This window comes from Dipodomys merriami, unplaced genomic scaffold (genome assembly GCF_024711535.1).
Source record: "Dipodomys merriami isolate MVZ:Mamm:240054 unplaced genomic scaffold, mDipMer1.0.p SCAF_6, whole genome shotgun sequence".
Taxonomy (NCBI): domain Eukaryota; kingdom Metazoa; phylum Chordata; class Mammalia; order Rodentia; family Heteromyidae; genus Dipodomys; species Dipodomys merriami.
The window spans coordinates 54,066,431-54,132,276 of NW_027206179.1; the positions used below are offsets into that span (position 1 = coordinate 54,066,431).

Consider the following 65,846-nt stretch of genomic DNA (forward strand, 5'->3'; position numbering starts at 1 on the left):
GTTGAACAAGTTTACACTCCCACCAACGATGCAGTAAGGTTCCCTTCTGTCCACATCCCCTCCAGCATCTGTTGTTATTAGAGTTCTTGATTATAGACATTCTAACTGGGGTGAAGTGGAATTTCAATGTTGTTTTGATTTGTATTTCTTTTATGGCTAGAGAGGTTGAGCATTTCTTCATGTGTAAATTGGCCATTCTTATTTTCTCTTCAGAGAAGTTTCTATGTAAGTCTTTAGCCCACTTATTTATTGGGCAATTGTTTCTTTGAGGATTTGTTGTTGGGGGATTTTATTTTTTGAGTTCCAAGTATATTTTAGATATGAGACCCTTGTCCATTGTATGGCTAGTGAAGATCTTCTCCCAATCCGTGGGCTTTTAATTGATCTTGCTAGCTATGTCCTTTGCCATGCAGAAGCTCTGCAGCTTCATGCAATTCAATTTGTCCAACATTTCTTTGTTTTGTTGTGTTTCTGGGTCTCTATTAAGAAAATGTTGGCTTGTGCCAAGGAGACCTAGGGTTTCTCCTGTTCCTTCTTGTAAATCCGAGGTCTTTGGTCCATTTGGAATTGATAGCTGTAGTTTTTCTACAGGTCATTAACCAATTTTGCCAGCACCATTTACTGAAGAGGCTGTCTTTCTTCCATTCTATTTTTTTAGCTCCCTTATTGAAGATTAGGTGGCTATAGGTCTGTGGGTTCCTTTCTGAGTTTTCAATTCTATTCCATTAGTTCTGAGGTCTCTTCTTATGCCAGTACCAAACTGTTTTGATTACTATGGCTTTGTAGTAGAGTTTGAAACTTGGTATTGATATTCCTCTAGCACTGTTCTTTCTGTTAAGGATCGATTTTGTTATTTTGGGTCTTTTATTGTTCCATATGAATTTTTGGATTGCCTCTTCTATTTCCTTGAAGAATGAGGTTGGAATATTGATCGGTATCACATTGAATCTATAGATAGCCTTGGGAAGTATAGCCATTTTCATGATATTTGTCTCTCCAATCCATGAGCATGGGAGGTTTTTCCACTTTCTAAGTTCTGCTTTGATTTCCTTTTTCAGTTTTTTAAAGTTTCATCATAGAGGTCCTTCACTTTAGTAAATTCCTAGGTATTTTATTTTTTTGGGGGGGGGCTATTACAAATGGAATTGCTTTCTGATTTCAACTACACTCTTCTCATTGTTGGCATACAGAAAAGCCATTTATTTTTTTTTTGTAAAGATACTATACAGAGGGTTACAGTTACATGAGTGAGGTAATGAGTACACTTCCTATTGAACATTGTTACCCCCTCCATTGTTTTCCCCCTACCATCCTTTCCCTCCCTCCCTTCCCCGAGGTTCTTTTTTTTTTTATTGTGATTAAGTGATTACATAATTTCCTGAATTTCACAGTATTGTAGGATAATGATGCTCATTTAAAGTCACAAGTTCATTCTAACTTTCCTGCAGCAAATTGTCTATCACAGTCTATAACATATAATGATGTTCACATGTTATACACCATACATGTAATCAGCAGCATGGGGATATTTAGTAGTTGTTCAACCAGATGAGTGGGAGTTCTTTGTTTCTTAAGTCCTGTTAGTTTTGTCGTATCACCTAACATTTTGGATTTAGCATCCACTTATCAGGGAGACCATGTACCATTTGTCTCTTTGCTCTTGGCTTACCTCGCTCAACATGATTCCTTCTAGCTCCATCCATTTCCCTGCAAATGCCATTATTTTGTCATTTCTAATGGCTGCATAATATTCCATTGTGTATAGATATCACAATTTTTGGATCCATTCATCTGTGGTGGGGCATCTGGGTTGTTTCCATATCCTAGCTATTGTGAACAGTGCTGCAATAAACATGGAGGTGCACGTGTCCTTGTATATTGGTTCCTGTTGTTCAGGATAGATGCCAAGAAGTGGTATGACTGGGTCGTAAAGGAGGTCAATCTTTAGCTTTCTAAGGACCCTCCAGACTGCTTTCCAAAGTGGTTGTATAAGTGAAAGCCATTGATTTTTGAGGGTTAATTTTATACCCTGCTACTTTGCCAAAATTTTGAATCAGCTTGAGTAATTTGGGAATGGAGTCCATGGGATTCTTTAAATACAAGATCATGTCATCTGCAAAGAGAGAGAGTTTTACTTCATCTTTCCCTCTTTGGATGCCTTTTTGATATTAATCAACCTTGATTTGCAGAAGATGACACACTTGCAGATCTGTGCTTAAGTACCCTTTCAGCAGAGATGAAAGTCAAGCATTATTCAGCTGGGATCTAAGCAGGCACTTTCACTCATGCTAAAAGCCGTGCCATTTCGGTGCGTGAGGCGGGAATTGAAAACAAATGATGTATTATTGGTAAACTGGAGTGATCTCTGTTGATGTTGAGCCCTGTGTACTTGCTGATGCTTTACCAAGCCCGGGTTGGGACGAGCTTGGAGCTGCTCAGAGGCCGCGGGGTTGAACTGTTCCAGTTTGACTTCAAGGGCATTTAAGGAGAAATTTGCTGTGAATGTAAAGGGAAGGAGAAAGACTCTGGACATCTAGACAGCTAGCTCCTTGAGAAACACTACTCATCTTACAGAGTCACCTGCCAGTCAGTGAGGGCAGTGAAGCAGAAAGGGCCTCTCTTTCCTGAGCACCTCACTACTTATTGTCTGCAACACGGTGCCATTTATTGAGTCTTTTTTTTGTAATTTAAATTTCATTTTAAAGGTGATGCACAGAGGAGTTGCAGTTATCTATCCGGTAATGAGTACGTTTCTTTTAGAACAGTGTCACCCCATCCCTCATTTTTCTCCCACTTTTCCCCCTCCCGACCCTCCTACCCCCAAGTCGCAAAGTTCATTTCCAACAGTGTCTAGTATCACCGCTGTATTGGTTCAACCCTTTGTCCCACCATTTCTGTGTGCCTTTTTAGAAATTGACTTTGTTTGGGTTCTTAATTTAAAAATTTTAAAACCATCTCTACAGGTCCTACAATGACATGGAGGAGGAGGGAAGGGAGGAGGAAGGCAGGAAGAAAAAAGAAAGTGAGGAAGGAAGAAAGGAAAGAAAGGAAAGAAAGAAAGAAAGAAAGAAAGAAAGAAAGAAAGAAAGAAAGAAAGAAAGAAAGAAAGAAAGAAAGAAAGAAAGAAAGGAAGGAAGGAAGGAAGGAAGGAAGGAAGGAAGGAAAGAAGGAAAGAAGGCAGGAAGAATGATAGCAGTAGGAAGGTTATGCAGTGTGCTATCTTCTTGAGAAAAAAAGCATACACTATACAGTCTATGTAACTTCTTGACATTTCTAACTGAGATAGTGTACAAGGACCCCTCAGCAGAGATTAGTCAAAAGGGACTAGTTGATATGAGCAAGTTGGCTGGAATGTCAAAAGCCATGATTACCAACCAAGTAGTCTGGAGAGTGAACTGTGTTTCAGAGTACTTCATTAGAAAAAAGTAGCCTTCCTTTTCCACCCTATGTTTGAGTTCCTTTAAGGTGGGGAGGAGAAGGCAAGAAGAGGAAAAGAAGGAGGAAGAAGGAAATTAGTTGGAATCACTGTCAAAAGAAAAGGAAAGTCACTTCTGGGTACCATGTGTTAGTACTTTACCTAAAGTCTTCATTCCATTTTGAAATTTAAGTCCAGTTGATTTTAGGAAAATTAAACCAGCTCATCGTAAGTCCTAACAGCCAATAAAGGAAAAGAAGTGAAAGCTATATGCTGCGATCTCTGCCTTCAAAAATGCATTTGTTCATCGCTCCATGCTTCCATTCCTTTGCACGGAGAGCCAATGATTGCTTCTCCACACCAGGCTCTCTTCCAGCTGCCACACTTTTCTTTACCCTTGACATGGGGTGACGCATAGCTTAGCATTCAAACCAGGACACACTTGAGACTGAAAGGAGCTATTAATATTTTCTCCAGCACAGAAGGTCAAATGAGTGAAACTGGATATATAAACCTAGGGAAAACTGGATATATAAGCCAATTCAGAAGTCGGCTATAGTTTGAACTTCTATCGAGATTAAGTACTAAAACAATGTTATTATTATGCTACTTTTGCTATTTACTCTATCTTCATAAGATCACCCACTCATCCTCTCTAAAAGGAAGACATTTTAGCCCTCATTTCTCATCTGTTTACAGTGATAATCTCCTCCTTTCTGATATTCCCTATTTCCTTGCATTCTGGGAAAATAGTTACCTTCTAGGATACTAGTGATCCTTCAATATCTCTAGATTTTCTTGGTACTACTAGTGTTTGAACTTAGGCCCTTGTTTTTGCTGACAATTGCTTTAGCCCTCAAGTCATATTTCCAGCCCAGTATCTCCCTTTTCTCCTAACATATGATATTCTTCCTACCTTTTGACACCTTAAAGCCCTTTGAGGCTTGCTCAGAGTTGAAGTTCCCCTTCCTTCCCTTCTCTACTCTTTTCTTAAAATGTGATTTCTTTCTACTTGTCCACCCCACGGACAAGTAACTGCATCAGATATAAGTATAACTGATGTTTCCATCTGAAATTCTTTTTTAAAAATGTTTTTATTGTAAAAATAGTGTACAGAGGGGTGACAGTTACATGAGTAAGGTAATGTGTACATTTCCTATCGAGCATTGTTACCTCCTCCTTTGTTTTTCCCCTACCATCCCTTCCCTCCCTCCTCCTCAACTCCTCCTTCCCTCCCCTCACAGTTGTAAAGTTCATTTTCAACATAGTGTCTTGTACATCTCATTGTTACAATGGGTCAACCTGTATCCCTATTTAAGCATTTTGTTTTTTCCCTTCCCCTCCCCAAATTAGAGAAGTGTATGTACAAGATGCAGGGCACTGGAATCAAATACAGTGAAAACAGGGGTTATACCGTGGGGGTAGAACATACAAAAGAAACAAAAAAAATCACATGGTGCATTATAAAATAATATATAAATATATATATATATATATATATATATTATATATATATAAATAATAGCAAGAAAAAAAAAAACCACTTGTGTCCCTGTCTTGGGGTTCATTTTCATCTGAGATCCTTTAATCTCCTTCAATCTCTGTAAACTTTCAGCACCTCTCCTTTACCCAAAAACTCAGTTTCTAATGCCCACCAAGGATGGCTCATGGTCACTAACTCAGTGAATGTCACTACTCTTGGTCCAAGGGTGTAAGTCCGAAACAGCCTTCTTGCCCACAGCTGCCGCTCACTATTCAATGATCAGTGTTAAGTGTTAAATGTATCTTCCAAATGTCTTTCTTTCACCATTTCTACCACCATTCCTGTTTAAAACAGCACCGTTTTGTAACTGCCTCTGAGCCGTCTCCTCTGCATTTCACTTTTGCTTTGTTCTAATTATGGACCTGTAACATTGGAATGTCTTTTGTGTTAGTTCAATACCCTTTTCCTCAGACCTAGGAGTCTATCATTTCTTCATTTCATTTTCCTTCTTACTTTAGAAGGTTAAAATATTCTTCTCCTTCATAAAGGATAACTTATTCATTCTTTACATCTCAGATGAAATTTCTTTGCCTTGGAGAAGCTCTTTGGACTTCCCCAAAATAGTTTGAGTCTTACTGTCCAACACTGTTATGGCTTTCTATAACCCTTCTTTGGAAGCATTTATTAAAATCATTGACCCAGTGTTGCTTTGTAACACAATATGACTCCATTAGATACTGACATCATTCTACATCTAATAGTTCTGAGCAGGTTCCACAGCATCATTCAAACCTATGGCCGGGCTGAAGTATAGGTCTATGGTCTTGCCATGTTACTGATTTGTTTTGAACTCAATAGATGAGACAATGACTGTGGAGCAGTTTGATGAGCTGACATGAGGCCAACACAAGAGAAAAATGCAGTGAAAGGCTTCTAAAAATGCAGTTCCAAGCACCTGATGTGGTCAGAGGAAATCGAAGCCAATAGACATGTGGTGCTGCTAAGACAATGGTTCCTGCTGAGTAAAGTCCACAGAGTTGATAATGATGATGTATTCTGCAGTGAACAAAGAATGGATAAAGGCAGTTGTCAGATCCAAGTCTTCATCACGTCTAGCCATATGGTCCCTTGCCATCTGCAATGTGCCTCTATGAGAGAGGACATCAGAGTGATAAAATAAGCTTGCATGCTTGTGCAGTTTTGTCTTAGTATGACATAATAATAATTTTTATATAATTATTGCAATTTCAATTATGTATTACTTTAACAGCCTAACTCATCTAATCACTTGCATTTTATATTCCTGATACTTCTCAGTGTTTTAAAGTCCCTCATTTGTGAGCAATTAAAATGCACTTTCCTATCTCCAAATTACATATTCTATTAAAAAGCACTTTAATCTAAATGTAGTGATATGCCATAAAATATTCTATTTGCATGTCACTTTTTATAACTACCACGGATTGCTGCGATGTGTAAATTGAGCTTAGCTTTGATGTCTGTGTTCTCTGGGATATCCAGTGATCGCTGGGTTTTTGTGAAAATGGAAGATGTCTTCTAACTTTGGGAGGTGGGAACAGTGGGTTCAGATGGGGAGTTGCAGAGGTAGAGTTGGACTTCCTAGTAGATGGAGTAAAGCAGAGTGGCAGCATGTAAAAGATGAAATGAGAGCAGTTCCAGGAGAACACAATTACAATAACCAGGGGAGACAAATTGTAAGGATTATCCAAAGCTGTCTCTATATAGAACCAGGTGCCCTGTGAAAGGGAGAGGGCTGTTAGTAGATTTAACAGGTTCAAATGTAACTAAACCTGTTTGCTAAGGCAAAGAGACAATGGAGAAAACTGTCATTCAGTCCACAGTTGTGGTGTAAATGACTGTAGAGGCCATTTTGTTTCCCCTTCTCTCAGGTTATATATTTAAGAACTTGGAGCCAAGAGATCAAGAATTACCTTGACTCTTACCCAAAACCAGGTGATGCTCATAGATGATTAAAACATTCAATTGAAGAGCTGATTATTATTTCAATAGGAAAAGAGAAAGCTGAGAGATGACCTTATCCCAATTAAAATAATTCCAGTAGATAATCATTAATGACACATATGCCATGTAAAGAGTTTATTAAACAGGATGGATCTAAGAGAATACAATAGCAACTTAATTCCATTTCATGCTTTATTATCATTATCATTCAGCTCTGTGTTGAATGGCTCTTTCATTAACAATACATAAACCCCTCTTATTGTATGTTTTTCAGGGGAATGAGGGAGGGATCACAGGCAGCAATGAATTTTGCAGCTCTATGCAGAAATAACCCTATCTTATCTACAGTTTTCCTCCCTCCCTCCCTCCCTCCCTCCATCCCTTCCTCCCTCCCTTCCCTCCTTCCCTCCCTCCCTCCTTCCTTCTTTCCTTCCTTCCTGCCTTCCTTCCTTCCTTCCTTCCTTCCTTCCTTCCTTCCTTCCTCCCTTCCTTCCTTCCTTCCCTCCTTCTTTCCCTCCTTCTTTTCCTCCTCTTTTCTCCAGATCAGACTCAGGTTCTTTCACATTCTAGGCGTGTACTCTAGCACTATGCAATCCCTCTTATTTAAATTCCCATTCAATCCAATTCTCCTATTCAAAACTTCAGCCTCTTTAGTCCTTTAGGCAAAACAGACAACAAATGAACCCAAACACCTTGTTGGTTCAACATTTTCTTTCCCTTTTTCCAAGGGCTGGGTTTCCTAGGGACTTCCTGCCTTTGTCTAATGAAATGCTGTATTTTAGGATCAGTAAAAGGAGGAAGAGGAAGCTGATTGATTGACATTGAAGAGGCCCAAGACTTTAAAGAGACAGGATGAATAGATTGTAGAAATGTCCTTTAACCATCACCACTTTAGAAAAGGGAGAGGGAGACTTGGGAAATTATTTCTTCCCTTAACTAATGTTAAACTTTATAGTTTATGCCATAAATCTGAGATTCTAAATCAAGTTCTTGTTATGTTACAGGCAGAAGTAGACATTTAGTCAGGATGTGGCAGATTTAGAGGTATCATGGAAGATCTATAGGTTTTATGTAAAGCATGTGTGTTACGGACCTAAGAAAATTAAAGACAGACCTCATTTATGTTCTAACACTCCTATTAGCCTCTGGTTTCCTTTGGTGGGTCCCATCACATTTCTTGAGAATCAGGTCATCTTTACCTGATCAAGCATCAATGCAAGTTGAATGATAAATCAATTTCACTAGAAGAAAACTACCTTTTCAAAGCTTTCTTATCCTTTCCTTGGGGCTAATTAAATCAGTTACCCTAGAGACATTCCAATCCAACCACTTTAAATCCATTAAGACACTATGCAAAGCAGAAATAGTTTAGGAAGCAATTTAAAAGTTGCTAGGAAACTGAAATTCAGTAATTAAGCACAAAATGTAGACTTCACCTTCATTTCAAAAGAAAATATGTGTCATCTCCTTGTTAACTTCCTCTTAACAGTGTGAGGTGATCTCTACCAAAACATCATTAAAGATAGAGGCTTTAGGCAAATGTCCTTGGCAATTTTATTTGTACTTGGAAAATGATTTTCTATAGCTTTATCAAAAGAGGCGTGAGCCAGGCTGTCTCTAGCTGCTGCATCATAATTAATACTTCCTGCAATCTAAGGACAAAGACCACAATAGAAAATTTAACACTGGAAAGTATGTACTAAAAATGCTAAGGAGAAAGAAGTCCCAAGGATAAAGCTTGCAAATCAAAGTTGGAAATAGACGTAGCAAGAACTATCATGACATTTTACTTCATCTTCCACTGCCTCCTTCAGTGGTTTTAATTTGGCCACCCATGTTGTAAAGTTTCCACAAGGAGCTTTGATAGAAAACAAAGATGGAAATGATGAAATAATACTGCCTACTCATTTTTAAAATTTAAGATTGTTCCCCGATGTGTGTTATTGAATATCCTGTCCAGCAAAATTTCCTCTGACTCAAACTTTGGAATTATTATCACATTCCCTGGGAAGCACTTTGGACAACAATAGTCTTTACTATTAGAAATGCTATTTTTGAAGGTCAGCCAAATGTTCTCATTGTTTGAATCCAAGAGTTTGGCTATAATTTTCCTAACCACCCCCAAACAATCTATCCAGATAAGATTTCACATTTCAGCCAGCACTTAAAATATAGGTCTCAAAGAAACATTAATTGAATAAATGCAACTAGATTATGGACAGATGAATAGATGAGTTGTTCTCTACTCAGTCTTTGATATCTCCATCTGCTTTCTGCTTTAGTTGTCTCTGGTAGAGAAAAGGTTTGAGACATGAAGGAAGTGAAAAAAAAGGTCCCTCCTTGCCTGCCCACTTCCCCTTCATGTTTAACATGAAGCAAAATGATTGCTTGAAATTAGAGCATACTCGTTGGCCAGGAGCTGGTGATCCACCCCTATAATCCTAGCTAGTGGGAGGCAAGCTGAAATCTGAGGATTGTGGTTTGAAGCCAGCATGAGAAGAAAAGTCTGTGAGACTCTTACATCCAATTATCTAGCAACAAGCTGGACATGGAAGTATATGGCCCAAGTGATAAAGAACCAGCCTTGAGCAAAAAAGCTAAGCATGAGCTGCAGGGCCTGAGTGTTCAAATCCTAGTACCAGCACACACACACACACACACACACACACACACACACACACACACACACACACAGAATGTGTTTGTTTTCTAGGACTCGTATTACAAAATACTACACATTTAGTGACTAAAGCAATAGAAATCTATTGTCTGACAGCTGAGAATATCAAGGTTCTAGAGAAAGGTGTCAGCAGGTTGCTGCCTGCTGAGGGCTGGCAGAATTTTTTGCCTGCTTTGCCCTAGCTGCTAGTGCATGCTGCCATCCTTTTGCCATTCTTTGGCTGATAGCTACATCATCTTCACCTTTTCTTTCACCTTCAGGTGGCTTCTTGTGCAGATGTGGCTATGAGAAAATGTTCTCTTTATAAGAGTTCTTATGATCTCATTCTGCTTGAACTAGTCACACCTACAATGACTGTGTTTCTGAAAATGATCACATAAATTATTATTATTATTATTACTATTATATAGTTTTACAAAGGGGTTACAATTTCATAAGTCAGGTTATGACTACAATGTCACCCTTTCTCAAAATGATCACATTTTGGAGTGAAATAATTGTTAGTAATCTTTTTATGACTCAAAACCCAAATACCACTACCAGTTAGGAACAAAACATTTAACACATGAGCCATTTGGGGTTGTATCATATTCAAAATCATAGAAAGTCTTATGGGAGATCCAGTCTTCTTCTGGGAAACAAGATGATTCATGAGGAATGAGTATGGAATATATGGAGTACATGTCTCCTTGGCCTCCACCAAGAAGGAACCTTATATCACTGTGGACTTGGCCTTTCCTTCTCAACCTTACTAAAGGATGAGGAGGACTTAACCAAAGACTGGAAGATACTTGCCAGGAATAAAGAGAAAATTCGAGCTATGGAGAAAGTGCATACAAACTTAGCAATAACTAATCACCCCACCTCCCTCCCTCCCTAGACAGCAGGAGAGAAGCCTCTATCCCACAATAGAGTTCATTGTTAAGAATCCCCCTGACAAGTTCCAGAGGAACTTTTTCCTCTAGAAGAGGGTGCAGAATGAGCTACAGCATCTCTATCTCTCTTCAAACAAAACATGAATTAAGAATAGCATAACAAATCTATTTCATGCAAGTGTTTTTTTGTTATATAGTTGACTTTAGAAATGAAGACCCAAAGACCAGGGAAAGCTATTTTATGAATAGTGGAGCCCAAGTGTGATTAGAGGTAAAAGGGTGTGATCTAAGGATCATAATAAGAAGTGTAGAGTGTGGCATTTCTTCAAGTTCCTCTTGACCTCTTGAGTGACAGATCTCCCCTCTGGTAGGCAGGACACCTGCCACATGAAGATCTTCAAGGAGGAAGTGACAAAGAAGGTCATAGAGTGACGTCCCTGATTTTATGGTCCACTTCAAAAGAGAAAGGATGAGGAGAATTTTCACTTCTGTAGCTACTTCAACAAAAAAAGATGGGAGATCAGAGAATCTCCTTGATTCTGACTTTTTTTTATTTCCTCCAGCTTTAACTATATAGTACACTAACAGACCATGTTTTGGAGTAGCATTTCCTGTACTCTATCATCTATATTAAAAAAAGGTTTTCTCTGCCTTTAGTTCCCTCATGGAACAGTTGGGTTTGTTAGAAGAGATGACATAAAATGTCATTATAGAGAAGAAGAAGGAAGAACAAATGTAGTCATCATATTTAGTGTACAAATGTGAGAATGGAATCAGGTAACTTGAAAGGGATAGGTGGTGTTGAGAGAGAGGGAAAGAATGGTGTGTGGGGTGACATTGGTCAAACTACAAACTGACATATTGAATTGAAACCTCTTTGTTCAGGGATAATAAATAAATACATAAGCCATTAGGTAGCTTCAGGAGGCTACAATGCATATGATACTGGTCTGAGTGGCTGAGTTGATGAGCAAAGACACATAGGATACAGGAGAAGGGGGTGCTATGGAGTTGGATATATAGTCTAAAAAGAGATTATTTTCATATTTTTCTACTCATGAATGGGATAAATGATTGCTATCTATTAAATTCCTGCAAAACTCCAGGAGAAAGGGCCTCCTATATTCCACATAGTAATTCCTGCATCTATACCATGTTTGAAACAGTAAAGGTTTGCTTGGTGTCTGCACAGCCCCTACCACTACTGGCAACTCTATTACTTTCAGCTACTGGCAAGTCTATTACTTTTTTTAAACTCTGTCATTTTTCTGATCTCCAATAAAAGTCTATTCAGAACATTTGTCTCTTTTCCAAATGGGCATCCCAGGAACTGGCAGCTGCCTAACCGTACACAGTTCACAGTTCAGTTAACTGACATTGGAATTACTGACATGTACTACGTATGAATTTTTTTATCTTCTGAAAAGAAAGGCATGTGCATAAGTATACAGCTCCACATCTTCTAGGAACACCATGACCCTACTTGACAAAAACAAGGTGTGACCTCGCTCCTTCACAACCATGGGTCAGCAGCCAAATATGGGGGTGGGAGAAAGCCCACTGTTGTGTTTCATATAAAGATGGTGATAGCTGAACATTAAGAAAGAAAAAATCATGAGCTTCGTTAGGCAGAAATGAACTGCTTATTACAAATTTGTCTCACCTCATTGCCAGCCAGTCCCTCAGTAATGCCAAGGGATCAGAAGGAGGTGCACTACTCCAAGGCATGGATTAGAATGTATTCAGTCCTATGGTTGTCTCAGACAAATTTACTCACCATACTTTTTGTATGCTCCTTCATAAAATAGCTTCCCCTTAAATCCCCATTTCATCATTTGGAAGGTAATGTTTTTAGCTGTCCCCTATGGATGGTCTGTCAGGGACCTCGTCATACATCCCTTCATATGCAATCACACAACAGACCCTGTTACAGTAGGGCTACTCATTCTAAGACTCAAAGATTCACTAAATCCTTCAATAACAGGACACCATGCAACATTACACTCTGCTGAGTTTCTTTTCAAGCTACAGTGATTGAACCAAATGACAACAGCCTGCATTGACAGAATGGAAAGAAACAATAAACCTACACAGGCTGCAAGACAATCAAATGGTATAGAAGATTCAGGATTTCACTGAGAGATAAGTGTGGTTAGAAAGTAGTACTGTTATGTAGACTGCACTGCTGGGATTCAACTTAATATTGCTTCTCTACGAAGCAGTTTCGAAATGATCATTTTAAAAGTTAAAAAACAGAGTATGTTAGCCAGGCGCTGGTGACTCACACCTGTAATCCTAGCTACTGAGGAAGTTGAGATCTAAGAATTGGGGTTCAAACCAGCCCAGGCAGAAAAGTATGTGAGACTTACCTGTAATAAATAGGTAAAAATCTAGAGGCAGAAGTGTGGTTCAAGTTAGAGTGATAACTTTGAACAAAAAAGGCCAGGGACATTGTCCAGGCCTTGAGTTCAAGTCCTAGGACCAGAACACCCCCCATCCCTCCCCAAACAAGGAGAATATTTTAAACAAGCATTTCTAAAACATATTTTAATGAATAAGAAAAGTGATGAATTTTTTTACAACTGATTGTTGAGGGGTGACACTGATCAAAAGAAGATACATTGTACATATAAATTGACATGTCCAACTAGCATCTTTTTGTACAACTATTTCAAGTTAATACAAATAAATTTATTCTAATGGAACTATAATGAATGCCAAGAAAAGACTTCACAGCAGCCAAATGAAGCATTTAGTTTAATTGCAAATAATGTATTCAATAAAATAAGTGTCCAATATTTGGTTCAATATAGCATTTAATTTAATTGAAAGTAAACTGGGCTGGAGGCATGGCTCAGGAGAGTACCTGCCTTGTAATTCAGAAGCCCTAAGGTCAACAGATGGTTTTACAGCGGAATTTTACAAGGCCTTCAAAGCAGAGCTCACACCAATACTCCTCCAACTCTTCAATGAAATTGAAAGAGAAAGCTCACTACCGAACACATTCTATGAAGCCATCATAACCCTCATCCCAAAACCAGGCAGGGACTCATCAAAGAAAGAGAACTATAGACCCATTTCTTTGATGAATATTGATGCAAAACTTCTCAACAAAACTTTGGCCAATCGACTTCAACAATTCATCCAAAAAATCATACACCACGATCAAACAGGATTCATTTCAGGGATGCAAAGCTGGTTCAATATACGCAAATCAATTAATATTATTCATCACATCAACAGGAGCAAGAATAAGAACCACATGGTTATCTCAATAGATGCAGAAAAAGCATTTGACAAGATCCAACACCCCATCATGATGAAGGTTTTGGAAAAATTAGGAATCCATGGAACATTCCTCAATACAATAAAGGCTGTATATGACAAACCTACAGCCAGCATTATACTCAATGGTGAAAAACTAAAGCCATTTCCTCTTAACTCAGGAACAAGACAAGGATGCCCACTCTCTCCACTCCTCTTCAATCTAGTATTAGAATGCCTAGCTACAGCAATAAGACAAGATGCAGACATAAAGGGGATCCAAATAGGGAAAGAAGAAATAAAACTCTCCCTCTTTGCAGATGACATGATCTTGTATTTAAAGAATCCCATAGACTCCACTCCCAAATTACTCAAGCTGATTCAAAACTCTGGCAAAGTAGCAGGTTATAAAATTAATCCCCCAAAATCAATGGCTTTTCTGTATGCCAACAATGAGAAAAGTGTGGCTGAAATTAGGAAAGCAACTCCATTTGTAATAGCCCCACAAAAAATAAAATACCTAGGAATTAACTTAACCAAAGAAGTGAAGGACCTCTATGATGAAAACTTTAAAATCTTGAAAAAGGAAATCAACACAGAACTAAAAAGATGGCAAAGCCTCCCATGCTCCTGGATTGGAAAGATTAACATCGTGAAAATGGCAATACTTCCCAAGGCTATCTACAAATTCAATGCAATACCTATCAAAATTCCAACCTCATTCTTCAAGGAAATAGAAGAGGCAATCCAAAAATTCATATGGAACAATAAAAGACCCCAAATAGCAAAAACGCTCCTCAACGGAAAGGACACTGCTGGAGGAATATCAATACCAAACTTCAAACTCTACTATAAAGCCATAGTAATCAAAACAGCTTGGTATTGGCATAAGAACAGACCTCAGGACCAATGGAATAGAATTGAAAACCCAGAAATGAACCTACAGACCTATAGCCATCTAATCTTCGATAAGGGAGCTAAAACAATAGAATGGAAGAAAGACAGCCTCTTCAGTAAATGGTGCTGGCAAAATTGGTTAACTACTTGTAGAAAACTAAAGCTAGATCCTTATATATCACCCTGCACCAGAATCAACTCCAAATGGATCAAAGACCTTGAAGTCAAAGCCGACACTCTGAAAACGTTACAGGATGGAATAGGAGAAACCCTAGGTCTCCTTGGCTCAGGCCGAAATTTTTTGAATAGAGACCTGGAAACACAACAAATCAAAGAAAGGTTGGACAAATGGGATTGCATAAAGTTGCAGAGCTTTTGCAGGGCAAATGACATAGCTAGCAAGATCAATAGAAAGCCCACGGATTGGGAGAAGATCTTTACTAGCCATACAACGGACAAGGGTCTCATATCTAAAATATACTTGGAACTCAAAAAATTAAACCCCCCAACAACAAATCCTCAAAGAAACAACTGCCCAATAAATCAGTGGGCAAAAGACTTAAAGAGAAACTTCTCTGAAGAAGAAAGAAGGATGGCCAATAGACACATGAAGAAATGTTCAACATCCATAGCCATAAAAGAAATGCAAATCAAAACAACATTGAGATATCACCTCACCCCAGTTAGAACGGCAAAAATCAAGAACTCTAACAACAACAGATGCTGGAGGGGATGTGGACAGAAAGGAACCTTACTTCATTGTTGGTGGGAATGTAAACTTGTTCAACCACTTTGGAAAGCAGTATGGAGGTTCCTCAAAAGACTTCACATAGATCTCCCCTATGACCCAGCAATCCCACTTTTGGGCATTTCCCCAAATGTTTACAAACAAGACCACACTAAAGCTACCAGCACAACTATGTTTATTGCAGCATTATTTATCATAGCTAAGATATGGAACCAACCCAGATGTCCCTCAGCAGATGAATGGATCAAGAAAATGTGGTATATATACACAATGGAATTCTATGCCTCTATCAGAAAGAATGACATTGCCCCATTTGTTAGGAAATGGAAAAACTTGGAAAAAATTATATTAAGTGAAGTAAGCCAGGCCCAAAGAAACATAGGTCCCATGGTTTCCCTTATTTGCAATATCTAGTATATGTATGAGTCAAGCGGAAAAGTCAGATAATGTGAGGTCAGGAAAATGAACCCTTAGATATGTATTTTAATGTTTTTTTCTTTCATGCATGTGTTTCTAATGCATTTATAAGATGATTTCTTTGTTGCTTTGTATGTCCCTCCCCCACAGTATAACCCCTGCTTTCACTATATTTGATGTCAGTATAACTTGTGGAGGAAATGGGGAAAAACCAGTTGTTTAAGGATACAGGTGGACCTGTTGCAACAATGAGAAGTACAAGTTGTCATGTCTAAAACGAGCTTTACAAAGTCGGTGCGGGGAGGGGGGGAGGGGAAGGAGAAGGATTGGGATTGGGGGGGAGGGGGGAGGCTGGGAAGGGATGTAAAGGGTAAACCAAAGGAGGCGGCTGCAATGCTTGGTAAGAAATGTACGCATTATCCTGCCCATGTAATTGTAACCCCTCTGTACAGTATGTTCACAAATAAAATTAAATTAAATTTAAAAAAAAAGAAGCCCTAAGGTCAAAACCAAATGCTTCCAAAAAAAAAAAAGGAGGATGAAGAAAGGAGAGGAAAAGGAAGGAAGAGAAAAACAAATAAACGAGAAAGAGGAAGAAGAGGATGAAATGGTTTGTATTAACTTCCCCCCCACACACATTGGTCAAGAGTAGCTTGTGCACTTTTTGATCAAACTGTCCTTGAACTGCAATCCTCCTGATTTTTACCTCCTGCAGAGCTAAGATGATAAGTTTGAGCCACTGTGCCTGCCTTCTCCAGTCGTTTTTACTTCAGCTTATTTTTAGATAGGTTCTTCCCCTCTCATCAATCCCAAATTATTCTTTGAGATGATATCACTGATTTCTCTCTGCCCTGTCTCCACCCCTCCTACCCTGGGTTTGGCCTAGAACTATGATTTTCCTATGCCTGACTCCCAAGTACTTGGATTACTGATATAAGCTACTACATTTAGGCTTTTACATAGTCTTTATTTTTTGTGTGTTTATCCTAAAGTTATAACACTGTCATTTGGACTTAAATCAATTTAATTTCAGCATACAGAAACTCTATTCCTTTATACCTCTGTCCTTACCCCTTTCAGTTTTCAGTGTTACAATTTTTTATGCATTGTATGTCATCAAATGTTATCTAATAATTCATCTAAATGCATGATCTCTTAAATTATGTAGAAAATAAGGTGTGCAGTTCCAAACCAAAATTAAAATAACACTAGTCTTCAGACTAATAATTTTTCAAATATTTTTATCTCTTAAATCATATAGAAACCAAAGCCAGTATACTAGTGCATACCTCTAGTTCCAGAGACTCAAGAAGATGTTGTTGAAGGAGTACTTGAATCCATATGTGCTTGGAGCCAGCATGGACAAAACAGTGAGACCCAGTCTCTTAAAAAAAAATATTTATAAGCTGGGCGCTGGTGGTTCACACCTGTAATCCTAGCTATTCAGGAGGCTGAGATCTGAGGACGATGGCTCAAAGCCAGCCTGGACAGGAAAGTCCATGAGACTCTTATTTCCAAATAACCACCAGAAAACTGGAAGTGGCTCTGTGGTTCAAAGTGGTAGAGTTCTAGCCTTGAGCTGAGGAGCTCAGGAACAGCGCCCAGGCATATTGTACAAGCTGTTGCTACAATAATATTAATTTTCTTTTTCCTATGTATTTATCTTTAGGTATTTGTTTCTTCACATGGCTTTGAGTTAGTATTTGATGTTCTCTTATTTCACCCTGCAGGACTCCCTTGAGCATTTCTTACAGGATAAGAAATAAAACTTATGATCCTGTGTCTTAGTCCATTGTAGCTGATAGAGCAAAAAAAATACTACTCATCTGAAGGTTAGGAAATCTAAGATCAAGGCATATGAAGATTCACTGTCTGATGAAGGCCTGAACTTTTTTTAAACAAGTATGGAATCCAGTAATTGCATCATATGTATCTGAGGATGAAGGGATTATAGGTTATTTTCATTTTCATTTTTTAAATTAATGTTACTCTCATGATAATGTATTATTGTAGATCAGAACTATGCTGCCCCCAAATCAGTCATGTGAAAGAGGTAAGGGCATGCTTCCCTTAAATGTGCTCCACTTTGGTATTTTGATTATTTTAAGCTGAAAGCATGTGAAAAGTGATGCGTGCAAGAAGAGACTTTCTATGAATTTTCTGTATTTGCCGAAAGATGGACTCTCCAAAAGGAATTCTAGTGTCATCAATGAGTTCCCTGAGGCTTTATCAGTCAAACCTATTGTAACAGTGTATACTAAAAGTGGACACCACAGCCAGATGAAGTTTGTCATCAAATGTCTGGTCTTCTGTGTGTTGCTCTAAGAGCTCATTCTGCTTTCCTGAAAATCAGTTTCTACCACCAAGTGGCCAGCCCATCTGTCCTCTTCCTCTCTCAAGAAGATGCATAAGTAGAAATGTTGAATTGAAACACCTTTGTACAAATAATAGAAAAAAATTAAAAAGAAAGTACCTAATCTTTCAAATCACATCACTCTTTGGCAGTATTTATCCTTGTTTTTCCTGTATGCCTTCATTCTTGCAATATTAAACATTACTAAGTGTGTGTACCTTTACTCCTGTTAATCTGCCCTTTGTCAGCTTCCTTCATAAATGGAACTAATGCAGCCTAGGAAGGAAGAGAGTATTTTTCCCCTTACAGAATTGGTTATGGTATAAAGAAAGTCAAGTTTTGTTTTGGTATTGGTTTTGGTTTGGGGTTTTTTTGGTCATGGGGCTTGAACTCTGCGCCTGAGCCCTGTCCCTGTGCTCTTCAGCTCAGGGTGAGTGCTCTATCACTTGACCCATAGCACCACTTTCAGTTTTTCTGGTGGTTAATTGGAGATAAGAGTGTCATGGACTTTCCTGCCTGGGCTGGCTTTGAACCACAATCCTCAGAGCTCAGCTTCCTGAGTAGCTAGGATTACAGGAGTGAGCCACTGGCACTTGGCTTCAAGTTTTTGTTTGTTTATTGTAATTTGTTTTTTGGAGGAATCCCAAGAATGAATCATTGCTAACTGACTTTCAGTCACGAGGATTGGTCCAGATCCTTGTGTTGGGTCTGAAGAAGTCCCAGCAAGTTGAGCCTTTTTTGATCAAATGACATTGTTGTGATTCTCAGAGATACTGCTCTGCTAATGTATCCAAGCCACAAGCCACAAGAAAGCAAGGGGTATAGGAAGATGGCAAATCAGTACTTAAAGTTCGAATAAAACTGAATTTACGCTTATGTTTGTAATCCTAGCCATTTGGGAAGCTGAAAACTAGGAGATTATGATTTAATTCCACCTAAGTAGAAGAGTCCTCAAGACTTGTTATCCCATACAAAGCTAGGTACAGTGGTATGTAATATGTGTGGCTTAGAGTGGGAGAATCAGAGTACCAGGCTAGCCAAGGCAGAAAACTCCTTGACTCAATCTCTACAGAGGGAAGTTGAATGTGGTGGTGCTTGTCTGTTATCCTGGCAAAGACAGGAAACCCAAATTTGGTTGATTGTAGTTCAGGCCTGCATCTGGGTGGGAAGAAAGACCTTATCCTAAAAATAACCAGAGAAAAGCAGGGTTGGAGCTGTGGCTCAGTGGCACCATGCCAGCCTTGGCATATCTGAGACTCAAACCCATCTGAGTTCAAACCCAGTACTGACAAAACAAATAAAATTAGTAAGTACATTTAAAAAGTGAACTTTGGTGGCTTGTTATGCACTAAATTGTTATAGAACTAAATAATGCATTTTCATTCATTATTTGTTGGGAGATTTCTTGTCTTATCTGTGGATCTCTAAGCTTTTGAAATAGCCTTTATGGATTGAGATTAAGAGATCAAAAAGGTTACTTTTTAGTAACTTCTCTGTTTTTTTTGTGCTCTAGGAATAAATGAAAAGTCAAGAGAGGTGATATCTGTATACTAATTTCATTTTTAGATTTCCCCAGTATACTTAATAAACTCTGGCTACACTTGGAGTACAGAGTACTGCAACATATTCAAAAGATACACACTAGTATACATATGTACATTGTACACACGGATAGATGCAAGTGATTAGTAAGCTAGATCTATATGTATTTACATAGATAACTAGATATACATAGATAAGTAGATAAAGATTGAAAAGAGAGACAATAGAAAATCAAAGTATATGCTAGACATATACATATCAAATCTTTGGTGGGTATCATAAAAAATTTTTTGCTAGTTTTCCATTCAAACATATTTCTTCTTTTACTTATCACTGAGAAGAGTATTAAAAATATGTAATAGGCATAGCAAATACTTGTGGTTGACTAGTCATATGTTTCTGAATGAACTGTAAGTATGTCAATGATATGAGCTTTTGAAATAGGTTGTGAATATTCTCAATCAGATCAAGAAAAACCTAAAGTATGTAAATTATGTTTGTATTGACACTACTCACCCAACAGTCTCTATATTACCTAGTTGATAACTAATTTTTTTCAAACTGTTGATTCATTGTGTTCTCTGGATGCCTAAGAGGGGCCTACATTTTAATCTTCTTGCCCAAATCTTTATGATAAGCAAAATGCTTAGCACACCATTGCTTTGTTAAATGTTCTTGCTGACTTGAGATTTTCCCAATGTGTTATAATGCTGTGAGAGAATAGATTAGGCTGAGATCTCAGGAGGCTGAGACCTGAGGATCACAGTTCAAAGCCAGCCTGAGTAGGAAAGTCCATGAGACTGTTATCTCCAATTAACCACCAGAAGTCAAGTGGGTCTGTGGCTCAAATGGTAGAATATCATCCTTGAGTGAAAACAAAAGTAGAGGACAGCACCCAGAACCTGAGTTCAGCCCCAGCTCCAGCACAGAAAGAAAGGAAGAAAGAAAGAAAGGAAGAAAGGAAGAAAGAAAGAAAGAAAAGAAAGAAAGAAAGAAAGAAAGAAAGAAAGAAAGAAAGAAAGAAAGAAAGAAAGAAAGAAAGAAAGAAAGAAAGGAAAGAAAGAAAGAAAGAAAGAAAGAGAGAAAGAAAGAGAGAGAAGAAAGAGAAGAAAGAGAAGAACAAGAAAGAGAAAAAAGGAAGAAAACGGAATGAACAAATATGGATTAGCTACAAAAGCAGGGGCAGAATATTCAGTATATTTCAACCTAATCAAGAAGTCAAAACAGAGAAAGATACTGGTCCAAGTTCTGGGCTGTGAAATTCAGTGCTGACTTTATCAAGGCCTAAGCATATAACTAAGGGGAAGGTTAAATTTCTTCTGAGCCTACATTTCCTTATCTAAGAAATGAGAAAAGATTGCTACTGGATGATGTGGTCTCTATGGCTCTTTTCATCCTTAAAAGCCTTTGAAGTAAATTAGATGGAGATTGTCATTGAGAATAATTGAATTTTTTTCAGAAGATTTAGGGTCAAGGTCTAGAACGACAGCTGTCCTCTGCTGAAAGAGCAGTCATCAGGGTTAAAACGCTCTTGTCCATTTTGTATGGCAGAGGCCAGGAATTCCAAGCAGCTCTGTAGCTTCTGCAGCAGAACACGTGGTTAAATGTGGCAGGCAAAGGTATATTCTTATAAAACAAAATGCTCTGACTCTGAAATGAGCACTTTGCTCAAATCATAGTTTATCCTAAATGGAAGGGCAGCATGATGTAAATTCAAGAAGTGTGTGCTGATTCTACCCAGCTGGGGACATTCTCCTCCAATAACTAAACCCTGTGATGGATCGTTCAGGTGCAGCTGAACAGAAATACTTGATAAATCAGGGATGTGCTTAGATATTCTTTCCAGTTCTTGGGTTTATCTTTCTTTTTTCTTTTTTTTTTTGGGGGGGGGTCCGGTTGTGGGGCCTGAACTCTGGGCCTGGGCTCTGTCCCTCAGCTCTTCAGCTCAAGGCTAGCGCTCTACCACTTGAGCCACAGCACCACTTCCGACTTTTTTCTTTTTGCTTATGTGGTGCTGAGGAATCGAACCCAGGGCCTCATGCATGCAAGAAAAGTGCTCTACCACTGAGCCACCTTCCCAGCCCCTGGGTTCTATAATCATGACAGTGGGTGATTGGCTTCACAGTCCCCAACTTGAACAAATATGGTACTTGGTTCTCTGGACACCTTCAAAGCAGTACCTGGCTCCTACTATAAAGCCCTGAATAGAAGCCAAGCTATTTTAAAACAGTATATACTCACAACTCATAATCTTCAGAAATATTTTAATAAAAAAAATCCTGTAGAGTCTCAGTACTGAGATAAGAGGATTGTGAGCTTGAAGCCAACCTGAGCTATCTAGTGAGAGAGACCTTGTCTCAAAGTTAAAACAAAAAGCAAAGAAGATAAAATAAAGAGAAAGAAAAATACTGTAGAATAAATCTTCATATCACAGTTACCAAGATCAAAGGGGAATTATAGGTGTTGTCTAGCATGTATTGCATTTTGAAGTAAACCAGAACTGACCAAGTCCTGTTGGTCATAGCAAGGATTATTATTCTCCTTTTACATTTGTTTCATATTCCCATCCAACCACGTCCATCTAGTATCGATTGCATACCAGCTAGCATAGTAATACTCCGCATCCATTAAGTATATGCTGCATTGAAGATGCTGCTTTACAGCAATAAAAGACTTCCCACCCAAGAAAAGTCCAGAACCGGATAAATTTACAGCTGAATTCTCAAGGCCTTCAAAGCAGAACTCACAACAATAACCCTCCATCTCATTAATGAAACTGAAAGCAAAAATTCAGTACCGTACTCTTTTTATGACCCTCATCCCAAAACCAGGCAGGGACTCATCAAAGAAAGAGAACTATAAACCCATTTCTTTGATACAAAACTTCTCAACAAAATCTTGGTCAATCAACTTCAACAACTCATCAAAAGAATCATACACCTCAATCAAACAGGATTCATTTCAGGGATGCAAGTCTGGTTCAATATACACAAAACAATATAATTCATCACATCAACAAGAGCAAGGATAAGAACCACATGGTTATCTCAATAGATGCAGGAAAAAACATTTGACCAGATCCAATACCCCTTTATGATGAAGGCTCTAGAAAAACTAAGAATCCATGGAACATTCCTTAATATAATAAAGACTATATAGGACAAACCTACAGCCAGCATTATACTTAATGGCGAAAAGTTAAAGCCATTTCCTCTAAATTCAGGAAGGACACAAGGGTGTCTACTCTCTCCACTCCTCTTTAACTTAGTATTAGAATGCCAGCTACAGCAATAAGACAAGATGTAGACATAAAGGTGATCCAAATAGGGAAGGATGAAGTAAAACTCTCCCTCTTTGCAGATGACATGATTTTGTGTTTAAAGAACCCCATGGACTCCACTCCCAAGTTACTTGAGCTGATCGGAAACTTTGGCAAAGTAGCAGGGTACAAAATTAACCCTCAGAAACCAATGGCTTTCCTGTATGCCAATAATGAGAAGAACATGGCTGAAATTAGGAAAGCAGCCCCTTTTGTAATAACCCCACAAAAAAATAAAATACTTAGGAGTTAACTAACAAAAGAGGTGAAGGACCTGTATGACAAAAACTTTAAAAACCTGAAAAGGGAGATTAAAGAGAACTAAGCAAGTGGAAAAACCTCCCATGCTCCTGGATTGGGAGGCTTAAAATCGTGAAAATGGCAATAGTGCCAAAGGCTATCTACAAATTCAATGTGATAACATTCCAACTTCATTCTTCAATAAAATAGAAGCAATTCAAAAATTCATATGGAACAATAAAAGACCCCAAATAGCAAAAACAATCCTTAGTAGAAAGAACAGCGCTGGAGGAATATCAATCGAAACTTCAAACTCTACTACAAAGCCATAGTAAAAAAACTGCTTGGTACTGGCACAAGAACAGACCTGAGGACCAGTGGAATAGGACTGAAGACCCAGAAATGAACCCACCGACCTATAGCCACCTAGTCTTTGACAAGGGAGCTAAAGAAATAGAATGGAGGAAAGGCAGCCTTTTCAGTAAATGGTGCTGGCAAAATTGGTTAAATACTTGTGGAAAACTAAAAGTAGATCCGTATATATCACCCTGCACCAGAATCAACTCCAAATGGATCAAAGACCTCGAAATAAAAGCAGACTCCATGAAAACATTCCAGGAAGGAATAAGAGAAACTCTAGGGCTTTTTGGCACAGGCTTAAATTTTCTTAATAGAGACCCAGAAACACAACAAATCAAAGACAAATGGGATTGCATGAAACTGCAGAGCTTCTGCGTGGCAAAAGACATAGCTAGCATGATCAACAGAAAGCCCACAGACTGGGAGAAGATCTTCATACAATGGACAAGGATCTCATATCTAAAATATACTTGGAACTCAAAACATTAAATCTCCCATCAACAAGTCCTCAAAGAAACAACTGTCCAATTAACAAATGGAGTAAAGACTTAAATATAAATAAGTATGGCCAATAGATACATGAAGACATGTTCAACCTCTCTAACCATAAAAGAATGCAAATCAAGACAATGCTGAGATTCCACCTCACCCGAGCTAGAATGGCTATACTCAAGAAATCTAATAACAACAGATGCTGGAGGGGATGTGGCCAAAAGGGAACCCTACTGCATTGTTGGTGGGAATGTAAACTTATTCAACCACTCTGGAAAGCAGTATGGAGGTTCCTCAAAAGACTCCACATAGAGCTCTCTTATGACCCAGCAATCCCACTTTTTGGCATTTACCCAAAGGATCACAAACAAGGTCATACCAAAGCTACCAGCACAACCATGTTTAGTGCAGTAATATTTACCATAGCTAAGATATGGAACCAACCCAGATGCCCCTCAGTAGATGAATGGATCAAGAAAATGTGATCTATCTATCTATCTATCTATCTATCTATCTATCTATCTATCTATCTATCTATCTATCTATATATCTACACACAATGGAATTCTATGCCTCAGTCAGAAAAAATGACATTGCCTCTTTTGTTAGGAAATGGAAAGACTTGGAAAAAACCATATTAAGTGAAGTAAGCCAGGCCCAAAGAAGCATAGGTCCCATGGTTTCCCTTGTTTGTAGTGACTAGTACATGTCTAGGACAAGCAGAGTAGGTCAAAGGCTATGTATATACAACCACATGAGATAATGTTAAGCAAAATGTACCCCAAGACAGGGACACAAGAGTTTTGTTTTCTTTCTTGCTAGTGTTTTTAATGTACTTACAATACATAGTTTCTATAGTTTGTTGTTCCACCATGGTATAACCCCTGTTTTCACTGGATTTGATGCTGGTGCTCTGAAGTTTGTATATATATATTTGTAATTTGGGGAGGGGAAGGGCTATTGTAGAACTCTTAAATGAGGATGCAGACTGACCCATTGTGACGACGAGATGTACAGAACACTATATTGAAAACGAACTTTACAATGTCATCCGGGCAGGGGGGGGGGGCAGGGAGGAGTTGGGGAGGTGGGAAAGGAAGTGATGGTAGGGGGAAAATAAAGGAGGAAATGTATTCATTATCCTACCCAGGTAACTGTAATCCTCTGTACAACATTTTTACAATAAAAAAAATAAAAAGTTCCATCTGTGAAAAAATGCTGTTTTATGCATTTAGTAAATATTAATTGATTCAAATATGACCCAAACTTTTGAGGCAGATACTATTATTATTCCATTTTACAGATGAAGAAATGGAAACAAATAGAGGATGAGTAAAGTTGAGAAGATTGTTCAAAATCATCCAGAAGGTAAGTGGTGGAACCAGGCTTTGAACTCAGGTAGTCTTAGATCATACCCCATTTCTTACCCATTTGTCATGGCATTTCTCAACCATGTGGGTGTTTCTGACTGTTGATTATACCTTGACACTACAGCAATAGCTCATATCTACTGTATACATACCGTTTTCAAGGCATAAACACTTAGAATATACCTACAACCCTAACCAAAAAAAAGAGATGAAATCCAAGTTCAATGAATTCAGTACAAAAAATGATGACAGCAACAAGGCTAGGGAATGATTAATGACCATGATACTATGAAAAATTGGTCTTTTCTAATTCTCCAGACAGCCTCTTGAGTGTTAATGAAATTTGTATTTTCATGATACTTATGTGAGGCACAGAGAATATTATCTATATGCCTCTTAAATAGGTTATCTACTCTCTGACTTTGAATGAGTATTTTTCATAGTGATATGAACTTATTAGTAATAATTCACCTTGCCCCATGGTTAATTGGATTTTTTTCTCCAATTGACTTGATCTTCTCATGAATAAAATGGCTATATCTACATTTTATTTATGGTTAAAAATGGTATAAAGGCTATAAACTTTTCATAAATGGTCTAAGTCTTCTCTAGTAAAACCAACACTAAATAACTTATATGAAGAAATGTCAGAATTAATTAAATTATTAGGGAAACATCATAAAATGTCCTTCATTGCCTTTTTAAATACTTATATTTCAAGTTTATATTTTGGTAACTGTTGTATCCTCCTTGAATGATCTCTTCTAGAGTTAACTCTTATTATTATAAATCCTTCTGGCCGGCAGCAAGTACTTGTAGCATTAATTATTGTTTGTTTGTTTATTTCTTTATGTTGCTGCTGGGGTTTGAACTCTGAGCCTGTATGCTGTTCCTTAGATTTTTTGCTTAAGTTTGAGGCTTTACCATTTGAACCACAGCTCCACTTTTGGTTTTTTGCTGGTTAATAGGAAAAAAGACTTTCATGGACTCTCCTGATGGGATTGGTTTTAAATCATGATCCTCAGGTCTCAGCCTTCCAAGTAGCTAGGATTACAGATGTGAGACAATAGTGCCTGGTTAATTATATCTAGTATTACATATTCTCTGGCCTTATTTAGGAATATGATGTCTTCCTATTAGTTCTTCATCATCTTGAGTATTCTTCCTCAATCAATAAAAAGTTCTGTTATTTCTTAGTATGGACAGTTTCTGCTAGCTCTGGGCATATAGGATTATGAATGAATAATGTCAATCTTTTTCTCTGTCTCAACCTGTCTGGCATGTGCTTGTTAGGACACCAACCTTAGCCAGCTACATCTTGAAAAAACTCAAAATATAATTTTGGGAGAGGGATGGAGAGGAAATACCTTGGTTACTTACCTATTACACTGCAACTATAAATAGGACAGTAACCAATCCACCGCAGTGAGTTTTGGTGAACATATAACATATAACACATAACAACACTTCCTAATATAATGGCCGAAATTTTACTCTTCTCCAATCCATACCAGAAAGCACAGCCACATGCAAAGTAATCAAAGTAGTTTTTATTACAGGGATGATCTTACACACTCTGAGTTAAAAAAAAATATTCACAGGCCTTGTTATAGTATTTTTCATGACCCACACGTTTCTTGTGACCACTAAAGAAAAGACTGAATAATACAGTATCATACCACAGTGCCTTCGAGCGGGAGAAGGAATTATATCCTTAGCATATGTATGACATATTTTGTCTTGTGCAAATTGCAATTATATACAATCTTTAAGGAATATTGCTGTATATATTATAACTAAGAAAATGCTTATTTTTTTAGGAAACTAGGAAGATATAACTGGTATTACCATTGTAAGATGAGAACATTGCTGTCATTTTACTACCATGATACTAAGAAATCATCTTTTTTCCTCCTCAGTCATCTTGATCAGTCTTACTTTGGGAAACCAAATCTGTCTATTATTATAGTTCTAAGACTCCAGTCTTCAGATACCCTTTATCAGCATATATATTTCTTGTTATCTTCATATATTTCTTGTTATTTCCTGAAGAGAGCATTAGTGATTGATGGGCCCAGAAGTGCTGATTATGAAATAAATATACTGAAATATCAATGAAGATAGCTACATCATTGAAAGCATGCCAGATATGAATGGCTATGCTTAAAAATTTGAAAAAAAAAAAAAGAAATACAAATGCCCTAGTCCAAGATAAGGGCATTTATAATAAATTCAACTTTGCTTGTAAAAAAAAAATTTGATGTGATTTTACTTAATCTGTAAAGTACATCAGTCATGTACTTAGTACCATAAATCTCAAAGGGCAGTTTGGACATAAATGTGCTCTAAAAATTCCTTTTTATAGAGGTACTAGCAATCCTAGCTCTGTCTAAGAGGCTTTTTCATAAAGATTAAGAAAAAGCTAGTGAAAGTTGTAATAAAATTAATATGTCAAGAAGGGATAATAATCTTAGAACTCATGTATAAAATGTGAGATTCACAGAATGCTAAAATTTCTGTGAAGAGATTGTCATCTACAGTGCTGAATTCTTATTTGTTTGTAACCAAAGGAGAATATACTGAAGCACAATCTGAGTAATTCCATGGATCTAATCTTTCAGAAGCCAACCTATAATGACTCTCAGTGTAGTCCAAGGTTCCCCTTGATTACTAAGCAAAATTTCATTTCTGCAATCATCTATGCCTGTACAACTTATATTTTTTGGAGCCCATTTGGAATTGTTTTGGCATTGTTCATTACAGATGGCTGCCCGAGTTTAAAGCTAATTTCTAACCACAAGATGACTATCATAACACTCCTTAAATCAAACAAAGCCTGTGAAATGATTGCTGTCAGATGTTTAATTGTTCCCTTAATTTTATTTGGCATCACAGTAAGTATTTCAAAGAGCTATTTCCATTCCATACTATTCTGTTGTCCTCATAATACACTGAGCCTTGTCATGTGTATGTATTTATCTAATACATATGTATATGTAGTACATGCGTGTATATACATACACACACATATATACACACATATAGACATATGTATGACTGACAGGCTTGTCAAATAGATCCTGTATTAAGTGTGGGTTCCAGTGGGAGGGGGAGGGTGAAGAGAAAAAGTAAAGGATAGTAAATACGATTAAAATATTTATGTCTATGTGTGAAAATGGAACAGTGAAGATTGTGGAGTTGGGTTTGGAGAGCAGGTTGAGAATGAGGGATAGCAATGGAGGGGCTAGGTCTCCTCAAACATTGATGCATCTATGGAATGTCAAAATGATACCATCTTGTCCAGCTAATTGATGCTAATTAAAACTTGGGTGTGTAGAAGGGAACAAAAAATATAATGTGTCATTTATGGAAAGAGAGTGCAATCTCCTTGAGGAAAAGGAACATTTCCTGGGCTGCTTCATCTCATGTTATCATATTGATGCTATTTCCTGAATCTGGGGCAATCGAGGTAGCAATAGTATAGGCTGAATATTGTTATTGTGAATCTAAAGTACAACAATATACCTGAAACTCTTTTTTTTTTTTTTTTTTTTTGTTGGTTATAGGGCTTGAACTCTGGGCCTGGGCACTATCCCTCAGCTCTTCAGCTCAAGGCGAGCGCTCTACCACTTGAGCCACAGCGCCACTTCCGGTTTTCTGGTGGTTTATTGGGGATAGGAGTCTCACAGTCTTTCCTGCCCAGGCTGGCTTTGAACTTCGATCCTCAGATCTCAGCCTCCTGAGTAGTTAGGATTATAGGTGTGAGCCAGCAGTGCCTGTCTACCTGAAACTCTTGATAGCATATAATCTTAAAACAGATATTTTGTTGATTAGAGGGTTGCTTTATTTCAGGCTCTCTGTTGCTCTTTATCTGTTGTGATTCCAACCCCCTTTTCCCTCTGAAACTCAGTAAACCCTGACTTCCATGTATGGCAAGTGCTGCACTGAAAGCAGTTTGCTCTGTGTGAACCACTAGCTTAGTATTGAGTCCTTAAAACAGCATTTAATTAATGTTAAGTTATTTGACTCTGCATTTTCTATTATTTATATAATTTCATGGAAATACGCACCTTGCTCTTTTTCCAACACCAGATGAGGATCTTTATTTAGACTGAAATCCGTGTGCATGGGATTTTTTTTCCAGGACTACCATCTTGTACAAGAAAAAGAAATATAAAAAGTAACAATATCAGCTAACCTTTTCTCAAAATTTCTATGTCAACCAGTTTCATACCCCAAGTATAAAATTAAACTTTGACCATTTAAACCTAATTCACCTCTTGACATAAACCCTAAAAGAAGTTTAGTTTTAGAGAGAAAGAAAACCGAGTTACTAGAATCTCTAGTCTGACCAAATGAATTTTGGCCTATTTTGGGCACTGTAGTTCCAGGTTTTCTCCCTAAGAACGCCTCTGGTACCAGTGAGATAATCATTTTGAAATTAACATGCAGATGGACATGAAATGAATCAGAGGACTTTTACCATAGGCCATTTCCAGGTCTGTGCAATGACAGATTGAGCTCTGGGATCATTAATCACCAGCAGTCAACCATCTCTTCTTTCCTCATTTATTCACAAGCTGCCTTGTGCCAGCCAGCCTTGTTTAAGTGTGGTCATGTGAGGTTAGACAGGGGGCACACAGGGACCCTAATCTCCTGGAATTTACAGGGGAGTGAGTAAAAGAGATATTAATCAAATCATCAGTCCTATAAATATCATGTAATGGGATAAAAGACAAAAGGCAGGGTTCAATGAGGATATCACTGGAAAATCTGAGCTTATTATGGTCATCTATAGGATGGTGCCAAGATTGAGAACCCAGGATCCTCCCCAGGGTCAAGCAGAGGGCAGTAACAGAAATCTCAGTGATTGACTTCACACCTTCTTCTTTACCTCAACTCTCAGGCATTCTGTTTGTATGATCTGGGTAATCGAAGGAAAAGATTTTTTTTCTTTTTTTTTTATTGTGAAAATACTGTACAGAAGGTTACAATTACATGGGCAAGATAATGAGTACATTTCTTATCAAGCATTGCAGCCTCCTCCTTTGTTTATCCTTCACATCCCTTCCCAGCCTCCCCCCCCACCCCCCCAATCCTCCCCCCCCCCAAAGTTGTAAAGTTCGTTTTTGACATGACAGCTTGTACTTCTCATTGTTGCAACGGGTCGAAGGAAAAGATTTTGAAGATCCTTTTCTCCGATGTGCTTGCCTGCAAAAAGGCAGTGAGACTATAAAAACCATGACATTGCAGTGGATTGCATCTTATCCCTATTTCTGTGCTTGAGTTACCTTATTTCTGTGCCTACACTTTAGATGAGGTCCAATAATCCAGTTTGTTTCTGGCTACTTCTGTTTTAATGGAGTGTGGAAGAATCCACCATCTCTCAGTACTGCAATGCATTTCTGCAGAGCTGAGATAATTGTCCTTTTTCTGGCAGCCAGTCACACTGCACCTGCAGTTTAATTACTGAGGCTCTTCCCTGACCCCTTTGAACTGCTCCACCCAAACCAACACAACACACTGCAGCTTTGTGAAGTGACAACCTAGCTAATTCTTTGTGCTTCCCCTTTCTGTTGTTTTTTTTCATTACTATGCAGGTTGATTTTGCTTAAGGAAACAGTGACCACACTTGAGTCAACACAGTTAGGAGAAAAGCAAATGGATTTTCAGAATCTGAGGGCATGAGAAGTGGATATTTCCAATGCGCTTTCCTCCTTTTGGCACCTGCCTCATGGGGACAGACAGCAGAGGTCAGAAGTGACAGTCATCCACCTCTCCAAAAATAACTGAACACAGCCTGCTTCTTCAGCAACCCAGATGAAACGCGAGGTTGAACACAAGGTTGAACAGGCTGAGTGAGAGCTTCTGTGGTACACCAAAGTGTGGAGGAGGTTTAGATGTGCCACTAGATGGCAGTAGTTCTGAAGCGTATTATTTGGAATTAGGGCTGCTGTTTTGTTGAAAAGCCATAGTAGTAAATTATAGCTAATATTAATCAAGAACTTGATATGTACCAAGTTTGTGTTACTTGATCTCCTTTTATGGTCACATCAAGAAGGCTAAGTTAGGCAAAATAGTTATCCTCATTCTACAGAAGAAAGAATAGAGGCTTACAATGATTAAATAACAAGCCAGCTGGTGGCTCATACTTGTAATTTTAACTAGGTGAATTTTAAGATGGGGGAGATTGCTTTTGAGGCCACCCTTGACAAAAACTGGTTTATGAGATCCCACCTCAACATGGTGGTGTGTGCATCTGTCATTGTAGGCATGCAGAGTCTGGGGGGAAAAGTGGGAAATAAAAGATAGCAAAAAGGCCTGGGGTATGAAGTAGGAAAATACCTGTCTAGCAAGCATAAAGAAGTGACATTGAACAAAATGCACAGTATTCATAAACTGTTTTGTGGAGTGGCAACTCCTTTGTACAACTAAAGACAATACAACTCTGAAAAAATGACAACAACACACAAATTCTAGTACTGTCAATAAATAAAATAAAATACAAATGCTGACTAAGTTGGAACCTGAAACCTAGCTAAGCATTTATTTGGGGGCGGCAAGAGGGGTGATACTCCATCATTTAGCTACAAATTGCCCTGTACTGTAGAACCCTTATTTTGAAGATGAGGAAAGTGAGGTCACACAATGACAAGCTGTGGAAAAAGAATGTCAAGCAAGCCAGTTGATCTAACTACAGAGCCTGTAATTGTCAACATTCTTTCCTCCTTTTTGGCTAGAACAGAGCTAACTGTGTTTCTTTCCCCTGCCCTGTGTAGGCTTTGGTCTTTGAGGTGTGAACCTATATTCTCTAAGAAAATTATTTTTAGCACTGGTAGTGGGAGGAAAATTAAGAATTTATCAAAAAAGATAATGAGTTTACCCTAAAAATTATCCCATAATATTTCTTGAAGTTTCAAATCACTTTTCCCAGAATGTTTTAATAAAACCCTCAATTCTTTAATAAGATACATTCTTCAAATTCATCTCCTCTGACAAAGATGAAATTGCTGATCTCCCATTTCTTCATGAAAATGGGACAGATGGAAAGACTCTGTCCACTGATCTTGCGTACATTTGAAGCTTGAGTTAAATTTCCCAGAAATGGACCCTGAAGTGCTTTCCTTGCACCTTGGTAATACCAATCATGGCATCTGCTCCTCAAAGATAAGCTTCTGGGATATAGAATTGACAGGCTTTCTCTGATTTCCAGGTCACAGTGATGGCTGGTGTGTATAATCAGGTAGATACCAGTGACTTTTCCCAATTTTCAAACCTCAAAGGAAAAGAATTACCCGATGGCATCTCCTTGATTGCCTAGTTGTGACACTGTTTGTTCCTTTAAAATAATTCTCAAAATCTAGTTCATTTTTTCTAATTTGGTATGTGTTAATTTAGAAGGGATGCTTTATTTTATAATGTTTGTATTTTTAAGCTTTTATTTTTTGGTTCATTGAGAGGTTTCCTGTGTAATTTCTCTAAATGTGTGCAGTATATTTTGAGCAAGTTTACTTCCTAGATCATATTCTCTGAATCCCTTCATCCTTCTTAAAAAACCTATTTAGCAGGTTTCATTATACCATATTCACACATATATGTAAGATATGTAATATATTTTGTTCTTCTTCATCCACCCAACCTCTTCTTTTCCTCTTCTATCAATATCTAGCACCAGCTCTCCTTTTACACTCAAGTCCAATTTTTATAGCTACATTTATTATTTTAGACCCAGATTCTGCATGAAAACATGCCATATTTGGCTTTGAGGGCTTGGCTTATTTCATTCCACATGGTTGATCATCGTTAGCTCCATCTGTTTTCCTACCAAACATAATTTCATTGTTCTTCATAGCTGAGTAATATTCCATTGCATATATTTTCTTTATCTATTCCTCAGTTGTTGGTCAGCTAGGCTGATTCCACAGCTTGTCTACTATGAATGTACTGTACTAAACATGAGTGCATAGGTATCCTTCCTGGATGTCGACTGATACTTTTTCAGGTCTACCTCCATGGGTCTACTTTTTAGTTTCTTGATGAGCCTCCATACTGACTTAGACAGTGGCTGATATAAAAGAGGCAAAGCATTGGAAATTCTGAGAGGAAACAGAATGCTTTTTTTTCTGCTTTCACTAACAATATTCTCTAGGAAGAATTCTGGTTGTCTTTGAGGACTCGCTTGTAACAGCAGAGGCATGGATAATTAGATATTATTTCCTGCTTCATGGCGTAGCTGTGAGAGAGGGAGTTTGCAGATAGCTGGGGACAAAAGGAAGGTGGTTCTACCTGCAATCCTGAGTCTCTTCCAGGGGACATACTATCCCAGCTCTACTAGGATCAGCCTTTGGAGCATGTGTAAAAGATATTCTTTTTAAGCCTTCTTTATCTATTGCAGTTAATCAGTAAGATGCAACTCTGGCAAACAGACACAGTAATACTCTCTCATAGCATATGCATGTGCATAATACACATGTGATTTTGAGTACAATGGCAGACAGAGTGTGTTGTCCTAATTTGCCTTGGATACTGAGACCCTGAGTCATTGCTTATGACATATATTACCATAGTAAACAAAAAGCATGTCTGTTTGCAGGTTCCAGTAAACTGAATTACTAGTACAGGAGCATCATGTGGGCTGCTACCAAATGTTTGCTGCAGGCATGTATTTTCATTTTTGCAGAGTAATATTTAACATAGTGTGCATGTCTTAGTATGGTGGAGCCTGAATAAGAATTGTAAAGTGGTTTTGGAGGGAGGAGCAGATAAATCATTAGCAGATCATGAAAAATAAATAATATGATGGGAGAAAGGTAGACAACTCTTTTTATTAAAGTATTTTATCTGTTGCATTAGACCTCTAGTTATCTTCAAGATTTTTTTTTAATTTGGTTTTTGATTTTAAGACAGGATCTAAGGCCGGGCACCTGTGGCTCACGCCTGTAACCCTAGCTAGTCAGGAAGCTGAGATCTGAGGATCACGGTTCAAAGTCAGCCCAAGCAGGAACATCCATGAGACACTTACCTCCAGTTAACCACCAGAAAAACAGGAACAGGACATTGTACTGTGGCTCAAGTGGTAGAGCGCTAGCCTTGAGCTGAAGAGTGCAGGGACAGCACCCACCGACAAAAAAAAAAAAAAAAGGACAGGTCTAAGTATGTAGCCAAAGCTGTCCTCAAACTCACATTTCTCCTGTCTCAGCCTCCCCAATTCTTGGATTATAAGCATGTACCACTATGTTGAGGAAACAAAACAAATCAACACAGAACAAAACAAAACCCTTTTAAAATGGTGCACTCATTTCATTAAGAATGTTTTTGACAGGTGCACTCACAATTGAAATGTACACCTCTGGTCAACTTTAAGATTGTTTACCAACCCACTGTGTCTTTTCCTGCTCATCCATGTATTATCAGGCTCACATAACTCTCCTTATTTCTCCCCCCAACCAAACTGTTTCTCTTTTCCTTTCTCCAAATATGTGCTCCCCATCTACCAATCCACACCCATGGAATAGCCATAGATTAGATCCATACTTATTAATGCCTCCCTCTGCCTCAGGGCTTTCCTGAATATAACAGAGAATGAAGGCGGCTAAGATGGACCTATAACCTTCTTTCCACTTGCTGCTTCCCAGACCTCACTCAGACAATTGCTTTCACTTGGTGAAAGTGTACAATATGCAAATTTGTACAAGTGTACATTTGTAAAGAGTTGGCATGTCCTATTGGGAAATTGTGGGTTTTGTATTTATATTATATAAACCTAGAAAGAAATTCACTTAATAAATAATGTTTATCTTTTCCAAGGCAGAATATAAATGACAAAATACAAGATGAACTTTTACTTGGAACATTACAGTTTTTTGCTTTGTTTTGTTTGGTTGTGGCGCTTAAACTCTGGGCCTGGGTACTGTTCCTGAACTCTTCAGCTCAAGGCAACTGCTCTACCACTTGAGCCACAGTGCCACTTCCAGTTTTCTGGTGGTTAATTGGAGATAAGAGTCTCATGGAGGGGGCTGGGAAGGTGGCTCAGTGGTAGGGCACTTGCCTTGCATGCATGAGACCCTGGGTTCGATTCCTCAGCACCACATAAGCAAAAAGAAAAAAAAAAAGCTGGAAGTGGTGCTGTGGCTTAAGTGGTAGAGTGCTAGCCTTGAGCTGAAGAGCTGAGGGACAGCGCCCAGGCCCAGAGTTCAGGCCCATGACCGGACCCCCTCCCCCCCAAAAAAGAAGAGTCTCATGGGTTTTCCTGCCCAGACTGGATTTGAACTGTGATCCTCAGATCTCAGCCTCCTGAGTAGGATTACAGGTGTGAGTCACTGGCCCAGCCATTACATTTTTTAATACTTTTTTTATTATCATTTAATAGTTGAGCAAAGAAGTTGAAATAGCCACAGATTTAAGCAGAAGTTGTTAAAGTCAATTAATAGGTTTGCTTGCTGAAGAAAAATAAGGATTTAAAAGTTAATACATTTTTTAAAAATAAAATGAACAAATACTTTTCATTCTTAATTATGAATAGCTGAAGGTTGTGGTGCATGTCACTAATGCCAGCTATTCAAGAAGCTGTGAAAGGGGGCTGGGAAGATGGCTCAGTGGTAGAGCGCTTGGCTTGCATGCCTGAGGCCCTGGGTTCGATTCCTCAGCACCACATAAGCAAAATGAAAAAAGCCAGAAGTGGCGCTGTGGCTCAAGTGGTAGAGCGCTCGCCTTGAGCTGAAGAGCTGAGGGACAGCGCCCAGGCCCAGAGTTCAGGCCCCATGACCGACAAAAAAAAAAAAAAAAAAAGAAGCTGTGAAAGGAAGATCACCATTCAAGGCCAGCCCTGGCAAAGGTAGAAAGAAGTTATTCAAAAACAAAATACAAACATGCATATTTAAGTGGGAACACAATTGTCATATTTGAGGCCTTGAGTGACATCTTTGTGACTTTGTCTCCCCGAAAGAAAAGATTCTGCTTGTTCTTCAACCCTAAGTTTTGTTGACTACCTGATATTTTGGCTCTACTAGTGATAATTTTTCTAAGTCTAGGAAACTCACATAGGCTACTTTCTGACCTTTTCCTTCCTTCTTCTTCCCTTCTTTCCCTCCATCCTTCATTCCTTTCTCTCTCTCTCCTCTCTCTCTCTCTCTCTCTCTCTCCTGTGTGTGTGTGTGTGTGTGTGTGTGTGTGTGTGTGTGTGTGTATATATATATATATATATATATATATGTACATACATATATATACACATGTGCATGTGTGCCAATACTGGGGCTTGATCTCAGGGCCTCATGTTCTCCCTTAGAATTTTTTCTCTAAGATGGCATGCTTTACCACTTGAGCCACAGCTCCATTTCTGAGTTGTTTCTTTTTTTTTTTGAGAGGTTGAATCAGGAGTCTTTATTAGAAAGCTAGTGACTATGAGTGGATACATGTCCTCAAAAACCTTACAGCCTCAAATACACTTAATACTTTTAGGAAACTGAGCAATGAAGTTGTCAGATTAAAGAAGAGCAGAAAAACAATCTCAACAAACCAGATCCACTCTCATGGAAAGTTGAAGAGGGACACCATGATCATCTGAAGAGAATCGAGAGGCACAAGACGTGATGCAGTGGCAGCCAAGGTGCTGGGGCCTAAAACAGGGCTGGGTTCAGAGGGCAGGGTCACAGGGAGTTCAAGGGTTCAGAGTCTCACAAGTTCATGATACAGGTAAGTCAAGTCCAGTAACCTACTGTCCAAGTCTCCACCCCTGCCTATAGGAATTCAGGCATACCTATCACCTGGGGGTGGGATTTTACCTTCATATACCAAGGTGTCAAGATGGTACTAGTTAGATCCAGTATCCATATTTCATTCCCCACTGGTTTTATGTTTTTTTGGTTTTTTTTTGTCGGTCGTGGGGCTTGAACTCTGGGCCTGGGCGTTGTCCCTTAGCTCTTCAGCTCAAGGCGAGCGCTCTACCACTTGAGCTACAGCGCCACTTCCGGTTTTCTGGTGGAGATAGGAGTCTCATGGTCTCTCCTGCCCGGGCTGGCTTTGAACCTCGATCCTCAGATCTCAGCCTCCTGAGTAGCTAGGATTACAGGCGTGAGCCACCAGCGCCCGGCTCCCACTGGTTTTATGTACATAGAATCAAAGCACCGATTCTTCAGTGATAGGGCTGTATTGGAGCCTTAGGACCATGAGCTTAACCACATTTTTAGGACTTTAAACAAAGTTTACCAAAGTCTCTCCTGTGCAAGACTTGCTTCATGACAACATGTTTCTCCTTCTTCACAGAGCGCCCCATTGGAGTTTTGCCTTGGCTGTTCCAGCTGCAATCTGAGGAGTCTCCAGCAGTCAGAATTGGCTCAGTGTGACTGATACCCATATATGTCAGGAGGCTTTGAACGTAAACATAACCAGCAATCCTTTCTTGAGTCAGACTGGGTAAGGTTGAAAGAGTGTCAAACAAAGAAGGCTCTGGAGAAGGAGTTGACAGAAAGGGTGACACAAAAGTCTTAGCTTCAGCAAATCTGAAGTGGCATGGTGTATGCTCTACTTCTGAGTTCTTGGTGTTTAATTGGAGATGAGAGTCCCATAGACTTTGCTACCTGGACTGGCTTCTAGCAGTGATCTTCACATCTCTTGAGTAGCTAGGATTACAGATGTGAGTCACTGGCACCCAGCAACTCATTAATTTTGAAAAGGGAGTCTTCCATGTTCTTCCATTTCCCCCTTCTCTTCCAACCATTCTCTGAAAACTAGAAGTTTTCTTTCCCTATGGCTAGTCACTCTGATTTTTTTACTGTTATTTTCTTGCTCTATTTCTTGAGGGAGTTTTTCAAATGAATCTCTTGGCACTCCTATTACATTTTTCATTTTCAAATTGCAGTCATATTTTTAATTGCTAAGAAACGTATTTTTCTATGGTATCTCTCTTTTGACAATAACCTAGAGTTTGTTTTATGGTTTCAATATCCTCTCATATTTCTCTTAGGATATGAACAAGTATTTTAACACTCCCTTTCAGCTTCTCAATTATATCCATTTTCTTCAGTGTTGCTTGTTCACTCTGGGTGTTCTTATTTGTACAAATCTACTCTCCCAAATATTCATTTTTTATTTTAATTTTGGCTATCATGGGGCTTGAAGGTAGAGCCTTTCACTTACTAAGCTAGACTTCTATCAGTTGAGCCATGCCTCTAGCCCTGTTTGATGGTAAGTTGGAGGTGGTGTCTTTTTTATTTTTTTATTTTTTGCCTGAGCTAACCTCCAACTGTGATTCTCCAGATCTCATTCTCTAGAGTAATTAGGATTATAGGTGTGAGCCAACTAAACCAGGTTCTGTGTGTGTGTGTGTGGCCTAGGCCCTGTCCCTGAGTTCTTTTGCTCAAAGCTAGTACCAGTCTTTTGGGCAAAGCTACAGTGCCACTTCTGGTTTTCTGATGGTTAAGGGAGATAAGAGTCTCACAGGGACTTTTCTATCCAGGCTGGGTTTGAAACACCATCTTCAGATCTCAGCCTTCTGAGTAGCTAAGATTACAAGCATGAGCTACTGGCACCTGGCTGGATTTTTGTTGTTGTTGTTGTTTTGTATTATTTTTCTTGCCTGATCCTATTTTTAGATGAAGGTTAGAATAATTAATATAATAGCGGTTGATAATATTCAGTGATAAAAAAAAAAAAACGGGCCTGGAAACACCTATGTCTAACTTCCTCCCCAAGCTTTTTATTTCCTTATTGGGTCACCATGTTTTTTCCTTTTATTATTTTGTCTCTTGTCAAAGGGTCCCAAAAAGGTGAAGATGGATGCAAGGAAAAAATACTTTCTTTCCTCTACATAGCAACATGTAACAACATGGAACAACATCTATGCAAGTCTGCTGCTTTCCATCACTTAAAATTCATTGTGACCAAAAACATGAAAGTGACATTATAATTATTTTTCTTCTTTCTTTCCTTGCTAGTCATTGGAACCTGGACCTGGAGAATGCTGAACAGACTCTCTATCTCTGAGCTTCTACCCACCCCTCATTATCCTAGTCCATCAGGATCTTTTAAGTTGTTTTGGCATTATTTGTTTTCTGAAATAATATTAAAAACCTTTTTTCTCCTCTTTGTTCTTCAAGACATGAGTTTCTTTTGAACGTATTGCTTAATTAGTGGCCCACATTGTTTGCCTAAGAACTACTTACCTAGTAATGGATTATTTATATGTTTAAAAAAATACAATCAAGGAAAAGTTGAGGAATTCAACGTTGACTTATGATAGAGGCAAAACATCCTAATGTGCTCACAACAGAATGAGAAAAATATATTTCCAGTACATTTCATGTACAGTTTTACATGAAAATTGATTTAACTTATAAGATCCTTTAAGATCTAACTCTTTCTATGTTTGGGAATGATCTAGAATATCTTTTCTTTTATAAAGTATGGTGCCAGTGAATTAAAGTAGATTGAAAGCAAGTTGTTAAAAGTCCATATATAGCAAAGTAAATGCTGGAAACACATTACACATGGTTCTCATCTTATAATGATTTAATTTAGGATTTTCCAGGTTTCTGATGCTGAGAAAGCCATTCACATCAGTAGAAGTTGTTCTTCAAATCTGAATTTTGTTCTTGTGTGGGGCATAGCTCCCATGCAATTGGTGACACGAAGATAAGCCACCATCAGCATATGGAGTGTTGTGCTTCTAAGTTGGACTATTTTGAAGGCAGGTTAAATTCACTGTATTTTAAATTTATGATGAGTTTATCAAGATAGTCAAGGGAAACATGTATGTGAAATTTTACTTCTGTTTTTGTTATATCTTCTCCCCCCTCCTTTCCTTCCTCTTTCTTGTCTTCCTTCTTTCCTTTCTCCCTCTTTCTTTTCTTTCTTTCTTTCTTCCTTCCTTCCTCCCTCCCTCCCTCCCTCCCTTCCTTCCTTCGTATCTTCTTTCCTTCCTTCCTTCCTTCCTTCCTTCCTTCCTTCCTTCCTTCCTTCCTTCCTTCCCTCCTTTCTTTCTTTTTTCTTTCTTTCCTTCTTTCTTTTTCTGTCTTCCTCCCTTCCTCTCTCTCTTTCTCTCTCACTCTCCTTCTTTCCTTCTGACAATACCAGGACTTGAACTCCAAGCTTGGAGCTATCACTCTCAATGGGTGTTTTTGCTCACAACAAATGTTCTAATTTGAACCTGGCATTCATTGGAGATGGTGTCTTAGAGGCTTTTCTTCCTGGACAGGATTCAAATTGCAATCCTTTGATCTAAGTCTCTTGAGTAGCTAATATTAGAAGCCTGAGCCTCTGGTGCCTCTGACTATATTTGAAATATTACAGACTCAGATTTCTATGAAGTCTGATAACCTGGTTCTTAACTACTAAACCTCTTTACCTGTGAAATTATGTCTCCTTTTCAAGTTGTCTTGCTAAAATGTGGGAAGGAACACTTCATCTAAATAATTTCAGAAAATTGTTTGCATATATAGATAGATATTAGATCATTATCTTATTTTGGCATTTATCTTTTCTGAGAAGAGACTGAGAGGATAAAGTTACTTGACAGAATGAATTCAAGAAACAAATACCCAACTCTACAACTAACTGGACACACTTGTTACTGGTTCTTAGTTCTGTGGTGTGAAAAAATAAGGGAATGAGCAAGTGGTAAGATCTGCCTTATCTAGTCAGTTTTAAATGAAAAAAAATGTGTGTATGTATATATATGTACACAAATTAAAAAATGTGCATATATATGTATATGTACACACATATATACATAGACACACATTCTCCTGCATGCAAAACATGTAGTTTTGTGGAAAAAAAATTCTTTGGCAATTCTTTCAGTCTTTGCTTGAAACCATGGAAATGTGGAGGAGTAATACTTCAAGGAATAGTTTCATTTGGAAAAACAAAACCCAAAAAACAAATCTTGGAAATCTAAGAAAAGTGTATGAATATTGCCTATACTTTAATGGTAAAAAGAAATTGGACTGTTGGCTATGATTGGAAATTTTTATGAGTACCAATTTGCTGATGGGCTAATAAGCATTTACATTTGCTAATCTTGTAGTTAGCTTTCTAATTACTGAATGTGCGTATGCAAATGGAATAGCTTGTGTTTAAATAGATGCAGGTGCAAATATATCAATGTGTCTGAATAATATGATACTCATTTAAAACTTGGTCACAATGCTTCATTTCTCGATATTTAAAAAGTCAAGATGCTGGCTGGGCGCTGGTGGCTCACGCCTGTAATCCTAGCTTCTCAGGAGGCTGAGATCTGAGGATCGCGGTTCAAAGTCAGCCCGGGCAGGAAAGACCGTGAGACTCCTATCTCCAATAAACCACCAGAAAACCGGAAGTGGCGCTGTAGCTCAAGTGGTAGAGCGCTCGCCTTGAGCTGAAGAGCTGAGGGACAGCGCCCAGGCCCAGAGTTCAAGCCCCACGACCACAAAAAAAAAAAAAAAAGTCAAGATGCTAGTTTTTTTTTTTTTTTGGCGGGGGAGGTCCGGTCGTGGGACCTGATCTCTGGGCCTGGGCGCTGTCCTTCAGCTCTTCAGCTCAAGGCTAGCACTCTACCACTTGAGCCACAGCGCCACTTCCGTTTTTTTTCTTTTTGCTTATGTTGTGCTGAGGTATCGAACCAGGGTTTCATGCATGCAAGGCAAGTGCCCTACCAGTGAGCCACTTTCCCAACCCCAGGATGCTAGTTTTTAAAAAATAGTAAAATTCATAGAACAAGATCATATTTTAATATGATTATTCTCCCTTATATTACTGTTTGTGATTGTCTAAAACTACTGAGTTGTGATAAGGTTGATAATAGCTAGAACAAGAATGTAGTACACTTAGGTGTGCCATAAACTCTCAAGAATATTTCACATCTAAGAGACACCAAATCAAAATCATAAAAATATGAAGTACAGTGAGGAATCTAATTTTCTAAATGTTATGAATTTGTGCCTCATTATGCAGCAATTATACAATTATAAAATTTACAATGGGGATGGGATATTATTAAGTGGGATATTTAAGCATTTAGTGGTTACCATTTCAGAAAAGCACAAAGGCCATTATAAAGTATAGACCATAAAATTTGGTACCATAGCATCTAACCGCTATTGTGCTTGGACGATAATAAAATATTTTTCCACATATATTATCTTGGTTAATCCTACCCCTCACCCATGAGCTTAACTTCCAATAAAGAGCTGAGGAAATTGAGACACAGGGAAAGCAACACGGTAGCTGCAATTTTCTAAGCATTAAGCTGCATCACAGGACTTTAAAGCTAGGATTTAGGCTATTTTAGTGATCTTACATTGCTTTGATCCTGTGTTTGCTCTTGGTTCAATGGGCAACACCATACTATCAGGTATATCTTCCTTCTCTTGATAGTATTATGAAATTCTTAATCTCACAAAGCATACAATTCTGCTGAAGACTTTGTACAGTTCTATACATAAACTCGACACCACTACAATACTTGCCTATTGCTTATGGTTAGCGAAGAAGAGACCAGATGGCTTGGTAATGATTTTTTTTAATATAATGACAGGATTAAAGTCAGGGATAAGCACTTGTTAAGCAGGTACACTAACAGTTGAGCCATACACTTCCAGTCTCCTGTTGTATTGGTTATTTTCCAAATAGGATCTTTTTACTATACTCAGTCTAGATGGGGCTTGAATCCTCCTATTTATGCTACTTGTTTCACTGGTGATGACAGGCACATAACACTACACCCAGCCATTTTGCTACTCCTTAGCTGGGATAACAGGCACATAGCCCTGCATTCAGCTCTATTGCTTGAGATGGATTCTCATTGTTATACAAGAATTCGTTCATGAGATGCAGCGAAGCCACATTTTGAGAGGGTGAATCAGGAGTCTTTATTGGAAAGCCAGCAACTGCATGTGGACACATGTCCCCAAAACACTTGCAGCCCCGGATATACTTAATAATATTAAGAAATTGAGACATGAGGGTAGCAGAGCAAAAAAAGAGCTAAAAAGAAAATCTTAGCAAACCAGACCAACTCTAATGGGGAGCTGAACAGGGGTGCCATGATGATCTGAGGAAAGTCAGGAGATACAATGCGTGGTGCAAAATGGTGGCTGAGCTAGTAGGGGTCTAAATAAGGTCATAGTCAGGGGGCACGGCCATAGGGAGCTAGAATGTTCAACAGTCTCACAAGTTCATGGTATACATCTGGAAGGTCCGGTAACCTATTGTTCATTTCCTGCCCTTGCCTCTAGAAGTTTAGGCAGGCCCATCACATGAGGGTGGGACATCACCTTCATCCATCAAGAAGTCAAGATGGTGCCAGTTAGACCCAGTATTCTTTTTCTTTTGGGTTGGGGGGGAAGGTGTAGTCAGTCTGCTTGAACTCTGGACCTGGGTGCTTTCCCTCATCTCTTCAGCTCAAGGCTAGTGCTCTACCACTTGAGCCACAGTGACACTTCTGGTTTTCTGGTGTTTTATTGAAGATAAGAGTCCCATGGACTTTCTTGTCCAGATTGGCTTTGAACCATGATCCTCAGATCTCAGCTGCCTGAGTTGCTAGGATTACAGGCATGAGCCATTGGCACCTGGCTCCAGAGTGCCTATTTCATCTTGAACTTTTATGCCCTGACTTGCTCAGACTACCATTCTCCCATTACTACCTCTTAAGTAGCAAGCATTACAGGCGAGAGCCACTGCACCTGGCTAGGTAATGACTTCTAACTCAAAATGTCTTTTGAAGGATTGACCCCCACACACACTATTATCCCAGATACATACAGATGTCAGACAAGACACTAGATATGTACACACATGCTTGACTGAAAGCAGGTCATTCCAGCCTAGGCTTGGCTGAAACTTCCCATCACCCCAAGTGGAACATTCCATTCTAGACCTAACCGAAATTACCTGCCCCTAGCCACTAAGTGACTGCAGCCTATTTTTTTTTTGCTTTGTTTCCTTGTTAAAAGTCATATAAGACTGACCCCCAACTCTACCTCCTCATACAACCTCCTTTCCCATGGGAAGGTTGCTTGCCCCTTACAACTGGATGTCAATAAATAGTCCTCACCTGTTAAGATTGACCACAGCCTATTCCTTTCCCCTCCATTTTCCTAACATCTTGAATACAGTTTGAGGTAGGAACTTGGCTTTCTCTTATGACCTCATGTTTCCTGCTTACATATTTAAGGGAAGTATGAAAACCTGCCCTAGAACATAGTGAGGAAGAGCTGGTAACAATGCAATCTGATACCCAATTTGGAAATCCAGAATACATTCAAGAAAGGTTAAAGGCTTTTTTATCTCTGACATATTTCCAGCTATCCTCTAACTAAATAAGACATAGTTTTCAAAATAAAAATGATAGATTTCCGGGAAGATGGCAGAGGAGAAGCTGGAATCTGAACAAGCTCTCGCATAGAAAGTAGGTTTAGAGTTCCAGTGAACAGTCCTAAGCCAGAGAATCACACCAAGTGTGCCATCACAGGACAGAGAGTTAGACAAGAGAGGGGAAGCCAAGGAAACGCACCAGCTGCCGCTCCGGCGGCGGGGTCGCGGCGGCGACCACCGCCGCGGAGTCATACCTGAGACACAGAGAGTCGGGGACGAAGGAGCCAGACGCAGCGGACGAGCGGATTCTACTCAACACCAACAAGAACCGACAAGGAGCGAACATCTTCATCCTGCTGTTTGCAGACCAGAGACGACCCAGGATCCAAGACTCGGCGTGAGTACAAGCCCGACATCCTCACTCCTCAGGGAGCAGAGGAGGGAAGGCCACCCCTCCCCCCCCCAGCACCGGTGATCTCCATCTTGGATACCGACAAAGCTCGGAGTTGCTGCTAGCTCCAGCTCAGGCCTTGGAATAAAATGAGTCATTTAGCAGGTCACAAGAACTTAACGGCGAAGTGACCTGCCAGACTCAGCTCCATCCAGGGAAAAGTCACCCAGCTCAGGCGCCAGCCATCGGAGTGCCTTGCCCCACTGGGTAACCAGAGCCAGAGGCTGCCCCTCCCTCTAGCAGCCACCACAATCAATTGAAAAACAGAAACCCTGAGAATGGCTCCAGGCTGGGCGCTGTGAGCTTTATCACAAAATAGCCCCAGGGAAAAGCTACTGTTTGTTGAAAGGCCTCAACTCTACCCAGAACCTAGCCTCATCACCACATCCCCCTCTTTTGTGACTCTCAAAGCAGACCACCCTCCCAGAAAAATAACCTGGGAGGGGGATCTCAAAATCTTGGGTAAAGCAGAGCATTTTTCTGCCTCTTCCAACCAACCGACTTAAGAAACCAATCAAGCCACAGGACCTCAAGCTGACCAGAGACTCCAACAAGAGACTGGTTGCAGACAAAAGGGAGATACAGGATTCTTCCCACTCCTCCCCCCCCCAAAAAAAAAATCAAAAGACTTTTTTTTCTTTTTTTTTTCTTCTTCTTCTTTTCTTTTTTTTTGCTTGTTTTTTTGTTTTTTGTTACCTTATATATATATATATATAAATTTTTTTCCCTTCTAAAACTTTTATTAATCTTTAATTTTTGCCTCTTCTGAAAAAATAATTGTTTTCCAGTAACTTTTTTTTTCTCATCTTATAATTTTTATTTTAGGAATACGTGAATGAGAGTTTTCCTTTCTTTTCTTGTCTTCTTTCTCTTTTTCTTTCTTTCTTAATTATCTTTTTGTTTTTTATCTAGCTCTACTGAACTTCTGATCTTTTCTTCTCCCTTTCCCATCCCTAAAGCTTTTCACATCTCCTCTATGTCCCTCCCCTTCTCTGAACATATTCACATTCCTCTCTAAATAGACGGTCTTTTAACCTCTATAATAACATTAATTTTTATGTTTCTATTCTTTTTCTGGTCTCTCTTTATTCCCCTTTCCGTCTCTTCTTTTTCTCTCTCTCTCTACTTGCATCCTACCCAACCCATTTCCTGCACTGTGATTAGGACATAGTTAACTCTCCCTGTGCCTCCCCACACCAATCTATTCCTATTTTTTACCCACATCTCTCCCTAATCCTAATAATTTCTGGTTTTCCAAATTCTTTTCTGTGGTTCGAAGTCCTTTAACATATAGTCGTTTGATGTTGAATAGATGTATCTGTTGAACTAGATTGTATCTGTAGACTATTGACTGTACAAATGCAAACTTTGGTTGATGGTTGCCTTAAGATAGTGTTCTAGCACAAAACTGGTGCAATCTTTATCTCAAATGGGCCGAGTAAGCTGGAAAAACACAAGAAAAATGGCAAATTCGGGTATCTCAATTCCCAACCTTGATAATCAGGGATTAGAACAGATAAAGAATAATCCAGAGGAGAGTTCCCAAATAGCTCTAGAAACACTAATAGCAAACATGATAAATGAGAAGTTTGACAATGTACAAAGGACTCTGTATGAGCGTGATAGGGAGAGAGAGGAGGCATCCCAGAAGTTTATACAGGAATATCATAAGCATGAGGAAGCTTCTCAAAAACTGATACAGGATTTGCATGAACAACTTGAGAATACTCAAAGAGAAAGGGAGGAATGGCGTGAGCAGGCTGAGAACACTCAAAGAGAACTGCAGGAATCCCACAGAAGGGAGGAAACTAATCAAAGAGTAATTCACGAATTAAGAGACCAGGTAGAGAATACACAAAGATCACTAAGGACATTCATGGAATCCATTAACAAAGAGCTGAAGGAAGTCAGGGAGACCACAAAGGGAATGCTGAATGGAACCCAACAGAAGGAATGGGAGTCCAAAGAAACCATAACCAATCAACTAAGTGATTTGAGAACAAACACTGAACACCAAATTAAGGAAGTAAAGAAATTCATACAAGACCTAAAACAGAGCTTCAACAAAGAACTTGAAGCCATCAAAGCTGACCAATTAGAAGGAAAAGAGATAAAAAACAAAGTAGAGAGTCTTGACAGCAGGTTAGACCATGCAGAAGATCGAATCTCAGGGATTGAAGACAGCCTAGATATTATAGAGAAAGAACATGCAACCATCCAAGACAAGTCCAAGAAATATGATAGGTCTATCCAACACCTGGAAGACACCATCAGAAGGCCTAATCTAAGGATAATGAGTGTAGAGGAGCACCTAGAAACAGAAGTTAATGGTCTAGGAAATTTGTTTAACAGGATCCTAGCAGAGAACTTCCCAAACATACAAAAAGATAGGCCTATTCAGATACAAGAAGCTTTTAGAACCCCAAATAGACCAGACCAGAATAGGACATCCCACTGTCACATTATAATCCACACAGGATCAACCCAGACCAAGGAAAAGATCCTTAAAGCTGTCAAGGAGAAAAGGTTAATCACCTATAAAGGGAAACCAATTAGAATCACTTCAGATTTCTCAGCAGAGACAATCAAAGCAAGAAGAGCCTGGAATGACGTATGCCATGCCCTAAAAACAAACAACTATCAACCAAGAATACTGTACCCAGCTAAACTCTCCTTCATAACTGAAGGCCAAATAAAAACCTTCCATAGCAAAGAAAAATTGAAACAATACATCTCCACCAAACCAGCCCTGCAAAAGATTCTTAAAGATGTCCTACACATAGAAAACCAACAAGAACGCAACAAAGGCCAAGAAACTGCACCCAAACTGAGAATCCAAGAACCTTAGGAAGAACCCAGTTTTCACAGCCCCCAAGAAGGTGGATAACATGGCAGGAACTCCCAAATACCTCTCAGTCCTATCTCTTAACGTTAACGGACTGAACTCTCCAATTAAGCGACATAGACTGTCTAGTTGGATTAAAAAACAAGACCCTTCTATCTGCTGCCTGCAGGAGTCACATCTTGCCCGTAAAAACAAACACATTTTCAATGTTAAAGGCTGGAACAAAATCTACCAAGCAAACGGCCCTCATAAACAGGCGGGAGTTGCAATCCTAATATCAGATAAAATAGACTTCAAATTAAAATTCGTGAGAAGAGATAAAGAAGGTCGCTACATACTAATTAAAGGATCTCTCCTTCAGGAGGATATTACAATTCTAAATACCTATTCGCCAAACAATGGAGCACCCAAATTTATCAAAGAAACACTACTTTCCCTCAAATCCCAGATAGATCCAAAGACATTAATCGTTGGGGATTTTAACACACCACTCTCCCCACTAGATAGATCAACTCGGCAAAAACTCAACAGAGAAACCGCAGATCTAAACAGCTGCATAGATCAACTAGACTTAACAGACATTTACCGAACATTTCACCCAGCAGCATCAGAATACACGTTCTTCTCAGCAGCACATGGAACGTTTTCTAAAATAGACCACATTTTAGGCCACAAAGCAAACTTATCTAAATTCAGAAACATTGAAGTTATACCTTGCATTCTCTCTGACCACAAGGGAATAAAATTAGAACTCAACACCAAAAGCCACCAAAGAAAGTCCGGTATCACATGGAGGCTGAACAACACACTGCTGAATCATGAGTGGGTCATGGAAGAGATTAGAAAGGAAATTCAAATGTTCATGCTATTCAACAAAAATGAACACACAAATTACCAGCTCCTCTGGGACACAGCAAAGGCAGTACTCAGAGGCAAGTTTATAGCTCTGAGCTCCTACATCAACAAATTGGAGAGATCGGAAACTAACAATTTAATGACACATCTAAACCTCCTTGAAAAAGAGCAGCAAGATAAACCCCAATCCAGTAGACGGAAAGAAATAATCAAAATTAAATCAGAATTAAATGAATTAGAATCCAAAAAAACTATAGAAAGAATCAACAAAACAAAGAGTTGGTTCTTCGAAAAACTTAACAAAATTGACAGACCCTTAGCAAACCTTATCAGAAAAAGGAGAGAACACACCCAAATTAATAAACTCAGAGATGGGAATGGAAACATCACCACGGAAACAACCAAGATTCAGAACATTATAAGGGAATACTTCTCAAAACTTTATGCTAATAAGTTTGAGAACTTGACAGAATGGACCTTTTCCTAGCAAATATTGACATGCCAAAACTAAACCAAGATGAGTTAAACCAGCTTAACAGGCCCATATCAAGCATTGAAATAGAAACAGCAATAAGAGACCTCCCAGCTAAGAAAAGTCCAGGACCAGATGGTTTTACAGCGGAATTTTACAAGGCCTTCAAAGCAGAGCTCACACCAATACTCCTCCAACTCTTCAATGAAATTGAAAGAGAAAGCTCACTACCGAACACATTCTATGAAGCCATCATAACCCTCATCCCAAAACCAGGCAGGGACTCATCAAAGAAAGAGAACTATAGACCCATTTCTTTGATGAACATTGATGCAAAACTTCTCAACAAAATTTTGGCCAATCGACTTCAACAATTCATCCAAAAAATCATACACCATGATCAAACAGGATTCATTTCAGGGATGCAAAGCTGGTTCAATATACGCAAATCAATTAATATTATTCATCACATCAACAGGAGCAAGAATAAGAACCACATGGTTATCTCAATAGATGCAGAAAAAGCATTTGACAAGATCCAACACCTCTTTATGATGAAGGTTCTGGAAAAATTAGGAATCCATGGAACATTCCTCAATACAATAAAGGCTGTATATGACAAACCTACAGCCAGCATTATACTCAATGGTGAAAAACTAAAGCCATTTCCTCTTAACTCAGGAACAAGACAAGGATGCCCACTCTCTCCACTTCTCTTCAATCTAGTATTAGAATGCCTAGCTACAGCAATAAGACAAGATGCAGACATAAAGGGGATCCAAATAGGGAAAGAAGAAATAAAACTCTCCCTCTTTGCAGATGACATGATCTTGTATTTAAAGAATCCCATAGACTCCACTCCCAAATTACTCAAGCTGATTCAAAACTTTGGCAAAGTAGCAGGTTATAAAATTAACCCCCAAAAATCAATGGCTTTTCTATATGCCAACAATGAGAAAAGTGTGGCTGAAATTAGGAAAGCAACTCCATTTGTAATAGCCCCACAAAAAATAAAATACCTAGGAATTAACTTAACCAAAGAAGTGAAGGACCTCTATGATGAAAACTTTAAAATCTTGAAAAAGGAAATCAACACAGAACTTAAAAAATGGCAAAGCCTCCCATGCTCCTGGATTGGCAAGATTAACATCGTGAAAATGGCAATACTTCCCAAGGCTATCTACAAATTCAACGCGATACCTATCAAAATTCCACCCTCATTCTTCAAGGAAATAGAAGAGGCAATCCAAAAATTCATATGGAACAATAAAAGACCCCAAATAGCAAAAACGCTCCTCAATGGAAAGAACACTGCTGGAGGAATATCAATACCAAATTTCAAACTCTACTATAAAGCCATAGTAATCAAAACAGCTTGGTATTGGCATAAGAACAGACCTCAGGACCAATGGAATAGAATTGAAAACCCAGAAATGAACCTACAGACCTATAGCCATCTAATCTTCGATAAGGAAGCTAAAACAATAGAATGGAAGAAAGACAGCCTCTTCAGTAAATGGTGCTGGCAAAATTGGTTAACTACATGTAGAAAACTAAAGCTAGATCCTTATATATCACCCTGCACCAGAATCAACTCCAAATGGATCAAAGACCTTGAAGTCAAAGCAGACACTCTGAAAACATTACAGGATGGAATAGGAGAAACCCTAGGTCTCCTTGGCTCCAGTCGAAAATTTTTGAATAGAGACCCGGAAGCACAACAAATCAAAGAAAGGTTGGACAAATGGGATTGCATAAGATTGCAGAGCTTCTGCAGGGCAAATGACATAGCTGGCAAGATCAATAGAAAGCCCACCGATTGGGAGAAGATCTTTACTAGCCATACAACGGACAAGGGTCTCATATCTAAAATATACTTGGAACTCAAAAAATTAAACCACCCAACAACAAATCCTCAAAGAAACAACTGCCCAATAAATAAGTGGGCGAAAGACTTAAAGAGAAACTTCTCTGAAGAAGAAAGAAGGATGGCCAATAGACACATGAAGAAATGTTCAACATCCCTAGCCATAAAAGAAATGCAAATCAAAACAACATTGAGATATCACCTCACTCCAGTTAGAACAGCAAAAATCAAGAACTCTAATAACAACAGATGCTGGAGGGGATGTGGACAGAAAGGAACCTTACTTCATTGTTGGTGGGAATGTAAACTTGTTCAACTACTTTGGAAAGCAGTATGGAGGTTCCTCAAAAGACTTCACATAGATCTCCCCTATGATCCAGCAATCCCACTTTTGGGCATTTACCCAAATGTTTACAAACAAGACCACACTAAAGCTACCAGCACAACTATGTTTATTGCAGCATTATTTACCATAGCTAAGATATGGAACCAACCCAGATGCCCCTCAGTAGATGAATGGATCAAGAAAATGTGGTATATATACACAATGGAATTCTATGCCTCCATCAGAAAGAATGACATTTCCCCATTTGTTAGGAAATGGAAAGGTTTGGAAAAAATTATATTAAGTGAAGTGAGCCAGGCCCAAAGAAGCATAGGTCCCATGGTTTCCCTTATTTGCAATATCTAGTATAGGTATGAGTCAAGCGGAAAAGGTCAGATAATGTGATGTTAGGAAAATGAACCCTTAAATATGTATTTTAATGTTTTCGTTTCTTTCATGCATGTGTTTCTAAGGCATTTATAAGATTATTTCTTTGTTGCTATGTATGTCCCTCCCCCACAGTGTAACCCCCGCTTTCACTATATTTGATGTCAGTATAACATGTGGAGGAGATGGGGACAAACAAGTCGTTTAAGGATTCAGGTGGACCTGTTGCAACAATGAGAAGTACAAAATGTCATGTCAAAACCAGCTTTACAATGTCGGTGTGGGGGGGAGGGGGGTATAATTGGGTGGGGGGAGGGGGGTATAATTGGGTGGGGGGAGGGGGGTAAAATTGGGTGGGGGGAGGGGGGAGGCGGGGAAGGGAAGTGAAGGGTAAACAAAGGAGGAGGCTGCAATGCTTGGTAAGAAATGTATGCATTATCCTGCCCATGTAATTGTAGCCCCCCTGTACAGTATGTTCTCAAATAAAATAAAATACAATTAAAAAAAAAAAAAGAAATGTATGCATTATCCTGCCCATGTAATTGTAGCCCCTCTGTACAGTATGTTCTCAAAATAAAATACAATTAAAAAATAATAATAATAAAATAAAAAAATAAAAATGATAGAATTTTGTAGTGTTCAAACTCTGGAGGGATCTCATTTATAACAGATTCTCCACCACAAGCCTATGATTCTCATATTGGAACAGAAGCCTGAGGCATTACTTTCTTCTCCTCGGAAGAAATTCTTCATTCCTCGGAAATCAGCTTTGATATTCCCATTAGGGTACTTTTACCTCAACATCTAATTTTCTTCTAAGATGCAAGGTTGAATAAATAGCTAAGGTTGTTTAAGAAAATGTTTCTGCAGGGAATAAATATTCTGAGATCTTGCCAATACAGCTTCTTCATTGTACTCTGTGGATTTCAGACTCAAGGCTTTATCAAAGGTCTCAGCAGAGGGCAGTGGAAGGAGGGTAGGCCTAACAACTTGCATTCCCAATTCCCAACTAAAGGAATCTGTTAGACTGGGGGAAGACTTCACAATTTCCGTAGGCACAGTTGTAAGGGAAATGATCTAGGATTCAAAAAAGCAAGGAGAATGAAAGCAGGCAGAGACACTGAACTCAACTGACCAGATCAGCTTTAATGTCAGGTGAAGAGGGACACCAAGGTGATCTGAGGAGAGTCAGGAGACAGGAAGTGTGGCATAATGTGAGAAGGGGTAGAAGGACTTAAGTAGAGTTCTAGGTGGGGGCAGGCTCAAAGGCAGCTGGAGAATTGCAAGGCATTTCAGGACATGCCTTGAGAATCCCTGCTAAGGGCTTGAAATGGAATTGAGGTGCCTGACACCTGAGGGGTGGGGAAATGTGTTTTCACATTTATATTAAGGTTTCCGGCTGGAGAATAGGCTGGAGAATTTCAGAAAGGTGGGAGGGGCGGTAGTCAATGGGAGCAGCACTGAGGAGAACAGAACAGATTCCCATCAACTGTCAAGATTTTATGAGAATGTCCTCTAACCTTATGGCTATTTTGTGTAATCATTTAGGGGCCTGGCAGAGTCCCAGTAGAGGCAGGTGATGGGGTGAACCGGATGAAACCGTCTTACCTTTAGAACCTTCAAGTTTCTCCCTTAGTTCAACTTAAGTCTCTAAGGAGTTCTGCTGGCTTCCCAATATCCAACTTACTTACCACTGGGCATAGTTGGAGGGATTTCTAAAAAGGTGGTGTCTTTATCTAATCTAATGTGCTGAAAGCAATATTATGTTAAGAAAATGCCCACAAATTAAAAAGAGGAACAGTTCTGGTGCTCTGACTCTACTCTGTAGACAGTGTGATATTGTCAAGGACAATTTGTGTTCTCCAAAGGCCCCTGCCTTAAATAGGCATGGTTCCTCCAGAACTCATGGTACTATTGGGAGTTGTGAAAGCTTTAGGAGGTGGAACCTAGTGGGAGAAAATTGGGTCACTGGGGGCATGCCCTAGAAGGGGATAGAGACCCTACTTCCTTTTTGTCTTTACTTCTCAGTTGCCTTGAGATGAGAGTTTCCTTCTCCATGTCCCCATGTACCCCATTATGCCTTACTTCAGTTACAAAAACAATGTGCTAATAAACCATGGACTGAAACCTTCTGAAACACTAAGTTTAATCTTTCCTGTTTAACAAATGGATTATTTCAAGAGCTTTGTCATGGAGATGAAAATCTGAATAACACAATTCAGGTAGGAAAGTGGAAACATAAAAGCTTAATTTGCTGAGCACTGGTGGCTCATGACTGTAATCTTAGGTACTCAGGAGGCTGAGCGCTGAGGACTGTGGTTTGAAATCAGCCTGGACAGGAAAGTCCATGATATTGTTGGAAGTGGAACTGCAGCTCAAGTGGAAGAGTGTCAACCTTGAACAAAATAACTCAGACAGTGCTCAAGTCCCAGGACAGGCACATGTACATGCATGCGCACCCACACACACACACACACACACACACACACACACACACACACACACACACACACACACACACACACACACACACACACACACACACACACACACAATGTTTAAGTAACTTCCAAGTTTACCATTGTAGAATCCAAATCTCTCAAATTCCTGTTATAAGGAATTCAACCACGTGATACAGAGAAGCCATCTGTTGAGACGTCGCATAGAGAGTTTATATTGGAAAGCCAGCAACTACAGGCAGATACATGTCCCCAGAAATCTTGAAACCTTGAATATACTTAACACTGTTAGAAAACTGAGCCATGAGGGTAGTAAAGCAAAGAAAGAACAGAAAAATAGTTCCAACACAACAGGTCAACTTCAATGGAGACTTGAAGTGGGATGCCATGGTGACTTGAGGAGAGCCAGGAGACAGGAGGCATGGGGCAGTAGCACCTGAGCTGATTGGGCCCTAAATAGAGTCAGTGTCAGGGGGAGGATCATAGGGAGCTCCAGAGTCTAGTAAGCTTATGGCACAGGACTGACAGTTCCAGTAACCTATTGTCCAAGTCCACGCCCTGGCCTCTAGGAATTCAGGCATGCCCATCACCTGGGGGTGGGACTTCTTGGTTCTAAGAAGACAAGATGGTGCCAGTTAAGCCCAATTTGCTGTCATCCACCATGTTGCCAACATGGCACCTGTTAGACCTACTGTCCTTATTTCACTCCAGAACCATTTTTTTTTGTCAATGCCAGGCCACATTGACCTTGAGTTTAACAAAAAGCCATAATTGAAAGGAGGGGGGAAAAAACTATTTGGAAAATCAATTCTGCCTTTAATGTTTGATAGCCTCTTTCTATGGGACATTTATTGCCCAAATAGACATATACCAAAGGATTGTAAAAACGGAGAGATGAAGTATGTGGCTTCTTTTTGAAGATGTGAATGAACAAAAAGAATCCAGCATTTTAGGCCATGTGTACAGTGCTTCCTCCTGCTTCACCTCGCACTTTATTTTCAGTGATCTGCAAATCTGTTTAGATTTCAATTGTTTCTATTCATTTCTGTGTCTCTGCACACGTGAGTGTTGCTTCCTTTGCCCAAAGTGTTGGTGTCCAAAATGTTTTACCATGGAAATGGCTGATTCTCCCAAGTCCAGTTCTGACCTCTTCTGGGAAATCACTTCTGTCAACTCCAGAGTTATTATAACTAGCATTTCTTCATCTCCCTTGAGAGATTTCTCCTAGTTTTCTCCAGGCACACTTTTACTGCATTTGTCACACCATGTTGTCATTTCTTCCTGCCTTCCCTCCATGTCTCTTCAACCATAAAATCAAATGCACAGGCTCTGTATGGTTGTTTTCATCTCCATATCTTTGCTGTAAAACCTGAAAATATGGGTGTTTAATGAATGTGCAACGAACTCACTCGAAAACTCCTTTATGAACTTGAAGCTCTGAGCTACTTCAACAGCATTCTTAGACAAATGATGTATCTCTAAAACAGTGCTTTGTGCTTTTTCCATTTTTGGTTTTAAGTGCATTATGGATGAAAGATGTGTTATTCCTACTGCAAATGTTGCTAGAATTGCCCAGGCAGATGAAATGAGGCATCTAGCCCACAGTTCACCACTGTGGAGACTGTGAGGTTGGCAATATTTTTTCTAAGTAAACAAGCAGCATTTGATTGATGTAAAAAAAAAACCCTCCCACTTCCATCCATGTTGTCATTAAGAATTGTGGGTATGTGAATATTTATTTATTTATTTATTTTGCAACAAGTCAGACATTTAATACTACAAAATGATGTGTTGTTAAGTCACTAGTTTGTTCAATCAATCATTTTAACACTGCTCTACAAACCATGAAATCGGTGGTTTAAAAAAAATACCTTGGCAGAATCTACTCAAAGCCTTATGATATTTATAAACCCTGCCCATCTACTTCACAGATTGTCTTAAAGGGAAAGTTCATGGAGCTTGAAATTCTAAAATTTGATTATTTTGTTATACGGGAATTCAATCATGAAATACAGAGAAGTCACATTCTGAGAGGTTGAATCAAGAATCTTTATTAGAATGCCAGCAACTGCAAATGGACACATGTCCCCCCAAACTTTCCAGCCTCAGATACACTTAATACTGTTAGAACACTGAGTCACAAGGGTAGTAGAATAAAGAAAGAGCAGAAAAATTATCTTAAAAAACCTGATCAACTCTAGTGAAGAGTTGAAGAGGGATGCCATGGTGACATGAGGAGATGTGTGTGTAAAATGAGGCATGGTGTAAAGTGAGGTGGTGGAGCTTAAATAGGGTTATGATTTGGGACAAGGTCACATAACCTGAGAGGTCAAAGAATACTGTGAGTTCATGGTCTGGGAACTTACTGTCCAAATCCCCACCCCATCCACTTCTGGGAGTTTAGGTGACTATCATCTGGGGCAAGGAGGTGGGATGTCACCTCTAAGAGTTTTCAGAAAGCTTCTATCATCCACCAAGATGCCAAGATGGCCCCAGTTAGACCCAGTATCCACAGTTATATTTGAGGGAATCTCATTTGTAGTTGAGAAATTCTCACCTATGATTTTGCTCAATCTGCTGTGACCCTTGCAATATTTTCGTGGGAGAGGCAAGACAGTCACAGGAAACAAGTTTGAGGTCAGAAATCTAAGGGAAAAGAGCCAGCATGACCAACAGGTTCAGGTAGTTTGGACATTTTACCTACTTCCACGAGCAAGTACTGTCACCTCAAGGACACCTGGGTCTACCAATGTAATTTTGAGATAATGTCAGTCCCAATTTGCATCTCAAAGAAAAGGAAGAGTTTTCCAGAAGGTAACCTTGTGGTCCTAGGGAGATGTCAGATTTAGCTTTTGACACTTTTGACAGCTCTCAGGCTGTTTGGAAAAAATGTGAAGAGAGATTGTTTCCTGTGGAGCTGAAGTGGATTTCTGAGTGGAATATGATCAATTTGCACATATTTTAAGAGCATGATACTCAACTACATGGTAGCATGATTATAGAAAAAATTCGATCAATTATCTTTAAGATAATTGTTTTATTATTGTTAATGTTTTTGGATTAGCAAGATATGGATTACTTCTGGCACTTGACATCTTCAAATCAAAGGCTTCCAGAGGCTATAGACTTTAGTCATATAATAACATTGTGTGCTGCTGTCAATTTAGAATTGTCCAATAAAGACCTATGGTTTGAAAGTGGAGTATTAATTACTCTGACACTATACATACACAATAGAATAACAGTGCAGCCACATTCTGTTCTATTCCTTGACCCTGGTGTTGTCAGTCCGAAGTTTGTCAGATAGTTTGTCCATTTCACTGCACAACCAGATAGTGATCAGAGCTAGAGGATTCTTGAAAAAAATAATTTTCATGATAGTTTTAGATTCAGAGGACCATGAAGGATGGGAGGAAAATCAAAACTAACAAGGATAGTCTAGGTAAAAAAGTACCAGTAAGAATATATTCAAGATGGGTGCTGATAGTTCACACCTATAATCCTAGCTAATTAGGAGGCTGAGATCCGAGATCCTGCTAGCCTGAGTAGGAAAGGCCATATGACTCTTATCTCCAACAATTTACTCAGAAAAAACTACAAGTGGTATGTGGCTCAAGTGGTAGAGCCTAAACTGATTAAGTAGGCTGCTCAATGGCCATGATCTTATGTCACTCTTGCTTACTTGCTTTATCCCACCCCTCATCCCCCAGTTGTGAATTCACTCTATTACCTAGTTCAGTGTTCTCTCCTATGAGTCATGCCCTCAGGTTCTCCAAATACAGATGATTTCCTATGTTGGAGTCTATGGCACTTTGCCACTTTACCCTTCTCTATATCAGTGACCTTGTCTCCCTTTGAATTTTAATTATCTACAGCATCAAGTAGCTCAATCCTCACTTCTACAATGAAGAGTCCAAATGAAAACTGTCTACAACTTGTAATATCTGCCCTAAAGATTTATTCTGTGGACTGATATTTAAAACATCTCTGTATACATACTTTTGGCATTTCTCTTCCCAAGGACCTCCAGCTGCCTTTGGGTGAGGCCTGAGGCGTAGGTTAGGATTCTCTGGTTGATAGCTACAGAAACTATGGCCAAAAAGAATTTTAAAGAATTTTATTAGCTTAATTGTACAAAGGGGGGTTCACTGTGATATTTACATAAATACATATAATGTACTTTGCCTAAATCCACCCCATCTACAGAAGTGAACCCATTATTTTTAACAGATTTTAATGTGATTAATTATTCTATTTTCATATATATTGATAATGCACTGGGACCATGTTCAACTTACTTATCATCTTTTTCCTTTCTCTCCTCCTTCCCTCTGGTTCCTCTTCCAACAGTCTTCTTTTTATAATCATATTAGTAGTAGTGGTGGTGGTGGTGGTGGTGGTGGTGGTGGTGGTGGTGGTGGTGGTGGTGGTGGTGGTGGTAGGGTAGTAGGAGTAGTAGGTCTATATTAACATATGAGCAAAACCAGATATATTTATATATCTGGGGCTGGCTTGTTTCTATCAATATGGTAATCTTCAGTTTCATATATTTTCCTGCAAATGGCATCATTTCATTCTTCTTTAATGCTGAACAATGCTCCATTATATCTATGTGCCATGTTTTCTTTAGTCATTGATTGATGGACACCTAGGCTGATTTCATACTTTGGTTATTATGAATAGTGTTGCTATTAATAATAATAATAATGATAATGATAATAATAATAATAATAATAATAGTGTGCAGGTAATAAAATACAGAATGCTTCACAAAATTGCATGTCATCTTTGGCCAATAATCTCGATATCATTGCAATTTCAATGTAAATGATGCCAAGGTAAGTATCTGACTAAATTTTTGTAAAGCTAAGTTATTAAAGTTTATAAGGCTATGTGCTGGTGGGATAAGAATCTCATGGACTTTCCTGTCCAGGCAGGCTCTGAACCCTGCTCATCATATCTCAGTCTCCTCAGCCAGAGAAATATTTGGTGATATTTTCTCTCTTCAGTTCTTTACTGAAGTGACTGTCTTATTTGTATTGAATTTCTCGGCCCTTTAAGACACTTGATGACTGATAAATGATTGCAACTTGTTATTTATTCTGGCAATAAGGCTAGAATCTCTTGCCTAGTTGATCTAGAGTAGGGGTACACTTGTGTGAACCCAATCTTGGTGATAGGTGATAGTGGATCATCTGGGGGAAAACAATCAGGGCCTGTTTTGTTGGTCCACTCAGTTGGTGGAGAAGATGGCTGCAAGTGGAGGATAGAGAGGAAGGGTGGCACAAGTGTGGTCTACGAAGGGTAGGAAGAACTCAGTCTCTGAGTAGAGAAAAGGTGACCCCTCCTCATCTAGGGAAGGAAAGTTCTGATCTGACTTGAAGTAGGAGTTTAAATACTTGTAAGTTTCTCTCTTTTTTTGTTTCACACTGATGTTTCTATGAACAGTGGGTAATTATGCTGATGGCTTGTCTAAACTCTACCAAGTTATTTGCAGCATTCTTTCACCACTTAATAACTTAGCGATGTCACACCTGACATCAGAGAACAGCAGTCTGGAAAACATGTGGAGATCAGTGTGCCTAGGGATATTTCTCAACTTTTTATTAAATCTTCACCTATCAACAGCAGGTATTTGACTGGTTCTGAATTATTCTTGGCTGTGAGCTTTCATTTGCACAACTGTCTTAATTTTTTTTGTTTAAAATGAAATGACTATACTAATGCTTCAAATGAAATGACTATACTATCACAAAGACTCTGAGAATCCCAAAAGTCATCTTTCTACCATCAAGCTCCAGGACAGATACCTAAGTTCTTAATAATAATAATTATTTGATTAGAGTTATTTAATGATTAGAATGGGTAAAAGAAGAGGAGAGAAGGATTTTAACAGACCCTGGTAAGTATCAATGCTTGGTGCCTTTCACAAGCTTCTCATCCATAGAGTTTGGACTTCAAGTGCCCAACTTCAACACACAGCCCTCAAGTTAAAGATTTAATCCCCAGCTCATGGCACCTTTAAGAGATGGAGCCTAGTTAGAAGCTCTATTGAGCAAGTGTCTCTGAAGGAGATGTAGGGACCCTAGCATCTTCTTCTCTTTGCTCTCTGACCACCTTGCGCATTAAACAGCTTCCTCTGTCAATGATTCCTGCCATGATATGCTGCTTTGCCATAGACACAGAAGCAATGGAGCCAACCAAACATGGATGCAACCACTAAAGCTGTAGGACAAAATAAATACTTTCTTGTGATAACTTGGTTTTCCTCACATATTTTTTATAATAACAATAGTAGATTAATTGGTTTAACCAGGTGCCACCATACTTAATACATACAGAAGGCCTGAGAACAATCTTGATCCCATTGGGCACTCATCTGGGAGGCAAAGGTCTTGAAACATCTGAAGTCAAGCAAAATTATTAACTCCTTTCTGAGAGATGTGTGTTTTTCTCACTAGAAGTCTGCTGGGACAAGTTTGTTTGATAATTTGGGGGTTACAAAATTCCGCCATACTTTGTATTCCAATCCAAAGCTTTAAAAGTCCTCTAAGCATTCTCCCTTTCTCATAATCTCTCTCTCTCTGCTTTCTGCAGTGGCCCCAAACTACCTGTCTTCCCTTTCTTGTTACTTCCCTATCAAGCCTTCCTGTTTGAGCATTCAGTGTAGTGCACTAAACAATTTTTATTGCTATTGTAGAGTTGATATACAGAGGGCTTACAGTTACATGAATCATGTGATGAGTAATGTGTACAATTCTTTTTGAACCATGTCCCCCTTCCATCACTCTTTCCTGGTTTTTCCCTCCTATCCCCACCCACAGGATATCCAATTCATGTTTTGCATAATGCCTAGTGAGTACCACTGTTGTTCACCCTTGTTCCACCTTTTATGTTCCCTCCCTTATCCTTCTAAATACAAGCAAACTAACAAACAAGCCAAAAGGAAAAGAAAACAAAAATGGCAGCAATGGCAACTATAAAAATGTCTGTTTCCTTTTCTTAATGTTCATTTCACAGAATAGTATTTTATGTGATCATCTGCACATAGCTATTTAGCCTCTGTCAACCACCCCTATGCATATCCTCCTTTGGCTTCAGTGCGTGAATACCTAGAGTCCTATATAATTTATCTTGTTCCAGTGCGTGCGTGCGTGCGTGCGTGCGTGCGTGTGTGTGTGTGTGTGTGTGTGTGTGTGTGTAAATAATTCAATGTGTTTACTTGTAGATTTGTAGGCACATTCTAATTACTACAAATGAGGGAAACCATGAAGCTTCTGTTTCTTTGGATCTGGCTTACTTTTTTATGAGTATAATTTATTCATATGCGTACACAAGAATGTTATACAGAGAACAGTAAAAATATGTGTATGCATACACACACATATATACATAAAATGAATTCTCTCTAAGAATTCTTATCAAAACTAAGTAAAAAAAATAGCTTGAGGAAATTAGTATCATTTAAATAAGCCAAAATACAACCTTAAAAGCATCCCTATGTGCAGATCATATGAGTGCAGGTGAGAAGATGTAATGAGTTGAAAAATCCCCAGGATACAGACCACTAACTCAGAAACTGAATCCTGATTATAAGGAAATTTATTAGTAAAAGGAAATTTGTCAATAGCCAATTATAACTGGCCAGGACTATTCCTAGGTGTCGGGAACCCAGAAGCAACCCCGAATAACAACAAGCTGGAGTTTTTATACCCCCAAATGGCGGGGGGGCGGGGAGAGGAGGTCATATAAATGGCATCTTTCCAACTCTCCTGTGTTTTGCAAGCCAAGCAAAATACAGAAGCAGAAACTAAATATCTGGTTATGAGCAAAAAAAAAAAAAAAAAAACCCAAAAAATAAAAAACAAAAAACAAAAGTAGTCGCCAGGCTCACCACTCAGAATAGAATTGGCTGCCTACAAACTACCTCCTGTCCTTATTTTCCTGTTCTTCTTTTTAAGAGCCTTTGTGAGTTTGTCTAGCAGTTTCTTGCCATGGCTTCTCAGTATCATCACAACCTCTGCCTTGGTTTTTTAGCACTATCATGACTCCTCTTATGCTGCTGAATGCCACATTTTATTTTTTAATACGTTTTTCATGTGAAAATACTATACAGAAGTGTTACAATTACATGAACAAGATAATGAGTACGTTTTTTATCAAACATCTGGCTTACTTCATTTAACATAACTTTTTCCAAGTCTTTTCATTTTATTGTGGATGATTCGATATCATTCTTTCTGATAGACAAGAAGAATTCCATTGTGTATGTACAACATATTTTTCTTGATACATTCATCCACTGAGGGATATCTAGGTGATTCCATATCTTGGCTATCGTAAACTGTGCTGCAATGAATATGGTTGTGCTGATGACTTTAGTCTTGCCTGGTTTGTTGTCCACTGGATAAATGCCCAGAAATGGGATTGCTGGGTCATCGGGAAGCTCTATGTTTAGTCTTTTGAGGAACCTCCATACTGCTTTTCAGAGTGATTGAACAATTACATTCCTATCTTCCTGCCAACAATGTAGTAGCATTTCCTTTTGGCCACATCCCTGCCAGCATCTGCTATTATTTTCTTGATAATGGTCATTCTAAGAGGGGTGGGGTGGAATCTCAATGTTGTTTTGATTTGTATTCTTTTAGGGCCAGAGATGTCGAACACTTCTTCAAGTCTCTATTGGCCATTCTTTTATCTTCCTCTGAGAAGTCTCTCTCTTTAAGTCTTTAGCCCATTTATTGGGTTATTGAGGTTTTGAGGGTTTATTTGGGGGGATTTAATTTTTTGAGTTCTAAGTATATTTCAGATATCAGGCCCTTGTCTGATGCATACCTAGTGAAGATTTTCTCCAATTCAGGGGCTTTCTATTTATCTTGCTAGCTATCTTTCTTTACCACACAGAAGCTCTTCAGTTTGATACTTGGAAACCACTTGCACCCCTAGCCTTAATTAAATAGTGACTTCTCCTTAACGATCTTGTGTCTTACATGGCATATTGAGTTTGACCTTTTCTTCTAACTCCACTTTCATTTAGTTTGAGATTTCATCTTAACAACCTTTTGTCTTCCAACTAGCTCCCTTTGAACCATTTATTCTTCATTCTCATGTAAGAACTACAGCTCTGACAACTCTGCCTTTTTAGCTGGAAACTCTTGGCCTCTATTTATATTTGTTGGATCTTAGTTTCCATGCTTAAAAAAACCCACTAAGTTGGAAACTTGTGGTGGTTCATGCCTGTAATTCTTTTAATCAGGTGTCTGAGATCTGAGGATCTTGGTTCAAAGCCAGTCCAGGAGACAAATCTGAGATACTATTATCTCTACTTAAAATAAAAACTGAAGTTGTGGCTCAAGTGGTAGAGTGCCAGCCTTGAGCAAAAAAAGCCAAGTGAGAGTGAAACATCCTGAGTTAAGTATCTCTAATTCTCTTTCTCTCTCTTCCTCTCTCTCTCTTTCTCTCTCTCTCTCCTCTCTCTCTCTCTCTCTCTCTCTCTCTCTCTCTCTCTCTCTCTCTCTCTCTCTCTCTCTCTCTCTCTCTCTCTCTCTCTCTCTCTCACACACACACACACACACCATTATTATTTTCCTCTCTAATAACATTTCTAATACAACACAGGCTATTTATTATCCTACTATTCTGCCTTTTTTGTAATTTTTGAAGTTTAGGCTTTTCATACTCTGTTCCCCCCTTCAATTTCTGCATGTCTTAGTGAAGTGCATGTGGAGATTTGGGGCTCAAATTCATTTAGGGAAAGACTAGTTGCTTGAGCTTCTGGGAGAGTGTAGACCATGTGTATGTTTAGTAGCTCATCTGCAGAGAGGCCTCATGTAAGGCCATACCCATCCTACAACTCTTAGGTCCAACGACTGACTGATCATGAGCCAAATATGAGATAACTCTACTTTATGAGATCCGCTTGGGGTACAAAATTAGTTTATTCAGAAAGCTATAACAACATATTATACACTAGCTATTTTTAAAACAATAGGAATGAATTTCTTACTTATGCAGACTGAGAAGTTCAAGTGCATGGACCCAGGCAATTTATTGTCTAGTGAGAATCTGTTCCTTGTGGATAACCCTTTCGTGTGTCCTCACAGGGCAGAAAAGGTAAACAAGCTCCTTCTAGAGCTTTTTGTGAGGGTACTAATCTATTCACAATGGTAGAATCCTTATGACACCACTGGCTGTGGATTAAATTTCAAGGATTCAATTTCAAGGCAGCTGAACTGCCATTTTACTGGTGGGTGATATTGCAGCTCAATTCACCTCTTCCTTCATCTTGTTCTTCCCCTCTTCTCCAGGTGTGGATTCCAAGAACACTCCTGAGTAAAGGTCCTGAGCATGAGATTCTTAGAGGCTGGAAATCTCAAACTCTAGTGTGCAGGACCCTATTCTCATCTCTCTTCTTGTTCTATATCCTATCCATTATGCCAACATCAACTTCTCTCACTATATGAAGACTGCATCTCTTGTCTAGATTTCCAGGGCAGAACCTCAAAACTTAATACACAGGCTCTTCCATTACATTTCTGGCACACCTTAAATTTAAGGCATCTTAAGCTGTCCATATGCCTATCTTAAAGCCTACTTCTCTTGGTCCTTATATATATATATATATATATATATATATATATATATATATATATGCATAGATAGATAGATAGATATTGACAGAAGTTTCCTGATAACTTATTTCCTTCATAGCAGCCAAGTTGTAGGGAATTGCTTGAGCACAGATAGCAGGGAACATGTGTAGTAACAAGGACTTCTACTTTATAACTGTGTTTTACTGGTCTCCCTTCAAATATTATACCATACAGTATTGGCTTTAGAAACGTTTATTCTGCCTGCTGGTAAAATATATAGATCTTTCTATCTATTATTATTCACATGAAATCTGGAAGCTGTATATGACCATTTTTATGTCAATGGAATATGTCATATATTTTGAATTAATACAGATAGATTTCCAGTAACAGACAAAAAAATGGATAGGTAGGAACTTTATATGAAATTGCTTTTAACAGAAAGGAATCTCTTTATTTTGAGTCTTCATGGTCCTTTTGATTTGACATTCTGGGTATGTGTCTCTGTGTGTTGAGGATAGAGCCTTCATTCTTGGACCATTTGGTGACAGCATGATGCTCTTTCTGTAAGTAGATTCACAGTACATGTCTGCTGGTGATGTCATGATCTCATTAACTGTTCCCAAAGAATTGCTTCTCATGGACCAAACACCTATTGTAGCAATTTATGACAATTCTTCTGTGCCTTGAGCTAATGCAATAGTTGAAAATCCATTAATCGTAGATTAATGTTTAGTCACCAGAATTTGGTAAAATGTATTTAAATTATAACATTTTCACACTTCTCATTAACATCTGGACAAAGATGCATATTCTGGGAAGGTTCTGTTTTTGTGTGGATTGACTCATCTTTTTCTACTAATCT

The 65,846-nt window shown here is 38.8% G+C and overlaps 1 long non-coding RNA gene across 1 annotated transcript; it reads left to right on the forward strand.

Moving 5' to 3' along the window:
- Positions 1–25,157: 25,157 nt before the first annotated feature.
- On the forward strand, positions 25,158–37,023 carry LOC138813530 (uncharacterized). Its single transcript, XR_011367840.1, has 3 exons — positions 25,158–25,218; positions 25,372–25,436; positions 36,899–37,023. It is a non-coding gene; the product is annotated as an uncharacterized lncRNA (long non-coding RNA).
- Positions 37,024–65,846: the final 28,823 nt, after the last annotated feature.